Consider the following 72,089-nt stretch of genomic DNA (forward strand, 5'->3'; position numbering starts at 1 on the left):
AACACATTTATTATGCAAACGTTACTTATAATATGGTTAAATAATATCCTGTAGCATTGACCTTGGGCGTATAACAAGACATTTGTTTGGTTTGCAATACTAGTATGTATCTGAGCGGAAATGGACATAACTATAACAGACATTTACCAGTCACATAAGCATGGCTATATTTATAAACACCTTGACTCAGCTGTTAGGATGGCTGGCATGACCACAATAGCTGCTCAATTTAAGACTGAGGCGACAGCTACTACTGTCCCCTACTGCCACAGCAATATGATTTTTTTGACAGATACCGAATACATTTAGAGATCTTTAAATAACCTGGAAGACTGCTGCCAATTGTGAACCTGTGTGTGGGCTAATCCATACAGCCAATATGAGTGCATTCTTACTTTATCTCTCCAGTGTTAATCAAAAAAACAAATAAAACATGGCATTTATGGTTTTGAACCATCATATTTGTTTGCTACTGGCAATGCAAGGCAGTACAGCCTGTGCCTTTGACACAGATGTCATGTTCATGTTCACTTTTTCTCTACAATCATGCAACCTACCGTATGACTAATATGTGTGGCCTTTTGGTTTGTGTAATGTCATGTAGCAGCACACAGGGGATTTTTTAATGTACATTTTTTAAATGATTTGGGGAAATCAGGTATTAATAAAAACCTTCTTTCTTCCGACAAAATGCAATTTCTACAATTTCATTACATTTATTGCTTCAGTGCTTCAATCCCTGTAGCTTGGTAGAGCAGTGTTTATCTATTGTCATGTAATTCTTTTAGATGATTACTTTTTTATTGTGGAATGGTGCAAATGGTGCACTCCTGTACAACATAGCCCAGGTAGTGGGGGAAAAGAAGGAGTTTGTTCTGTTAATCTGTCTGGTGAGCTCACAGGGGCTTTCTGCAGATTTATTTTATTTCTTCACACTCATCCCACGGTAGATTTAAAGTTGTTTTAACCTCTTTGAAACTATTCTGGCAGAGAACATTTGCCATTCTCATATGGGTCCAATCTGAAACACTTTACTGTTGTGCAGTGAAGTCTCTTCAGGATTTTTGAATTGTAAATGTTTTCTGCCTGTGAATCTGAATGTCCCCCCCCCCCCCCCACCCCCCGTAGCTGACCAGTTTAATTCTTCTGGGGAAGCACAAAGCTTGAACGCCAATCACAAATCGCTGCTCCCGACTAATGCACCGGTACCTCTGGAGCTTTGCGATAGCGGGCATCTGACCACGGTGTCCAGGCAACACCTGACCGCCGCTATCAGCCAGCGTGCACGGGCGATGGCAGGGCTCCAACTCGGACACGGCGAACAGCTTACTTTACTTTCTTCAATGCACACAGAGGTTTTAACTGAAAGCTACACACATTCTTCAGGCTGAATTGTTTTGCATGCCTGTGAAGAGCTGTGGATTGTAATAAAATAAATCTTTGCCCTAAGGGTACTTGATATTCTCTCTTGGGCGAGATACCACAATAAATTGCTTCCAATATAGCACTGTGTCCTTCCTGGCAAATGTACATGTATATTCCCTCAACACAGACTGATCTCAATAACTAAAATGTTTCTCTGATCAACAGACTGCGCCTCATTATAAAATAACAATTATCCGTTTGTCATCACGACAGAAATGCATACTACAGATGTGGCAACCTTTAACATTTAAAGGGTATACCTATTAATTCCTTCTCTACTTCAAATTTAAGGTTATAATGATCTATTTGACTTATTTATCCTGAGCTACAGAAATGTGAATCTAACTCAAACATGTTTTGAAATTTTAATGAGCAAGGGAGAATATATGGGTTCACACCACGCACTTGCAATAAGCTGGAATTTGTACACTCAACCAAGTGGGGTTAGGTTCACTCTGAAATCCACCAGCTGAGTCTAAATCATATCCATAGCGATGGATTGGAGTAAAGCATACAGGGACTGACCTACTGCCCATTCCGGTAGGTTTTTACTCCAACTGTAGCAAAGTGCCACTCATTCAACAGCTATGGCTATTTAGCATCTCACAGCTAGAGCTAAGTAGTAGAATCAGGTGCACCAATTTCGCTTGGAGAGAAAACATTCAGGACAGTAGATCTCCCAAAAGAGGGTTGGGCAGTACTGCAGTAGGTGCACCAGAGGGGGCGCTAGTGAGCAATGTGGCAGGGGTGAGATTATGTATCACCCCTCAGAATTTGGCAACGAGTCACAGTACGACTCTCATTTGGCCCACAGGACAAATTCACTGCCCAGCGAACAAGGTCCATACCCACATGCACCACCCTGGCTGCTTTTGAACTACACAGCATGGTAACAGAATAGAATCCAAACAATATTCGTCGGGGAAAAAATAACCACACACTTTCATCTTTTACAGAAATGCCAGCATGTCACAGCACTCTCTGCTGCGGTAGAAATTTGTTCCCAGGCTGTACCCATGGCACAGATATACTTACAGACCCAGTTTATTAAAGATTTGTGGGTGTTTTAATACATGTAGCAAAACGAGGAAGCGCATTTACAATTCAGATATTTCTTGTCCTAATGGGGGCCTGAACTGCCGATTTGCTGCTGGTTCGTGCGAATGAATATGCTACTGCAGGCATTCCTACGGGACGGGGCAAAACATTGGGAAGAGGAACCTAATGGAGAGCTGTGTAGTAAGTAGAGATTTACAAAGACTGAAAGCAATTGCCGGAAAGGATATTGCGCCCATATTTTAAGGCACAGTGCATTGCTGCAGTGGCTCCTCTTACTGTTGCTTTGTGCTTTATAATGTTTGTCTGCAGTAAGAATGTCCATCCTGCATGTCCTGCTAATGTGCTGAATCCCCTGCTGCTCCTTGCGGACAGTTGACTGTAGCTGTTGTAATCAACAGCTGGGCCTTGGCTCAAAACATCTTGCAAAAGTTTAATTACGCGTAACTGGCCAGCGCTTAAACTTTCCTAAATTCCATCCATGGATTCCAATGTGTTTTTTTTCTCCATTGCATTCATCTTATCACAGATCATTTAGTATATTTCCTGTTTCTCTTATGGTTATTACACTTTTTTGTGCATGTTGCCATGTTCAAAATCCATTTCACAATATGTACATTGAATTTTACGTGACTGTCATAATGTTGAATTATCCTTGTAGGTTATGCCCAACATACACATGCACATGCATTTTGTCAAATAGCTCAGATAAAATATGGTTATTATCATGGTTCTTATCATTGTTCTTGCTATTAAAGTTGCACTGCCTCCCCAAAATGAATTAGCAAAATTTACATTAAATGATTCCAAAAGGCATCTTTATGCACCATTCTGTAAGTAAAACGTTTTCTTATAATCAACCCCTTCTTATTTTGATATCTTGGACAGCGTTCGTCTTTCTTTTGCCAATTGCTGCTGTCATCTGTACTTGATACTTTTGCAACAACTCTTTCTGCATCTTGGCTTATAAAGAAGAAGTTTATATTTCTTGGCAGATTTACATGCATACTGAAAGGTGAAATGTATATACCCAATAACATTTTTATATTTTTTATCTAAATATTAGTTTTTGGCAAGTAGCCATCTTACTCCATCATGTCTGTTTACTTCGATGGTAGGAAGAACACTCTACTGTCCACAGAACATCCAAACCTGGAAATTGTTCATTCAATGAAAAGTGCATAATACATTTTATACATTATCATTATGATTATTAAATAACACTGTTGTACATATGCGTAACTATTGGCCTGACCTCACCGACAAGAGCAAGACGTGGCAGGAAGCTTATGCATAGGCCTAGTTGTTTTGGAAACAGATCTAGTTTGAAGTAGAAGTTAGGAACTCCTGGCTGTGGCCACAATTGAATCCAGGTCTCATTAACAGGCCATGCACTGCTCACCTGTCGAAAATGTAATCATCTTGGCTGCAGGGTCTAGCAAGGCCCCGTTTCATCTTTCATTGGCAAAACAAGCAGTAAAATGATAGCTGGCGCACAGCTGGGACAAATCCATAAATTAAACAACCTGGAGTAATGTGCTGTAATGATCCCACCACAGCCTCCTGGTTCAGCACACAGCCATAGTAATGAGGGGATGAGTCAGGCTAATTTTGACCTCGGCCCCTTTCGCCCCGCTGACACAGTGCTCAGAGGCCCAGTGGATGGGCTGAACGCCACCCGGTCAACTTCAGCGCTGGAGTTTCTGCCCCAAACAAACACAATACCCAATCCCATTCCCGAAGTGGACGCTGACATCTTTCAATAGACAATAAAGACTGCAATCCCCAGGCATCCTCTCAAGTTCCCCACTCCACTTCTGCAACAATTCAACAAGAAAACAATTCTGGCCTCCGTATGGACGAAAGAGGCAATATATAATTTCACAAGGAAAACCAAATCATTACTTCAATTCATCTGTCGGCCTGTTACGCCGGGGGGAACAAAGGAACCAAAAGCAGACAGGGGTGAAGGAAAAAAATGGCTGATTTAATTGCAACAGCAGGGGCAGACAGAGTGGAGTCAAAAAACAGGCCAGGGTCAAAAATCAGGGGGTCAGTCCAAAAAGGCAGAGGTACAAATATCCAACAAGCAAAGAAGAGTCCAGGGAAGCAGGCAGGGGTCAAAACCGGAAATTCTGAAAAACAAGGGCAACTCTGGGACTAGGACTAGGACTAGGACTAGGACTAGGACTAGGACTAGGACTAGGACTAGGACTAGGACTAGGACTAGGACTAGGACTAGGACTAGGACTAGGACACAAGGAGGCTAGAACTGGGGAAAGGAATACAGGGCTCGGGACTCAAAAGACAGGACAAGACGAACTAGCCACGTGCAACTGAAAAGGACAGGTATAAATACACAGGGGAATGAGACAAACTAGGCGGGGCATGGGAGTGAGGGCAGTCTAACAAATAAACATCAGGTGAGACACATGAAAAGGTAATAGGACAATAACGAGGGGGAAACGAAAACGCGGACTGGATTCACAAAGACACACATGTAATACAAACGGCTCTGGACTAGAGAGTAGACAATTGCAGAGAATCAGGAGATGCAGAGATACAGAGAGACAGGTGCGAATACTTTGCTGAAACTAAGCAAGTAATCAGTGATAGAATAGGGAGGCGGAGTTACAGAACAGAATTGAAACTGGAGATGCGTTAGTAAGTTAGTTAAGTGATTTAAATTACAAATACCCAAAACTAGTGAATGTTAGTTTTACAAACATATTAGTGTGTTAGTATAATTAGTACTGTACAAATTCTATGTTAGTTGGGATTAGTATATTAGTGCTATGTACAAACATGAAATGGAGAGAAAGCAGGAAGTAAGGAATGCAAGATTGGAAGGAAGATTGAACCCCGGAACTACCATAAACACCCGAATAGTGGGGCACGCAGACAAGGGAGTGACTGGGCTAGTAAACATTCAGACTCACACATCACAGGGGAAGACGAGTGCAAAGACTAATGAATATAAACAGAACACCAGACATGAATATGAAAAATAATAAATTACAAGACTAAAGATAATAAACAATGATAAACTAGCACACAGAACACAGGAACATAACAGGGCCAGGTTAAAAAAAATGCTAGCTTTCTTCATGCTTTGAACAAAGGTTTTGCGCTCCTCAGATAGTGCCTTGAGAGCAGTGCGGAGTCTCTACCATGCAAAGATTAACCTAGTTCTGAAGCAGAAAAACTCTTAACAGAAAAACTCTAACAGCTGGATGAGGAAGCTGTGGGCCTGAAGAGTGCCATTTTATTTGCAGTGGAAAGCAAATACCTACTAAAGCCCTCACTCTCTGAAAAGTCAGCTGCTCTCTCGAAGACTCCCCTGATCTGCATTGCAGCAGACATATTTAATTGCAGAGGCTTTAAGCAGAATGAGTAATTATGGTACGGATTACAGTCTGAAGGAGAGAATTCAGCTTTGGTATTCTCATGTTATCCTCCAGGCACATAAGTAAGTGTGTGTCACCTAAAACCACAGTTATAAAGTTACATATTCCCATAGGTCATAACAAAATGTTCACACTATCATACAAGGAGAGGATAATCACAGCTATTACACAATTTAAAAAAATGTTTTAAACTTTTTTTATGCACTAAGCTGATCATTTGAAGCCTCTTGATCAGACTGGCATTTTACTGTGCAGATTATTATTTTCATAATTTCATAATTTTCATAATTAGTGATCAAATAATGATCTACTCGTTGCTACTGACTCTGGTTTCTGGCTTTTCTAAATTTGTCAAGCCGAATAACAAATTTCCATCATCTGGACAAAAAAGTCCCTTAATGCCTGGGTATAGTGTTCCTGTTGGAACTTTTGCCTCTTTTGATATGGTTAATCGCAGGCTCTTCCTGAACAGGATGGAGAGCATTTTGGAAATCACTGGTGATGCCCTGCAGTGGTTTAAATCACAATTCAGTGACAGACTTGAGTTTGTCCACATGGTCTCGGTCAGTCAAGCCCTGTACTAGTCACTCAGGGTGTGCCTCAAGGCTCTGTGCTAGGTCCATATCTACATGATAGCACTTGGCCACATTATTCACAGGCAGGGGCTGTGAATATCTATCTATCTCGGATTGGTAATGAAACTTCAACTTACACGTGCGGGATGGAGCACAGCTTTTTGAAGCTGAACTGCAGTAAAACACAACTCATTTTAATTGGTACAAAGTCTAATATCAATAAAGTTGCATCATTCCGTGTTTCTGTGGGTGCTGACAACATTACCCTCTCTCTGTTAGTGAGGAATCTTGGTGTCATTTCCGACTCAACTCTTTCTACAAAAACTGACATCAAGTAAAAACGTCTTACACCCCTGCAACATCGCTCACATCCGCCAATTTATGTCCCTCTCCAATGCAGAGAAGCTAGTCCATGCTTTTATTACATCACGCAGGTGTCATCTCCAATTTACTCGCACATCTCTAACTAGTTCAGAACTTGAGTTCTTTCCCATACAAGTGCTAGTGAACACATATCTCCTCCATTACAAAGTTTCCGCTGGCTTCCAGCCTCATCAAGGACAGAGGTTAATGTCCTTTTACTGACCTGCAATGCTCTATTCGGTCTTGCCATTATATTACTGAGCTTTTGAATCCCTACACGACAGGTTGTCCTCTTCACTCCTCTGATTCAGGCGTGCTCTCTGTACTCTTTACCACCCTCCAATCTAGGGGTGACAGGGCTTTTAGTGCTGCAGTGCCCCGGCTCTGGAGGGACTGGAAAGTGCATTAGGTCTTCTAATTCTAGCCACTCTTTTAAAACATACAGCTAAAGACTTACCTTCTTAGGAAAGCCTATAACACTAGTGTACTTCTTGTGGTTGTATAGGAGGGTTATTTTTCTCTCTTCTGCTTCATTGTAAATATAGTTTTTATTGCTTTGCTCTTGTTATTTTATTCATGTTATTTATGTTGTGTTCTGTACTGTACAGCGCTTTGAGTGAGGGAGAAGATAAAATCTATTATTATTATTATTACTACACAGCAAAACTACTGGTTGCAGGTGGGTCCACCTAAGTCACAATAACATGAAAAAAGCACAGAGACAAGCTTTCAGTTTATCTGACATTCACACATCTACACAACACAACACCATTTATTTATTTATAAAGACTGAGCCTTTCTTAATGTGTTCTGCACTACAGTCCCAGGAATAACACAATTTATAAATGAAGAAAATTGCCACAGTGATGGCGACACTGAAACAGAAAGATGCGTCCCATAAACACTCCTTACAATTCGACCGAAGTGAAGTGCTCCATTTTATTCTGAAGGCTCTTTCATTCATCACCAGAACCTGTATTCCATACGGAGGTGCATGAAGGTATATTTTTTGTCAGTGACAGGAACCTCTCTGTACTTTATACTCTCAGCACCGATTCAAAGAGTCACCCTACGCTTCATTGATTACCTTATCATAGCATGTCAAAAGAAAATATTAGCCTGCATCTCTTTGTGCGCATCTTGAGTGAGGCTACAAAACAAGTATTTTCTTCGGTTGCTTGACATTTAAATGGATTGCACAAACTCACAACAAGATCAAAATGCGAAATTATACCTGGGGATGTTACTGTCGTGCATAATCCACCTAGAGAAAAATGTTTATGTACAAACAACAATTGATCGTAGCTGCTGTCATCTTTCCAGTGAAAAAAATAAGGAAATAAGGTGTATTTATTACGTGACACTGCTACTGAAATGTGATTTGTACAAGATAAATGCAGAAAAAACATTTGTGCTTTTGTGCTTGCTAAGTGCACAATTTACGGCAGTGCAATCAAAGACTGCAGACCAGACCTGAATCAAATATCTATTTAAAATACTTTAACTCTTATAATGCTGGCAAACTTGGAAAAAATAAACGAGGATATGATATTCAATGAAGCATGTTACTTAACCACGACATCACATTCATTTTGTATTTGAATTATCACATTCATTTCGTTATGAATGCTGGAGATATTTTCAGTAATCTGCCAGGAATATGGAGGAATTGTAACATAAAACTATTTGACCCAAGTCTGCTAAACAAATTTCTCCAGAAGCTTCCTATGGTGGTCAGTATGATATACACTCTGTGAGCACTTTATTAGGTATTTATTAGCACTATTTTTTGAGTTATTGGTCTTTTGTTGATATAGCCTTTCCATTCAGAGGTTTAATGTTTGTTCAGAGCTACTCTTCTGCATATCACTGTTGCAATGTGTGGTTATTTGCATCACTGTCACCTTCCTGTCAGCTTCGATCAGTCAGACCCTTCTCCTCTATCCTCGCTCATTAACAACGTGTTTTTGCCTGCAGAAGTGCTACTTTTTTGTTTTTCACACCATTCTCTGCAGATGGTTAGACTGTTGTGCGTGAAATTCACAGGAGATCTGGTGTACAGGTCTACCTAATAAATTGCTCACTAAGTGTATATTTTAAAATTGTATTTATTCAGGTAAATCCCACATATTCACATATTCCTTGCCTAAATCTAGCAAGTCTCTAAGCAATACTTTTGTTTCATATTTTGACACTATACTTTCATACATAGACTACTTTCTCCAAGAACGAAAATTAGCTCCACACTCTAGCTAATTAGCTCAAATGAACAATCACAAAGCTGTAGCTGACACAGCCTACTTGTACGTCTACGGTTGTAACCTATGAGGTTCCTTGATTGAATCCCGGGTCGCGTAACCCTGGATTCCCAGTTTCATACCAAAGCCGACAGTGTCTACCCAGGTAATTCTCAGGTTGTATGCAGGATTGCAGTCCGGGGACGGATATCCAGAGTTGACCGGGTTCATCAACATAAAGGTGGGCATTACAGCTAGTCAAGGATGAGATTATGTTGTTGATATAAATAGTAAACAAAACTGGACCCAATATGGAACCTTGTGGAACTCTATTTGTTACCAGTAAAAGCCTCCCAGATAGTCTCAAAACCACCCATGCACTTTGGAATGAAATCCAATACTATACTGTATAATCTTCGTAACAACAGTGAGTGATCGACTGTCAAATGCCTTTGACAAATTAACAACAAGAGCAGCACAGTATTTTCAATTGTCAACTGCACACAATTCACAACCAACGTAGGAGCTGTGATGGTGCTATGCTCTGCCCTGAAGCCAGATTGGTATGGGTTCAGCATTGAAGACAGAAATTCCTAACATTACATTAACAAAACCTAACTATCTCCCCAGTGCTATAGCTAGTATAGAATTGGTTTGCAATTATGGCAGAACCTTGTGCAGCATAAAAACAGTGTTTAAACGAGGATAAAGCCAAGGACATGTACATCCTTGTGTGAACACTCAAATGCAGTAGACAGCATTAGACAGCAACTCGTCCAAAGATGTACACACACACACACACACACACACGCAAGTGCATAAATACACGCCCAACTACAAAGATAGGCATTATTCTGACCAAGGCGAATTACAGAAATAAAAATGACACACACAGCGCAGGAATGAGAACAGACCAAGGACACGGCCCACAGAGAGCTCAACATTGAGACATAAATGAGAAAGAGGAAGAAAAGCTCCAAAATCATTTAATAGTCCCGACGGGCATGTCTTACGGAGACGTGGAATATTAAAAGCAGTTAATGTTTCTCTGCGGGGTAATTTCTGTTAAAGGACCGCTTCTCAGTTCATTTCACTAGCAAAGGCAGCAGCCATCATGGTTTTCTGCACCGCAATTAAGAGAAAAAGAGCAACGGATCGGTGGCGTTGAGATGAAATAAGACACAGGGAAAATGAAGAGTGGCAGAACTGCTGATGGGGGGTTCAAAATCAGCAGTGATTAGTCTCCCTCTCCCCTGTGCCGTTCGGCCGAGCCCAAAACCCCAAGCTCCCTGCAATTGGCAGTTAAAGCTGTGCACTCATCCCAATGCGCTTAATGAGCCAGGGAGTCATCCCACCGACGCCACGCGGGACAGAATTATGGTGAAGAAACAACGTTTTCTAAAAATTATACAAGGACTGAGCAAGAAGGAACAAGTCTCACATTGCCATGGCAGCTATCTGAAGTAATTGGCGAACTGCTGGTTAAGAAATCAAGGAGTAAATGCTCAGCCGCTGAAGATGTAATTTCTGTAAAAACGCTCCCGTGCAGCAGGCTTGGGCCCTGTTTCAGTTAGCAGGATTACTGAATTAGCTGGGTAAAATGACATTACATTAGTTATTTCGCTGACGCTTTTCTCCAAAGCGACTTACAGTTGATTAGACTGGGGCAATGTGTGGTTAGCCGCATGGATCTTATCGTGGCTACACCGGGGCTTCAGCCACCAACAGTCCAGGTCCCAGTCATGAACCCTAGCCACTAGGGATAGCCCAGAACCCTTCCAATTCTGGAACGTGTAACAAGAGAGAGATTGCCTCTCTCTTGTAGGATATGAACCCCGGCCCTTCACTCGTCCAAAGATTTTTGTTAGAGTCAGATAAAGGCTAAATTGCCTCTAGCCATGGGCAACAAGACTCTTTTGAATCTTTTTGAATCTGTTGAGGGTTTACGTCATCATTGTCAGCATTGTCGTGGTAACCTGCTACAAGCCTTCGCTTTCCTAGGGAACTAGCCGTGCTAACCCTGCTGCACATGGACTGAAGTAAAAAGAGCTGCTCTGGGGTTTACTCAGTGCAGTTATCAAGCTAAAGCTAACTCAGTAATCCCGCATTGTGAATTACCCCCCAGGATAGGCAGGTCCTCTCAGTGTAGTCGAACATGAATGTTCACACAAGGGGCCCACAGCTCCAACTGCTAAGCTGCTTTTTCAGGGCTTTCTCATTCCTCATTTCCATGAAACAATGTGAAATGAGGTGTGCAATCGCACACATGCACACAATTACTGTCCCAAGAAACCGCTGAAAGAGCAACGTAATCAATGTACGACCAACTGTGAATGAGCTAACATGGAAGAGCCTGAGACACTGGGTGATCAAATTATCTCTGTCCAAAAGAAAATGGCCATCCATTATACAACACATTTAAATATCATTCATGCATCACCATCTACCGTTCATTATATCCATTTTTCCTGATTTTCAGACACAACCATCAGGGAATGTGGAGGTATAATGGCAGTGAAATACAACCACTCCAGAGTAACGATTTGTGTTATCTGTGCGGAGTGATTACCTCCATAATCCGCAATAGTGTCTGAATATTTCATATAAAATAACCCTTTGATTACATGGAAACATTCTCTCATCATTCTCTCATCAATGCGTAGAGGCCACTCCAATGCTTTGCACTGCTCTCTGCTGATAGCTTGGTCTGAATGTTGTCCAGGATACAAAGCTTTCCTTTAGAAAAAAGATGTGTTGCTGTGCAGCAGTCTTCTTCTCTCACAGTTTACATCATTTACACAAATGGTTTGCATTCCGGATGTGAAATCTTGTGAGAAAGCAGGTGGTTTTGGTTCTGAAAACAGGAATAACGGGTCACCTGAGGCGGAGAAGATGGGATACTCCACAGCTGATTCCGGTAACGTCTGCGAAGGCAAAGATTCCCGGAGCATGTTCATATCAGCCGAGCCCAAGCGGAACCGTACAAACTGCCTCCCCCAATAAGTTCCACACCCCCTTCATTACTGCGGCCATCGCTGCCAAATGTAAAACTTGGAACAAGAGGAAACTCCCCAACCCCCCCCCGAAAACAAAGATTGCAGTAAATTGTCAAGAAGACAGCAGAAGTGCTGAGAGCGGGCCTTTCCGAAGTTGGAGGAAAAATCGATGCGCTTCTCAAATCAAAGGACTTCTGAGGCATTGTATCAAGGTTACAACAACCTCTGAAACAGGAGCCTGAAATCAATAAGGGCTGAATTCAAGCATCAGTTTCTCCATTAGCGCATTATATTTTTATCTTACACTATTTCCAGGGCTAGAGGCCAGAGTCAGCTTGATTGCATTTCTAGTGTTAACACCCTATCGCTCTTGATTACTCAACATGACCGCTGCCCTTTCTGTTGGGAAACATCAAAATAAATCCCTTCCCTGCTCCCTAAATACTAAGTACTGTCCATAAATTATAATGAGCGTGGTCCAGTGCATTTCTCTAAGATTGTGAATTCTTTGAGAGGTTTAAATTTTAAACAATCTGCCCAAGGTGTTTGACATACAGAAGGCATTGTACATGACTGTGGCAGTTATCCTCATACCTTGGAGGAGAGCAGGCTGATGTTAGCGTTAGGGCGGATCAATACAATTTGCTCCCTCTTGAGACTGGTTCCTCCCAAGGTTTCTTCCTATCTCTCACCATGGAGTTTTCCCTTGCCACGGTTGCCCAAGGCTTGCTCTTGTAGGGGTTCAGGCCAGAGTTTTCTCTGAAGCGTGTTGTAACAGCGGTTTGTGAAATGCACTATGCAAATACATTTTGAGCAGATTTTCTACATCCACTGTAACAGCCTGGCCAATGTCACACCTTGCATTCTTTAAAAAACTAAAACAAAGCATGACAGCAGTCCATGAAAAAGACAGAGACAAGTGCTTGCCAGTTTGTCCCAACAGAGTCAAGCAAACGGCAATATGGCTCTTGCTGGAGTAAGATGTGAGTCTGAAGCAAACTAAAAAGGCAAAAAATAATGGAGACATTTTCTCAACAGAGGCCAGGAGATAATTAACATGGCGCTCACAGTAAAATATAGCCTAAACTATCAAGATTGGGCGGGCGTTTCAAGAGTGAGATTAGTTCCTTTTTATGATTGGGACTACATTAGTCTAGGTCAGGGAAAGGCAAAGGCTTGGTCAGGGGAATACTGTTGCAATTATGCGTGGCCAGTTTTGAGTCAAGCCTCTGTTTTCGCCGGAGTTTGATTATATACTGAAGAGCTGTTGGATAATTGGGGCTTCCTGCAGAGAAAAGGTAAGCTAAGAATCAACCCCCTGCTGAAAAAGATCTTAGCATATATAGGCCGTTTAAGAAATCTGGAATAAATTACTGCGCTTTAGAACGATAAAAGACCATAAAAGCTATACCATTCAATGTCCGCTATTAATATGAGAAGCAGTTAGCCCTGCTGCCACAAGAGAACAGAAAATTTGAATATCGAATAACTGATTCTTAGCGAAAGTAATTTTGAATATAGAGGGGAAAAAATACAGTAGGCTAATCTAAATTCAGTTGTAAAGACGATCTGGCTAAATGTTCATTAAAACCGCTGTTCGCAAACATTTGAAAATGAACTCACGAAACAACGTCAACTTCTGTCAAACTGTATCTAAACCCAAGGAGGGTGCCAGGCCTCTCTGGTGTAACTGCCTATGATACTTCCCAAATAGGAAATGACTCGGGGCTGTGCCTGGCACATCTCATAATCCCGGGTAATTAAAATACTCTGGATTCCACCACCTTTGTTCATGCCCCGGCACTGCTCAGTGGGCTTAATAACAGGCACAATAACCGCAGAGCCAGGGGGCACGGGAGCCAAGCTGCTCCACTGTTCGCCTTGGCAGGGACTAAATAAATAAATAAACACAAACAAACCAGAGAAGATGGATGTTGCCACTGCCAGTTGTTGAGCGAAGTGGTTGCTGGCTAGAGAGACATTAATAAGGACAGAATGGGAGAATGTAGAATGAGAGAATAGTGAGGTGGTTGCTGTTGTGTGTGAGTGTGCGGTGTGTGTGTGTGTGTGTGTGTAGGGGGGGCTTGCAGGGGCTAAAGAGGCACCGTGGCTGTTAGGAAATCACCCCAAACAGGTGGTTCGCACCGTGGCTATCTCACAGCCATTCCGTGCTGAGAGATTGCAGTGCCCCATTGAGACTGCTACAGTGCAGCGCCTGCCCTGCTGCCATTGTCCGCTGCAGCCTATCTCACTTCAATAGCCTGCGATTGTGGAATAAGCCATGGGTCTGGAATCATAGCAATCACTTCCCACACAAATGGGTGAGAGGTCCAAAAAGAATTCAACCGAGGATTGTGCACAGCCCAGCTCCCTTAAGCTTCAAAATCAAATCTTCCATTAAAAAGAGATTTGTGTCTCATCCAATGTTCATATATTTTTTTATGATGCATGTAGGAATATCAGCCCTTTGTATACACAGCCCCCCCGACCACAAGTACTGGGATAAATTAACATAATCTGAAATAAAGTCATTATATTTAGGCTACTACTTGCATATCACGGTCCCAATGCTCGTGCGAATATAAAAGCAGGTTTTTTGAAAGGGAACGGGAAAGAATAGGGCTGAGCTGAAAGGCGGGGAGATTGAGGGACATACACCAGCAGGCCTGCACAGTGGGGTAACTCAGCAGTAAGTGAGGTGAATGGCTCTGTGTGATGCCTGCCTCTCAGACTCGCACGGTTCCACTGTGCCCTCCTGCGACAGTCTCTGCTCCAGGGATTTTTGGGATCATGGGCTTAGGTCAGCTTCCGCCTACGCCAACATGTTCAGTGCTGCTGCTAAAGCACTGGGAACACTGTCACGTACGTATCCAATCTCCTGTTTGCTCCATGGTGGATGCAGAGCCTCTGTGTGTTTGTGCCCTTGTGCTGACCGATCTAGCCCCATTGAGGAGATTCAGTTAAGGCTCCATAATTGCTGGTGTGTGTGGATCATATTTCTACCGGAAGGTAACATCTGGGGGAATTCCCATTAGACTGCGGCTGTTCTGGTGTTTCAGCTTTAAGACCACACCATGGCTGTCACGTTGGGTTAGTATTATGATTAACGGGAAGCAATACGAATCCATATTTCTCTTCTCCCAAGTCTGATATTTGAATCTGGTAATTACACAGGGAAGTGGTGCAAGGCCTAGTACCTGACAGTTAGTGAAGGGTAACACGTCGAACAAGACAACACCAGGGTTTCCCCCAAATCTGTTTGACCTTGATAGTGCACTGGGACTGAATTATTCTGCGGCCAAGACTAATTGTTATTGAAAATATGATGGCTATATTACATTTAATGCTCAAAAATTTTTTATAGTGACATCTGGTGGATTAAGAACAATATCGATACTCTACGCAAGTACGCGAACGCAGACACTTCCAGCTACGCAAAGTCAATTACACGCATCCTTCTAAAATGCGTCACCTGAAATTCTTAACGCAACACAAGTGTGAGCTGCAGTGTAAATGGTAAATGGCTGGCATTTATATAGCGCCTTTATCCAAAGTGCAGTACAATTGATGCTTCTCATTCACCCATTCATACACACACTCACACACCAACGGTGATGGGCTGCCGTGCAAGGCACCACCAGCCCAGTCAGGAGCATTTTTGGGTTAGGTGTCTTGCTCAGGGACACCTCGACACAGCCTGGTCAGGGGATCGAACCGGCAACCCTCCGATTGCCAGACAACAGGTCTTACCGCCTGAGCCAATGTCAGTGTCAAACCTCACAGCAAGGGGCACAATGGGGGATCTCCCCCATTGGGGACTTATTTCCTCCACAGGGACATGCATATGTTCAGCATGTAAAGCCTGGCATTGTCATTCGCTTGCGTAGGGCATGTTTCAGGCCTAAACTCACAGAGAGAATGAGAAATTCTCCCGAGAACAGATTACAAATTCCATTATATCCCTGCTGAAAAAAACAGCTGAAGCTATGTTTTGAAACATCTGGTAACTGGTTGACCAGTTCAGACTAGCTAGAACCACTTTATGACGAGCTTGGCCATGCCAGTTGACCAGCTCATACCCAGCTAGACCAGCTTTATGACCAGCTCATACCCAGCTAGACCAGCTTTACGACCAGCTCATACCCAGCTAGACCAGCTTTATGACCAGCTCATACCCAGCTAGAGCATCTTATGAGCAGCTTGACCAGCTCAATTTTCAAGATGGTCAAGCTGTCATGGATGGATTTTACAGTAGGGACAACATAGACAAATCTGCACAACAGTATCAAATCTTAGACCACATGTCAACAGCTTTGAACTTGTCTTGAATGTTACTTACATATATTGGGAACATGAATATGTTCTAACAGACATTTTCAAGAGAAGAGCATGTGTGTTCTGTGCTATTAACAGAGTTATTAACACATGCAGTTTGGAATGAATTAGCCAGCTACAGTGCAATAATCTCAAAGCATATCAATACCACTGCAACAGTACGTGCCTAAATCACACCGTGCATCAAATTTGGTTAGTTATTATGGTATGGTAAGCTACTTCCAATAATGTTTATTAGTTAGGAGTAGCAATGGGGTAGAAAGCAGGAGGCTAATTAATTACATGTTCTGGCAGTATAGTAGTAGGCTAGAGGTGGTTTGCAAGATGGTAAAACATAGCATTATCCATTTTATCTACAATTAAGATTAGCCTACTGCATCACCAGAGTTCTCCCAGCCTAGTGTGATTCAATTTGGCCCATCTAGTGTGGGAGATATGCATATATGTTTTGTCTTCACGGTTGAGGGAAAAAAATATTTTTTGCTTGTGTCTTCCTATTGTTAAATGCATGCAATAAAGTACCTTTAAAAAAAAAACCTCCAAAACCTATTAACCAGACACTGACACATGCAGCAGATGAGCAGAAATTACAATTTCAATTGCAGATCTATAGAGAAGCGAGAGTAAACTGGGAGACAGCAATTCTAATGACCTCTGTAATTATCTCATCTTTTGTGTCACTGCAAAAACAGCCCCCTAATCTGCTCCAATTCTGGGATGAAAAACAGAAGTCACAATGCCCAGCTCCTGCAATGGTCTAGGAATGACTGTGGGTAAGTGGACTGCTATGACTGAAATTCAAACAAAATGATCCGCAATGACGCCTACATTTTACAAAAGAAATCAATAGAAATTGAAATGTCCACCAACAATAGAAGCGGCAAAACAGACAGCCTAGCACATATGTTGAACAAAGTAAGCTCATACAAGTGCAACATTTCAGGAGGTTGAAATAAGCCCTTCAAGGACCATATGCACATCCAAAAAGACAATTAGGATATCATTGTCGAGCTACATCTACAAAGATGTGTGCAGAGTCATATAATCACTCATAGAACATTGTAGAGCTAATTAGTCACCTAGTCATATGAGAGACAGACAACCAATATCATGTGTTATAAGCAAACATCGGTCTACATAAAATGTTTAACAAGGACACACAAGCTGAAAAAGGACAAAAGAATATGCAACATCTCTTCTTAAGAGCTACTTCCCAGAGCAGAAATCAACCCTCAGTAAAAAAAAAACAATTAGATAAATGATGTCATCACCTCTATCAGAAAATCAGACACAAGCAGGCAAAAACATGCTCTTATCTCATCTTATGTGTATTTGAAAACAAATGTTTTTTTCGAAAACTTAATTCAAACAATCATTGTTTCTTGCATTAAGTTGACTAGCAAGCTATTCCGACGTCCCTCTGAACCAATCCAATTGAACCGCAATGAACTGGGTTCTTTTAAAAAAATCGAGAAAGTTCTGACTCGACGCGGAGAAATTCAATTTACAGTGAGTGTCAGCTGTAACCGTTGATATGCTGTAAAGATCTTGCCAGACGAAAAATGATATCCGTGTACAGCAATGACGAACCTGCGCGCTCCAGAAGGATACATGAGGGTCGAAGGGGAGGAATTGCAAAGAGGCAGCGGTTCGGATTTTCTTTTTTGCATCGAACAGCTCTTTAGCACGTGCATTTACATCCAGGCCAGAGGCGGTATGAGAAGCAATTTAATAAAATACATATCGATCCGGCTGTCAGATACACTGCTGCACAGCTATACGACGGGCATATCCACTCCCTGACAAGATATACTAGGGCAGCACAACTCCCAAACAAGAGGAAGGCCAACTAACAGGATGAGGTCGCTGACAGGACATGCTTCTTGACGGTTCTTCTGTGCGGATGATGTGCTATATCATCATGCAATGGAAGAAGCAAAAACCCAATTGATAATGAAAAGTGCCACAAAGGGTTTTTTTATAGAGAGGACTTGAGTGAACATCCAGTCCGCGCGAAATGTCTGCTACCATTCAACTGTATTGATTTCCATGCAGTTGCAACTTCTTACCTCTCAGCAGTGTCATGTACTGTCACTTATTATGTTCCTTGGGCATGAATTTTCCCTCAGAGCGAAGGAGGCAATATTTATGAGGCAATACTAAGCATGACAGAGCCAACCATTAAACATTTCAGATGCCGATGAATCCAATCTGGCACACCATGACAGAAAGTGCAGGCCTTCGTCAACAATAATGAAGCTGACAGCAACTGATGCTGTGTTTCTCATAGTGAAATCTTTTCATTTCTTCTCGCCCTCACCTGCCAAGTAATCATGCAGCAACTTCAGCTGAACTTCATGCACCACACTGTGCATGTGTTTTTATTCATTTATTTGTTTATTTATTTTGGTGTGTTGCTTGGACCCTGCAGCCTGCCATACGGTGTGGTTGCACTGTGTTTTGTTTTCTTGTAGGCTATGCATTTCTGTTTCTGAGGTGAGAGTGAGACCCAAAGACATTTCCAGCCCTTGTTGGACAATAGTAATATTGTTTCTGTTCTATTCTAGTCTGTTTTGCTGCAATCTGTGTTCCCAGCAGAGACCTCAACAGGAAATGCTAAAAACATTATCTAGAAGCCGAATACATTACCTGAATGCACACACTGATTACAGGTATAAAAGCCTTTATTTATGAGAGGAATGACATTAACGGAATAAATCTGTAAGAATCACCACATGCTACTTAAGTTCATGTTAATAAAAATATAGTCCTATAAGCATTCTTAGTTCTCAGTATGCAATTGCAGTGGAGTAGTCATGGGTTCATTGCACCCATATCAGGCAAAAAACATCTTATTCAGTGCGATAGACCTTGCGCTAAGTGCTTAATTGGATACTTTAAGCTTCTGACTCAATCAGTCTGACTACACATTAAAGGAAGTCCCTCATTATGTAATTATGTTAAATTATATATCATAATTAAAAATTACAGTCACAGCCAGCTACAGAATGTGTATTCCAATGGCTTCAGTCCTGTTTTTATTTCATATTCAATTTGACCATTACATACTTGGTCCTTAAATTTGAATATTGACTACATTGTTTCCAAGGAATGCACATTCTTCATTAAATAGAGACACAGAAATCAATCTGTAGTGCAAGGGAACATGTTTATAGCTGTATAAATCTCCTTGGAGCGAATAATGACCTTTACTTTTTCAGTTAAAACACACAAGCGTCTTATTTGAATAACAAAAAAGTGTTTGGTTACCAGATCTATACATTATATTCTATATATATATTAGCCGTATATCAACATATTGTTTGCTCGTGACATTTGAGCCCAGACCTGTGAAGATTGTGACGCTAGAGAGCCGAGGGCGCCCTCTTGCTTACACAGTAGAAACGGCAGGCGACAAGCATGAGACTGTCAAACATGAGACTGTCGAATTTCCTGCGATTCTTGGAAGCAACAGATTAACTACACGGTTGATGCAGACCCCTCAGACCACAGGGAAGATACAGAACTTGGCTACATCGAAGCTATGCACTGAAGGAATTGGAAATTATCTGGTACCGAACCAACGTTAGCAATGTCATCAACATTGGCTTAAATGACCACAAGCTATTTTGACATAACCGAGTTATTGTCGTTAGCACTGAATTTACCGAGTTAGCAAACTAAATGAACATAACTTCACAAATTCAATTATGCACCTGAATGGGTAAGGTTCACTGAGCCAGCTCGGTTAATTTAAGCTGCCTACTGTACATGAGGAGAAATTTTAATTCGCTGCCGTGATAACACCATTTAGCAAAATAACACGGAGAAGTGATGGTGTGACTTACCACAAAGGTTCACTAGCCATTTAGCCAATATGAACTCGCTAGTTAGTTAACGTTACATAACTAATTAGTACATTGAAGTCACCAAAAACCGATGCTCCACAATCAGCAAGCACGGTTAACGTAACTTATTGTCTGTAAATTATGCTAGGCCTATACGTCACAGCAGCTGGACAGAAAAGGTAAACGAAATCTTTGCTAGAGCTACCTAACATAGATAGCTGACATTAGAAATCAAAGATAAAATATTCTTCCGTGAACATACGCCTCATACGGATTCTTCACGTCCTTGTTAGGATCCTTGCATTGAAACGTTCACTTACCGCGCTTGTACGGGACAGCAGCACTCAAAAACTCGTCACGGAATTCCTTGCCAGCCGTTTCATTCACACCTGCCACAACAACGGACAAGCACCGAGGCGCTTAAAAGACTGCTAAAGATAACCAAACTGGAGGATGTTGTCTCACCGACTGCTCTTTTGAGAGTAGGATGACATATAGCGCCACCCAACGGGGGAAAAAAATATACATTTTATGCTCCCGGTGCTGATCTACATGGAGTACGTGTTATCGTGTTTTATCATGTAATTAATACACATTTATGTATTTTGGATAGACAACAAGCGGATATTGGTACAATGCACAATTCGGCATAATGTGTGCACATCAAATCCTTATAAGCATATGTAGTATTCTCATGTTGCAAGGGCGGATATAAAGGGCAATGAAGAACATTCAGAAAAACTCAAGAACCTGAACATCTTTGAATCCAATTGACGAGAGCTATAACTCGGTCTAAAAACACTGACCAGTATGCTATTGTTAGAACCAAATATGGTACGTTACTTTTCTCGTCAGAATATGGATGACAGTGGCCCCACAGGACATCCACTCCTCAAACCAGGTTTTTAAAATCAAGATAATGCCTCAGCACACAGTCATTTTTGGGTGTATTTATTATACATCAGTTCAAATAAAAGAAAAAGGAACAAGATTTTCACATAGAGTTTAATCTTTCACCTTAATTCCCGTCTCCAACACCATCAGGTTCCGAGTAAAGAAATCAAGATACATGGATACAGAGGAGTGCATTATTGGGAGTAAGAATCACCCGGCAACGGGGGGAAAATACATAATTCACATTTTAGATTTAATCAGGTCATACTCTACACACACAGGGTTGTGTAGTTAAACATCAAATATTTCCACCTCTGAGATGACTGTTAAATGTGCCAAGTCAGGCATGGGTAAAATGTCAAAATATAGTCTGTAGCAAATAGGTTGTATGTATATTCCAATTACACTTTCAGAGGGGGCATTATATGCACTGAGAAGAAGCAACATTCATTCTCCGGATTGACTACATTATTTTGCCACAGTATATGAATATAGCTCCCTTCAGGACAGCATGTTTAAGGAAATAAGTGTCATATTTGAAATTACACTTATGCCCATTAAACAAGCTACAGACTAGAAACTTTTACCTACTACCTATATTTGAGCGTTATCGACTGTATTCATACTAAACGATCATTACAAAATACATACTACCCCACTTTATTTAATTGGTGACGTTGGTGGGGGGGTGGGGGTACTGGCATTGGAGATCAGGTGCCAGGGCTATGGGGTTGCGGGGCAATGTAGTTATTTCAGCTACGGGGGCTATGGATTCAGGGGCTATGGGCCGCTCTGGCGTATGCCTCGGTGAACCTTTGCAATGGAGTGCTAACTCTAGCACGGCCGCCATCTACGTAAACGAGTGATGATGAGCGAGGATGGCAGCCGTCGATGTGGTCATACGGGCAGAGCGGTGGTGTACAATCAGGCGAGCAATCGCACCTTTTCCCCAAACAAGTCATCAAAGCTTTAGCAAAGCACTACAACCAGATGCCGACAATTGGATCAACATCTGATTTAAGTTACCATTCAATCGATGGCTCCAGCTAGTCATTAAGACCTGAGATTGAACAAATGCCAGGACCCTACGGGGTTTCTAGCAGACATCAATACAATAAGTGCTCCCAAGTGATTGATCTCTACTTCAGTACCTTTGGCATAGTTAATGATTATCGATGATCATGATACGATTATAAATGGTTACCATGTTACTGTAAGTTGACAGGATGTTCTTAGGAACAAGATCACAACCACTAAAGTCATCAGAAAATGGCCATTCACAGCTTGCCCCTTACACAACACAGCCTTTTCCCCCTGAAAACTGAAAACGCCTTTTATCTGTACTTTAGAAGCACCTAAACCATGTTTCAAATACGAACAAACAAAAAACACACATTCAACCAATTCAAGCACTGGAAAACTTTCAGCTTGTGGCCTCCAGGACACAAACCCTTCCCTACAGTACCCCTAATAGAAGAATTAAGATATCTATGAGATCAGCTTTTGAAGAGAACACGAACGCCAGTCACACCCGTTTATTCTGAACAGACCCACGGCTACCAGCAGCAGTTATCATACGACAGGGTCACAGACGTCGGACGCTAGAAGACCGAGGAAAGGGCTGTTCAGGGAGGTGGAGGAAATCCGCTCGGTGCAGCCACAGTGGAGAGCATCAGAATGAGTGATGGTTTGGCGTGGGCCGAGCAGAGAGGCGGAGGCCTCCCTCAGCAGACGGAGGGTTTCCCGGGACGGTGGAAGGGTGACGCAGTGGCAGGGGTATCCAGCCTGGACTCACAGCGAGCTGCTTTCCGCACAGGCCTTCATTACGCCACAGGACAGTCCCACCGACCTGAGAAACGGCTCCAACCACCTGGCGGGAGAGGGACAGGAACACAGACCGTGACCGAACTGGCCCCACGCGCACCCGGGACCCCGTCGCACACCCACCCGGGACCGGCCCTGATTATGGGAGGAATAAGGAAGCAAAAACCTGAAAACCTACATAACTCGGATGATTGTTAATAATAGTAAAAATAAAAAAATAAAAACGCTTCTGGGCTTTCTGAATCTCACAGCATGCAACATTTAGTGAGCGGACATTCAGATGCGTGGCGAACTCCAAGCGCTGATTTATGTGTTTAGGTTTAAGGGCGGGCACTCGTGGTTTGAGCAGGAGTGTGCAGAAAGATATACGAGAGATTTGAGAAGTTAAGACTTCCTGCTATTAAAACAGATTGATGGGCCTCGACAGGAACCGAGATGGGCCTGACCTTCCAGAAGCGACACCACCCCTCATCAACACGTCAGCGTAAAGAATTTCTTCAACGCTCCCCAAGATCCCAGAGTGACATAAAAATGTTGCCTATTACTAGAAGGAACCCGGACTTTGGTAAAGATACACGAGGCAGGAAAATGGCTGATATTAATCACGATGAACTATACCTTCATCAAACTGACCCCATCTCCCCCCTCCCCATTGGGAAATGAGGCTTTTCCAATGCACAAGTGGGTGTCGCAGATTATTCTCCCAGTAGGCAGAGTTTCCTGGTGCTCTTTATCAAGGGATTTGATTAACGGACAACACGTCTCTGAACATGGAGCCTCAGCCCCTGAAGAATGAATGGCACTGTGGCTTAATTACTTACTAATCTGTCATCTCGGAAGTCAGCGCTACGGAGTGGGGAAAGAGATCTTGTCCACTTGATTCATCTTCAGGTGATTATCGAGGATTTGGAAGAGTTCTTGGATATTGGGTACGTGTCCGGACTGCAACTTTGACCAGATCGGCACATCTTTAGGGAGAAGAGAACGAAACTGATCAAATGCTTGAAATCAAAACAAACAAACCTGAAAACCTTTTAAATCCAAAAAAGCATCTTGGTATGGAATTACCACGGCTTCACTTTTTCACTATGTGGACAAGGAACTCAAGGGGGTCACCCCAGTTCCCTAAAATCTCGAAATGAGGAAAACAACAAAAACTGGACAAACGGTATTTCTTAAATCCAATAGGTTTGGGCTCCATCAGAGCCACCCAAACCACGATGAGCTTCGACAGCCGTTCTGCTCTATGCAGATTGTGCATGGTAGAGGTGCAATGGCATTTAGAGGCAACATGGACCGGAAAGGAAACGGAAGCACCACAAAATGGCCGTGTCTTCAGGAATATGACCGGGTGGCACACATGCATGTAAAAAGTATTATAACACATATCCTAGTAGAGTCGCATTTGTACAGTTTTGACTGGCAGATATGCATGTATGTATCTGCAGTCAAACTCCAAACACCCACAGATGTTAATTTACGTAAATCATGAAAAGTATATGTACATCACTATTCCTGATCTCAGCACTTGGCCACTTTCTGCAATAGCAATGTTCTATGTATGGGCACTTCAGTAGAGCAATCTGTGTCAATGACATTCTCATCTTTTAGCGCATGCAGACATTTACATTCGTCTATTGCCTCAAGCACCTATAGTTCAATGCAAAGTATGCCTCTGATCCACGAAACATACCGATGAAATGTTCAATGGAAATTGTATTACAATACCAAACCAACAAGCTCTCTTCTAAGCACAACAGAATGAAGAATGTCTTACTACTTACAAAGGCCATTTTAAATACTTGGAACAGCAGCAGCTAAGGTTTCTTTTTTTACAATGGCCATTTACTGAAAATATTAAATGTTTTGATGTGCATTTGTGCTCATTAAAAAAAGATTACATAAATTAAAAATGAATCTTTACATAGCCAACACTGTATATTCAAGGAACAAAGTGTTAACACTGTCATCCCCATATTAAAATGGAATTAAAAATTAACTTTCCTTGCCCTGAAATTTTATATTAATCAATGTAATAGTTTGGGGATGATCATAGTGGTTCACAATGCTAATACAGGTAAGGAAATTGAGCGTACATACTGCAATTATCAAGTTACGCCATTCATCATGCCTCAATGTTGGCTAATCTAGCTTAACAACATTGTGAAAGGGCTCTCGGTTTTGCCATTTTAATGCCAAAACTTTGAAAGGGATAGAACAGGAGCATATGGGGAAACACCGCAATACCCTAGATGAATATACTATTGTTTTATTAGTGTCTACTACTACAGAAGTAGTACAAATACCACAATAGGATGCTTCAACTAACAAGCTACCTTTTAAGCACAGTATGCTGCTTTTGAATCCCTGCCACGATAAGGCGTAATGGCTAACAGCATGGTCTGTTACTAGCAGCATGTTGTTAATAAAGTAGAAATGACAATGCAGAGCAACTGAACCCTCCTGCTATGCCCTGTTCCTTGTGCTTTTTCTTCTCGGATTCACAGAAATAAATACTGCGGCAACTCACTTGACATTTAATTATCAGGAGAATTTTTGCTGTGTGGCCCATGAAAAAGCCATAAAATTACATCTCTGGTGCATTGATTTGAAGAAAAATATTAAAGTAGAAAATAAAAATGAAATCTGCACTCATCTTTATTCCTCAGGAGTTATTCAGGAAATAAATAAAAAATAAAGATAAAGAGATTGCTGATGAATGCGGACATTTTTTTTTTACTTTGCAAACAATATGCCTAAATTCTATAATGACACTTAATTCTCATTTAATGTACCACAAAAGGTGCGTAACAAATATTCATGCAAAAGGTTATATTTTAACCTTTTTTTTAGGTTTGTGTGAAGGCATGTTTATTTTATTCTCAATTTAATCTTCAAATTAATTTATTCTTACCCTTTAGTTGCGAATATTCACTTTGGAGAATTACAGGAGTCAAATGTAGCGTTGCATGACTAATGCTTTTCAGCGCATATTATAATATATTTATATGGCATAAGACAATCAAAGCCCTTGGGAACCAACACCAAGTCAGAAGCAACCTTTTCTTTGGAAGCAGGTGAATTATTATATAGTTATGGATGAGTGATTCATAAAAAGAGGAAGACAAGGAGAAAAGTGTAGGGTGACTGCATAGTTCAGTTTGACATGAGACCTATAAATCTAACAGCAGCTTAACAGGGGAGAAGGTCAAGGCAATATAAGGAGAGCTGTTCAGCTAATATTTTAACTCCCCCCAAAAAAAGATACAAAATTAAAAGCAATATCAAGTCTGACACTTACCATTAAGTGCAACTTCAAAAGCCCCTGTGGACAAGAAATGGGTTTCTACCATATTGCTGAGGAAAAAAGTCATCAGGCATGAAAATATCTGAAAAAGATGGACAGACAAAAATAAATGTATTGCACAGGGCTGTGGTACAGAATAGCCCAACATTTTTTTAATGGTGTGGCCACCTGCATGCAAAACATCTCTAAATACAGACCCATAGTAGTCAATATGTCGGCCGTAAGAGCTAAGCGCTCCAAGGTATGGGCTCACTTCATCAAACTCAATGAATCCTCGGCTCAATGCAATATATGCAAGAAAGTAGTTGCGTCAAAGGGGGGTAACACCAGCAACATCATGAAACACTCGCAGTCTACCCATAGCATAAAGCTGAAGGAGTGCGGCGTGTTTGACTGCCTAAACAACGCGTCTAAAGTTAGCAACCCGGCACCCAACCACGCCAACAACACCGTGCCCTCCTCCGTGCAGGCAGACTCCGACAGTGCTTCTTCATGAAGTCACGGTGAGTGTATGAATCATTAAAGGGGAAGTGAAATACTAGATTAAGTTGGCATAATTTACAAGATTGATTCCCAATCAATTGGGTTGAACATGTAGGCAAGGGCTTCGGTCACCTCCCTAGGTTTTTATTTTTATTTCATCTATTCTGAGAAGCATTTGTAATTTTAAGTTAAGCTTCTGTTCTGTTGAAACATTATCACATTGACAGTTACCTTTAAGGCTGTATGGAGCTGCCTGCTCGTTTTTTTGACATACCGCGGCACATGTTGACTTGCTAAGGGCTTAAAAGGCAGGTGCTGTAAGTTGTTTAATGATGTTGCTGGTGTTACCCCCCTTGTGGTAATAAAAAACAATTGAATCTTTGACCATCTTGTAACGTCATTATCTTATACACTAAATTACACGCCATGGTATCGATAAGAGTATCGATAAATACCGGCACCGGTATCGGTATTGGTATCAGTATCAATAAAATCCTAACGATACACATCCCTACATTTGACATACATTAAAATGTGTTGAAAAGCTTCATTTTGCTTCCTTTCTTAATGGCACACCAGTACTAGTGCCCCACCTAGGAATCAAACCCACCAGATTCCAAACTTAAATGTGCCAGATCATTTTTCAAATCAGGCCCTTCAAGTGGTTTTTACTGACGTCTGGGAGTCTTTGATGCCAGTCAGTCAAAACCGCGTTTAACAATTGATCTAAAAGACATCATCCACTACAGTATCCAGCAGCGGCATTAGTGCAACGTTTTCAGCTTGGTCCTGAGGTATGACTGCCACCCGCTGGCAACCACAACAACTTTCAGAGGAAACCTTGTGTTTCCCCCCACCCCCCAAAGAAATACTAACCTAACCCCAACCTAGGGGCGACATTGGCTCAGGCGGTAAGAGCAGCTGTCTGGCGTTTTAGTCGGAGGGTTGCCGATTCGATCCCCCGCCCGGGCTGTGTCGAAGTGTCCCTGAGCAAGACACCTAACCCCCAATTGCTCCTGACGAGCTGGTCGGCGCCTTGCATGGCAGCCAATCGCCGTTGGGGTGTGAGTGTGCGTATGAATGGGTGAATGAGAAGCATTAATTGTACAGCGCTTTGGGCAAAGGCGCTATATCAATGCCAGCCATTTAACCCAATCCAACTATTCAGTTCAGACAGGAGCATATTACATGACGGCACAACTTTGGGTACTTACCAATAAACATGCAATAAAGCCAGCATTTCTCTGTTGGACAATCAGAATCCGCTGCTGCCAGCAAACATACATGTTGCTAGTTTGCCTTAGGCTAAGCAAGATGCCTGGACTTCCCACAGAGGACAGCAGTCTGGCGTCTTCTGAGACTGACTGAAGTCTGATATCTTGATTATCCTCCCATCCGCATTGCCGAACACTAATAGTACACTTCAGTATTCATTTTTAATTAATTAATTATGGCATTAGGTATTTTGGTTCTTGGTTAAAATGGTTAACGTGCACTTGGGCTTTTTGCAGCTATACTTGTTCTTCTGGGAATGCTGTAGGCTAGCTGTTGCATATTAATCAAGTTAATGCACTCGTTTCTCCTATCCCTCTGGATAACAGCATCTGGTAAATTAATTGCGTTCCTAAGATTTGTTTTCAGGATCCAAAAAAGTTCTTACCTTATTATCTTGGCTCCAAAACCATATCCTTGGAGTGTCCATTCCAAGAAAAGTGAAAGGATTTTGTCCACTAACAATAAGAGCGATGGCGAGCAGTTTGAAGTAGGAAACAAAATTCGCAATGTATCTGTGGGAGGGACGAGAAATCTGATGAGAAAAACAGCTTCCGTGGCTCACAACAGTTAACAGACATCTGACAAATTAACTCCATGTTTAGCGTCGCAGAAACAAAGAGGTTGTTCCGAAATACACTCACTTGTGGATGGGTTTGGGGGGGTAGTTCTCTCCTTCGATACGGATGTCCGGGTACAACTGGCTGATCGCACGGGAGTACTCCTGGAACACCTTGCTGTACCCTCAGGAAATGCTAGAAGAACGAACGAAAAGTCAAAACACTGAAGAGCAGAAAAACAATCCACTGCGACAACGTCGGCGTTTTAAAAAAAAAAGTGTATTGAGAGCTTGAGAGCTTCCTGGTTACAGTTGCGTACTCACGAGAGTATTATTCATGACGTCCGATATGGGGTGAGAATGATTATAAGCTGAACGAAAATGGGTTTAGAATAAGCATCTAATGAAACCCATTCGTATTAAATTACCTCATCCACATGGCGGAGCATAGGTAGCACGATTATGATCCACCAGTGTATTCTTCACTGAAGGGTAATTTAGCAATCTAACATTAGAAGTTGAGCATTGTGTAGCTAACGTCATTTGGTCAATTTAATGTAGCCTAGCCTGAGCTAGCTAGCTAACCAAATACGTAATAGATATTATCTCACCTTAGCTAGCTCTACTAAATACAAATTTAAAAAAAAACGTTAGCTAACCTCACACAAGACAATATTGAAGAAAGTTACCGACCGGGTTCCGACCGGCAATCAGTGAATCAACACAGGCTGACTAGCTACGTTAGCTACCCAACATGAGCAATCCATCTTAAAATATATCCTAGCCTAGTAGTAGCACTGGGTAGTTAATATGAGACGTTGGTTAGGCTAATCGGCTTGGTTCAGCCAGCAATCTGCTTGGGTAACTGATAAAGCATAGACTAGCTAGCTAATTTAGCTCTGACTCCCTTTGATGTTGCACAAAGTGTGGCGTTTTAGGAATAGCAGACCGAATAACTAGCCTGCTAGCTACAAAACGTTACTTACCAATACTGAAATTTTAGAACTGGCCCAGTGTACAGTTTATGTTTGCTCAGTTTCTCTGGATCCAGGTCCCGGTGGATTTCAGGCCCACTGTCGAGGTTGCCAACGGCCTGCTGCTGTTGCTGCTGAGCCGTATTTTTGCCGATATAAATATCCCGCACAGTGACTACCGTGAACAGTAGCATAGCCGTCAATATACCCGCCTGGCTGTATTCAGCCATTGTACCCCGTATTTGGGGGTTGTTAAACAAATCAATTTACACTAGATAGGGAGTTTAAAGTCGTACACCAATCTCAATTTCAACCACACTGTCACTGAGCTGAGCTATCTATGTTATTTCTCGAGTCAACACATCCACCACACAAACAGTCATAGCTCTACCACCTAGTGGCGGGAGGTCTAAATAAACCAGAAACTGAACGTTTTGTTTTCGAAGATGTTTGGTTCCTTCTGCAGTAGACTAGGCTACTGGACGTTGCCCAAACGTGCCCAAAAAGGAACCTAGGTTATTTGAAACCGAAGACATGTATGCATCCAGCCCACTGTATATCACGTTATTGCACACTGGTGAGCGTGTACATCAGGTAGATTTAGGCAGAGCATCTACAAATATAGCTAGCCTATCTGCCGATGATCTGCGAAAGATGTTTCGACAAAGCTGTAACTTTTTAGAACAAAGAAAAATGTTTGGGCTGTCACGCACTTACATCTTCAATGTGATTAACTACATGATTCAACAATCAATTAGTCACACTTGAGCTTATGTATGTGTAGTTCTGGGTCAAGGTTTTGCTGAAATTAATGCATCACAACAAGATTAAACATTTTACTAATATAGCGGTTTTGACCAAACTGGGCAAATATGCACTCAGTTCACTTTATTAGGTATTTATTAGACTTCTACTGAACATTAACTGAAGCTCCTGACCCATATCTACCTGATTGTATGCATTGCACTTCTGCCACAGTTGGCTGATTAGGTAATCACATGAATAAGTAGGTGTAATACAGTAAAAATGTTCTCAGTGAGTGTATATACTCAGTGATAACTTTACTGGGCAGACCTGTACACCAGCTTGTTAATGCAAATATTTAATCAGCCAATCATGTGGCAACAACTAAACGGATAAAACATGCAGAAGTGGTCAAGAGGTTCAGCTACTTTTTCAGATCTAATGTCAGACTGGGGAAGAAATGTGACTTGGACTGTGGAATGATTGTTGGTTTGAGTATCTAAGACACTGCTGGTCCCCTGGGAGTCTCGAGTTTGCAGAGAATGGTTCGAAAAACAAAAAACATCCAATGAGCAGCAGTTTTGCAGGCAGAAACACATTGTTAATGAGAGATGTAAGAGGAGAAGGGCCGGACTGGTCGAAGCTCACAGGAAAGTGACAGTAACGCAAATATCCACGCATTACAACAATAGTATGCAAAAGAGCATCTCTAAACATACAACACATCAAACCTCTATGTGGATAGGCTACAGCAGCAGAAGACTTAAGTCTAAAAAATAAGTGTAAGACATACCTAATAAAGTGCCCACCGAGTGTATATATGTGTATATATATATATATATATATATATATATATATATATATATATATATATATATATATATATACACTACCTACATACTTTTGTTTGAGATGTAAGTACTATTGTAATTAATAGTTAATGTAGCTAGAAATAATCTAACTAAATTAATTGTACAGTGCTTTTTTAAAGAATGACTTACAGTGTGTATTGATATGTAATGTATCACTCCAAGACAGACATGTCTTTTTTTATTTTTTTATCAGTCAAATTACTTAATGTAGGCTATTGCTTGTGAACATTACAGTTTACTACTAAAAGTAGCATCGTTAAAAGGATCTCTACTAACATGAGAGGCAAGTTAGTCCACAGTGTTGTAGTTTAATAATTGTTCCGCTGAAACATACATTTTTATTTCCTTAAGATGTTCGACATTTGTCCCATTCAATAAAGAGATCAATGTATTAATAATTAAAAAGGAACTTGTTGCAGCAGAATTCAGAGGCATGCGAACAGAGGAGAAAAATGTGGAGGCCATCTGTTTAGCTGCTACAGTATCTGTCCTTACAGACATAGTGTTAATGTCAAAGTATGCCAATATAATGAATACATGATTAATTAATCAGAAAATCACTAGCTGAAATGGATGACTTTGGTTAAGTCAAGGACATATCTCAAGGTCATCACATACAACGCTGTGTGCCCATGCATGAACTGTATTTGTAACCAAGCTTTAAAATGGGTACAGTACATCTATGCTAGACTGTTGGTACAACATACATGAACAGAACAAATGATAAAAACTGATAGCTGTTATGTTCTTTCTCACATTAAAAAAGCTTACAATTGAGTGATGGCCTGAAAAATAAATACCATTGATAACATGAGCAGAATAAGAATTCATGGGACACATCTTTTCAATTCATAAAGTTCACTTGAGGTTACAGCACAGTACAAAACATTACTTAAATAGCATCAGGCATGTAGTAGAACTGTATTGAGCCACATCTGTTAGGGCAATATGGAGGTGGGGCTAATCAATGAAGTATTCTAGGATATTAGAGGCCAGATCATCCAATCACAGGTGAACTGCACATGTCTGCACTATCAAAAATTAAATGGAAATAATGTACATAATGTAAGACAATATTCTCAGTTCATAGGCAGTTGCAAAATAAGGCAGACTAGATCAGTGAACCTGCCTACCAAGAAACAAAACCATGTGTACAAACCTTGTCTACGTATGTCCAGATTTAAGCTGATATAAAACACAAATTGAAGTAGGTAATACAAATATATCAGCCAATTATACTAGTATACCAACACACAGGTATTATGTGTCTGAAATTATTTGAGTGGCTGACTTTTTCTGCATTGGTCCATACTAGACATGGTGCCAAGATAATATTAAGCCCTACATGAATAAGTGAATGTAATTAAACCAGACCCACATAGTTAAGGCACCAACAGTACCATAAGTGTGGACAGGTACTGCAGTAATTCAGTCCTTTGGGGCTACCTTGCATCTTTCGCATCAATGTTTTATTGCTCACAATACTGTAGGTTGATTAAAATTATGGGGCAATGTGATTGCAACTTTTTAGTTTGGATCACTTAAAGCACTCTTTAGTGTAAGAACCTTTTGAAAAATTAGGTGCTCATTGGACCAAAAGTACAAAACTAAGCAAAGGGCATATCCTTCATTCTTATTTTTCCACATTTTACCAAATTAAGATAAATCAGACCAGCAATATGGGAAAATGCATGCATGTGTGATATTATATATGCAGGTGTGCTAAATAAGCAGCATGGATTTAAAAAAGATGATGGCATCAATGCACAGTATTGCCAACCACTCAATTTAGATCTCACGGTCTGCAAAAACATTTTCTTTTTAATCATGCATTTCATTTCATCCTAAATCTGCCCTCTTTTTAATTGAACTGCAATTGACAGAGTGCTCCATGTTTCATATTTCTTACACACACACAACAATTTGAGGTTAAAAAGTAAAAAATTTAAAATTAAGAACCAATGCAGTTAGATTGAAGAAATACTGGATGGCCCTTCTAATTTCTATTAAACTGATATTGCGACATAATTGTGTTTAAAACTGAGCTCTCAAGGTGTTAACTGTTTGACAATATTTATTTGGACTTCAGGTAGTCAGGTCAATTTCATTTGACATGTTTAGCTGCATTTGTAGATTCCCCATTGTTTTAAGATGGCTCTTCAGTGATTAATTGAGATATTATAGATATTGTACTTAGGTTTAAAGTATCGCCTGTGTGTACTGTATACATTGCACCTAGCAAGTGAACATATTTGGGTTATAGAGCTTCAAAACTGACAGTTCAACAATACAGTCTTCATAATATCCATACATGGGTAGATAAATTGGCAACTATTGATGAGATAACACTGTACACAAGTGGTCCCACATCATTACCCTAAAAGCAGTCGCACACTCATTAACATTTGCCCTGGATCCAAGTCTGGCAACTGATCGTTCACTATTCAGCCCATGCCCTCCACATGACCAACCACAAGCAAGGGACACAAGCTTTCCTCTACTGTTTTCAGAAAAAGTGAACGTAAAATATATATATATATATATATATATATATATATATATATATATATATATATATATATATATAAAGATGTAAATGTCATAATGTAATGTAAAGATCACATGGGTATTTTACATGGGTAAAAAAAGGTTGACATGCAATAAAATCTCAGGAGTTGGCAATACTGAATGCAATAATGAAGCCCAACAAATTATTTCTCAGTGCTTGGAAGCAGGTCATCATGGTTGGTCAGGACAGTACCTCTTCTTGTCTGAAGGCCATTAGCGAGAGAAAAGGCAGTACGTATCTTATATTTAGTAACTTTGGAGTAGAATACGCAGACTGAAATTCAAGAGAAAAACAGCAAGACAGAGAGAACTAGAGATACACAGAGACAAAGTCAGGATTATAAATGGGTTCACAATGAAAAACTGAAACAATTGCAGGCACAATTGCATTCCTTCATATCAGATGTTTCTGCTGATATCTCATAGCCTACGTCATGTATTATGTGGAATTTTCACACTAGTCTAAGGAAGAGAGGAGGTGCTTCAACAAGAGAGGATCATGGGATTGTCCTTAGCAAGGACAGGTGTTCTTGGCGTCGGGCTCCTGGGTGAGTCTCACTCTGCCATCCTCCCTCTCCACGTCCCTGTAGAGCAGGGACTTTTGGGCCTTAAGCCGGCAAGCCAGGCACATGAAGATGGAGTCCACATTCTGGCTCTCCTTGGGGTCCTTTGCCGACGTCTCAAAGAGCAACATGTTGTGGGCATCGGCAAACTTGAGTGCCGTGTTGGAGGGCACCTGGATCTGACTGACCAGGTCACATTTATTCCCGACCAGGACCCGGGGAACAGCGGGGGAAACCCGATGACCATTGCACTCCTGGATCCAGGTCTTCAGATTCTGGAAGGAGGCCATCTTGGTGACATCATAAACGAAGACTACAGCATGGACATTACGATAGTAGTGCTCCACCATACTCTTCCGGAACCGTTCCTGGCCAGCGGTGTCCCAAACTTGCACCTGCAGAGGGGAGAGCAGACCCAATGCTAGCCCACATAGCCAGAGCTCCATTGTTAAGATGCATGAGCGATACAAGAGTTTATGCTACACACACATACACACAGACATACAAAAATAGTGCTTGAAAGCAGGAAATACATACATAATGTATGTGAAAGTTGAAAAGGTACACTTGTCTTTGAAAATGCTATTGTCATGTTAATGATGATCTGGAGAGTGCAAGTGAATATACACTCAGGCAAATCATGAGTACCCTGGTTAAAAGGTGAAGAACAGGTGTACAATGTGGATGCAAAAGTGATGGAAACACATCTGAATGGAACCTGTAATCAAGCATAACACCGAGAGACACGTTGGTAGTGCTCACAAGCGAAACATCAAAGCTTTTCTGTGTACTGAAACCACATAATTCAGTCCACTTTGGCTTTGAAGTCCTATTTATTTCTCCAATAGTGAAATGCAATGTGTTTCCAGTTGCCTAGCTCCCATCTAACACTTAGCATTAAATTAGTTTTAATCATCACATGTATCAATGTGTGTCATGGTTGGGGGATTTTTTTTTCTACCATAGACACAAATGGTGTACTACAGAGACAATTAATTAAAACACATACGAAAGGCAGTCATGACATATCAATTGTAAAGGCACGTAGGCCTACACACAGGTGAAGTGAAGATGGTGTTTCTTGTCTAAGGCTTGCTATCATTCTGCAAAACCTATTCCCAACATGGCAATTATGTTCATTGACTAGAATATTCTCAAAAAGAGACATAAACGCCGATAATGTAAATGCCTCACACGTAATAACCACAAATAAATGAATCTGAACTCGTCTGTCTGCGGTACTACAGTTCCTTGCTTGAGTTTGAACTTTAACCAATATAACGATATGCCCACCGAATATACGATTGTAGTGCATACAACGCACGTTACAGGTAGCGAATTGGTCATATGTTTTACACCAGGACAGATCGTATCGTAATTTCAATGGAAGGAAGAAAAAACAACAACAAAGAAAAAAGGCCCTGCTTCTCAGCAGTGTCAGTGGCTTACCTTGATTTTTTCGCCCTCAATCTCCACAGCTTTCTCCCTGAAATCCACACCGATGGTCGCCTCTGTCTTCTCCGGAAAGCTCCCCCCGGTAAAGCGGAATGTTAAGCAGGTTTTCCCAACATTTGAGTCCCCAATGACAATTATCTTGAATATACGTGTTTGGACACTGTGGTCTAAGGACGTGCTCAGTTCCACCGAGGAGGTGAGATTCGTGTTTTTGGAATGACTTGTTCTTCCCCCATTTGTTAGTGATTCATTTGCCATACCGATAAAAAAGGATGCACACAGCTGTGTACTGCACTGTGCGGTTGGGGGAAGGGGGCTTGGTTGGGAAACAACAGAAGTCCACTCCCCTCACTGCTGCATCCACATAAAGAGATGCAAAAAGACCGACAGGGAAAGACAGATTTATACGATAAGATGACAATATTCCTTGTCGGAGGCTTGCAACGAGAAATCGAACTGACAAAAAATGGACCAAAATAACATCAACTGTCAACAAGATCTTTGAAAATAAAATTGGGAGAAACAAACGCAATACCTCGAATCTTTCTATCCTTTTGACAGATGTCAGACCGGTAGCAAACAGAATAAGGAGATGAACGTCAAGCCAAGCGCAACATTGTTTTTCCTGTTATCAGCATCCTGATCCAGAGCATGGCTTTACAATTGAAGCTCTCATCCCTTCCTTAAATCTGATTGGCTGCGTGGAGCTAAAATGGCGCAGATAGGGCTACTCAGCAAGATTAGAAATGTTGCTCATTCTGTTGTTAATAAAAAAAGCTTTCAGATCTGTTTAAAAGAACTATTCAATATTATTAAAGGTATAATTAATATGATTTTTATTTCATGCAGAATTGATTAGGCAGCCTTATAACTTTCCACCAATGACCACTGATTTAGGGACAAGGCAATAGGCTAAACCCAACAGTATAGGCTACAAATTGTTGCAAATTCATTTTACTCACCCAGGAGCAGTTGGAGGTTTCCTGAGTAGCAGGACAGAATAAGGACGTCTGTTTTGACAGGCTTGTTCGAACAATCCTAACTTATCTGCCTCAAACAAAGCCCCCTTTGTGTTTCACCATGAACGGCTTGTTTGTTGTAAATACTTTACAATGCAGAAAATCTAAAAGCATGGCTCTGATTGAGATTGGCTGGACAATATAATCTGAAAGCATGCATTATCTAGATGGTTCCATATTTGGTGAAGTTGTATGTGATGATGCAGGGACACAGAAACCACACTGAGATCATTTTTACATTTACAGTACATTTTTGAAAAAATAGTTTGCCTTACAATGAACCACAAAAAAATAACAATAATACATTTTGAAATAGTAAATAGCATACATAAATATTTACAAACTTGTATTCTTATAAATAGGAAACGATAAAGTTTTGTGATAGATCCTTGCTATAAAACACTGCCAGCTGTCCATTTTGAGATGCAATTTGAATTTGAATAATTGTTGCATATTTAGTTCAAATGTTGAACTACTATTCGGCTACTCAGTTTTACTCTTTTTTTTTGCCTAAATGAAACATCTATATGCACAAGAAAGGACATGTCATTACATACTTGAATACGTAATTTAGTTATTTCTGTACAGAATTGTACTCCAGTGATTTAAATTCACATCAGAATTCTAATTGCAAGGTTAAATTATGTATTATTTTGGTATTGTTTATGATTACATGTCTGATTACTCATAGCACTTGAAGGTAAGTCGCTTTGAAGTCTGTTCCAAGGGCATTTTTTGCGTTACATTTATATATCCCTGAGTTCATGAGCACAGGATTTTGAATGACCAGGCTGCCTTCAACTGTCATGTGGACACCACCCTGTGCTGCGAATCGGTTGCTAGGCACAAGCGTTGTGCGACCAGGGAGAGTCCAAGAGATGTCCGGTTTTGGTATGCCGGCTGCCACGCAGCTCAGCTTTACTGAAGATCCTCTGTTCACCCTTGTTATGGACGGTGGTGCATTCGTGATGCGTGGAGGGTACACCATCACCGCAACTGGGTATGACAGCGTTGAAGACCCAAATGTATTTGTGGCTTTGCAGATGTACGTCCCTCTGTCAAATGTGGCAGTCTCTCTGAGCTGAAGTGTGCCATTTGCTAGGTATGTTACTCTTCCTGTGACTTGAGGCTTGTCCAGGACCAGGCCACTGGGGAGGGTCCAGGTGATGGTAGCTTGTGGCCAGCCATCAACAGAACAAGGTAGGTTTAGATTCTGCCCAAATGAAACCTTTGTGGGTCCTGATATTCCACGGATCTGGGGCTTCCTTCCTGGTTCTAAAACATACCTTTTCTCAGCTTGCCCCGCCACATTTTTAGCTAGGCAGCGATAGACACCTTTATCACTGGTCACTGGATGCGATATTCGCAAGGTCCCATTGCGTGGGTAGTGAAGGAAGCGCTGGAGTTTAGTCCCCGGGGTTAGCACAGTACTGTTTGGGAGCACCCACACGAACTCTGGCAAAGGCTTGCCTCTGGCCTGGCACTCCAGAGTGACTTCACTGCCATCTAGTTTCAGGGGCAAAACCTCAATGTTTGGTACTAGAAAGCTTGGCTTTTCTGCAAGGGCAGCTACTTCAAGCTCAATTTCTAGTCTCGCCTCTCCCAGGTTGTTTTTCGCCAGGCACACAAACTGACCCTCGTCCGTCTTCCTCAAACCCCGCAGTTCCAAACTCCCATTTTTGTGGACCTGGAACCTGCCACCCAGATAAGGCATAGGCAGTGACATGCCATAGGATGTGGTCCAGGTGATGCGTGGTTCTGGCATGCCCTCTGCTCTGCAGTCCAGTAACGTTGTCTGGTAAGACACTGCAAGAATCTTCATGCTGGTTCTGCCACTTTGTCCGTTTATCTGAGGTTCTCTGGCCTCCACTTCCAGCTTCACATTTTTTATGTCGTCCCCAGCTGAGTTCCTGGCTACACAAGCATACTTTCCCCGGTCAGTGAAGCTAACCTTCCTGATTACCAGAGTCCCATCCCGCAAAACTTGATACCTGGAAGATGAAGAAGAAATTATCTCATTGGTTGGCGACAGCCATATGATTGTAGGTGGAGGTTCTCCTCTGGCCTCACACTTCATATACACAGGCTCATCAAGATGAGCCCAGAGGGATGACTGGTCCTTGAACAGGATCCTTGGAGAGTCCGCCACCACTCTGATGCTAACCCTCATTTCGTCCGCTCCAAGCTTGTTCTTAGCGTAGCAGGTGTAATCACCTTCATCCGTCTTGCCCATCTGCTGCAGGAGGAGTGTGCCATTCTCAAACATTACGTAGCGGCGTGACCGGGCTCCACTGTCATCTGACTGGAGGGCGTTGTTGATCATGGTGCCATCTGGCAGGCTCCAGGACAACTCTGGGTCTGGAAGACCTGATGCCACACAGTCCACCTGGAAGCTCTCGCCATACGTGACTCTCTTCTGAGCCGATCTCAAGGGTTCTATTTTTGGTGGCTTCATGAGGACTTCTACCTGAAATATCTCCATGTCCTCACCATTTGGCCTCTGGAACATGCAGACATAGGTTCCTCCATCTTTCTCTGTCAGTTGCAGAATCCTGAGAGTGCCATTAGGGAACGCAGTGATTGATCTCTCCGGGCTGAAACATAAAGGTACAAGACAGATTTGTTAATCAATGTTAATATCCTAAATGTACTTCAGTTTTAATTGTACTCCCAAAAATGGTATTGGAAATGACAACTTTGAATGCTGAATGTAAATTATCTGAAATTTTTTTTTAATCTAAAGTAGAGTTGAGATAGACAAGCTCTGTAAAAGACTTTCTAGACAGCAGATACTCCAGGCAAACATTCATACAGCCTACCAACAGGCAATGTAACACATAAATGACAAAAGACATAAAAGATCTAAGGTAGCCAAGTAGTGTTAATATTAAAGCATAAAATGAATTTGAAAATTGAAATTGAGCCAGCAACAAAATGCTCTTTCCAAAGCTATAACTAATTGCTTTCTTCTTGCTTTCACATTTGCTTTTTGCCTTTCAGCCTAGTTTCCACATTCAAGGTATTTTGGCAATGTCCTATTCTAGATGTCCTATTCTCAGTTGTCGTCAGCGAGCCATTGATACATTTACTTAAACATAGTTATATAATTATATAATATGCTATTTTGTTGACACTTTTATCCAAAATGACTTGATTAGACTATGCAGGGGACAATCCCCCATGGAGAAATGCGGGTTAAGGGCCTTGTTCAAAGGCCCGACAGCTGTGTGGATCTTATCGTGGCTACACCGGGGCTTTAACAACCAACCGTCCGGGGCCCCGCCATGTACCTTAGCCACTAGGCTACAGACTGCCCATATTCTGTATATACTTTTTTTAAGGTTTGGTCATCAGTTTAGCCTTCAGTCTTTTTTAATTGCAAAAATTGACATACTTTTCCAGCACATAGGAGATGTTATATGCCTAACATCTTACTATGCAGAAAATAACCACAGTTTTACAGATACAAAGACGGAAATTAGAAATTAGAAAACACAAAATAAAGAAGAAACATCCCTAAAACATTGCATTCAAAATATAAATATGTAATAAATCTTTAATCTGATATGATAATTCAGATCTTTCTTTCCCTTGCTTACCAGTGGCCAAGCAAGGAAAGTGTCAAATTAAATGTAATCAGTTTAAATAATTTAGTGTCTGATTAACAGTAGGAGCCAGCACATTTTCTGACCTCAAAACAACAGACTGATTGATCTTGAGTCAAGCTCTCTCAAGTCATGGCAGGCATTAATTCTATTAATTACACTAATTGCCTTTAATGGAGCCTCACCAAAACTGACTTGCCATTTTAAGTTTGTGACTCTAAAATGGAGATTATAAACCAGAACAAGAAAGAATATGCAAACCCCTGATAAAGATTAGCTTTATCGATATGTGTTAGATAAAGAAGAAAGCTGTATAAAATAAAGTATATAGGTAACAAGCTGTATTACTTTACACTTTAAATAATTAGGTAAATAATGAATGTTTAAAACCACTGGACCAGGGGTTGACTGGTCAACTAAAGGATGCAGGTGCATCTTGTCCCTGTACATAGTGGGGCAGATGGTATGGAAGGCAAAAATAAATAATAATTCAAAAGCCACAGTTGGACATCAACAAACCTTGGACGCATGTTGCGGACACAAAGTCTGTGCATCAGATGCCATCTGCATGCCAATGGGCTTTTTAGAAGGGTTGCCAGGAAAAAATAGCTTCTATTGAGGGCAACAACAAAGTAGCATCTGGAATTTGCTAAAAGGAATTAGAACCTCAATTGGAACCGGGCACAATGGTCATTTAAGGCCAAAATTGATCTTGGTTTTTAGAAGAATATTATATTTATGGTGGCACACTGTATGTTGGTGGATATTATTGAGCTGTTGCATCTATTGGTGCATCTATTGATTCAGGGGCTCTTATAAAGGGTTAATTGAATAAACCACTGAAAGTACTCTACCAAACCTTTTTGAACAAAAACTGGTTCCCTCTGCCAGAAAGCTCAAACCTTTAATCTTTCAGCAAGACAGTATTCCACCAGGAAATGGTTAACTGACTACAACCTATTTTGTAATGGCCAGCTCCAGACTTGAACTTGAAATAATAAAATGTGGCCTGAACTTAAGAGGGCAGACCTGAAGGATGTTACAAATTTTGTATGGAGGAATGTTCAAAGATTGCACAAACAAGGTTAGAAGGATCGTTGTGTTGTAATCTCTGCTTGCCAGGGCTCCCTTATAAAAGAGATAACCATCTCAATGGGACTCACCTGGTTAAATAAAGGGGGAATAAATAGAAATCTAGAAACATGAGGGAATATAACCGAGTCGTGTTATTCTTTATAGAAATATTTGTGGCACTTAAATCTTGGGAAAAAATAAGAATCACAAATATAACATTGCAGTAATGCCATTTTGGTTGATTATACTGACTCATTATTAAATACAGTTTCTAATGAAAACATTACTTGTACTTGTATTACTATTTATTTATTTTTGTTTGTCTTTGCCAAGGGTGTGAATATATGGGCACAGAATGTGTGTGTGTGTGTGTGTGTGTGTGCTTGCGTGTGTGTGTGCTTGCATGTGTGTGTGTGTGTCTGTACCTGTAACGATAATCCATCAGCGTTTTGGAAGGAAGCCTCCAGAGGGCAGTGCGCTTCACGCTTGTTGACTCGGGGCAGTGCAGGTACACAGTGGAGCCATACATGGCTGTGACTCTGTGCTGCTGGGACACACTTCGCTGGGGGCTGGAGGACTCTGGCTTGATGTCCAGCTGAACAACTCTCCTGGTAGAACCCACTGCATTGGTGGCAGAGCATTCATATTTTCCAGAGTCGGCCTGCGAGATGCTTCTCACAAATAGTGTCCCGTTTGGGAAGACAAAGAACCGAGAACCAAGGTACTGGGAGGGCTTGATCTGGGCCCCGCCGGGGAGGCTCCATTTTAGGACTGGGGTTGGTTCTCCTTTCACGGTGCAGTGCACGTAGATACTTCTACCTGTGTGTATCATGATGGTTTCCAAAGACACCTCTTTGACGGTGGGTGGTAAAGCAGCAACATGGATGCGGTATGTCACTGTGTCAGCACCAGCGGCATTGCTCGCAATGCACTTGTAGTCTCCTTTACTTGAAAAGTTGACCGCCGGGATCCTCAGCGTGCCATTGGTCAGTAGCACGGCTCTACTGTCAGGAAGCCCCACCTCTCGAACAAATGTTCTGTCTGGAAGAATCCAAGAAATCTGAGCCTTGGGCTTTCCCTCTGCCAGACAGTCCAGGCTGACAGACCTTCCCAAATACACAGAGATGTCCGTAGGGTTTGGGGGCAAAATTTTAGGAGGCTGGGTCAGCACAGCGAGGGTAATTACCATACGATCCGACCCAAATTTGTTCTGTACAGTACAGAGGTACTGGCCTCTGTCCTGCAACTGAACGTTCTTAATCACAAAGGTCCCATTTTTCAGCACTTCAAATCTTTGTCCATGTTTTGTGTTTGCTTGAATACTGGCCCCTGTTAAGGAGACAGAAGAAAAGTATGAATGAATTAAGGAAGAATTTAATTGGTCTATCTGAAGGACAGCAGCAAGGTTAGAAGGACAAAGATTAATTACATGAATGTCATTTGGCAGGCGCTCTTATCCAGAGCAACATACAGTTGATTAGACTGAGCAGGAGACAATCCACCCCTGGAGCAATGCAGGGTTAAGGGCCTTGCCCAACGGCTGCGCGGATCATATTGTGGCTACACTGGGGATCAAACCACCGACCTTGTGGGTCCCAATCATGTACCTTACCCACTAAGCTACCTTGGCCACACAAAGACAACACAGAGAATGTCCTCTCCAAGGGATCTGTCAAACAGCCCAGCAGGTACTATTAGCCATAGAGCTGACTGAAAGTGATTTGGAGAGACACAGATCGTCCCTTCTTAATCTGATCCTGTCCAGTGATATGCAGGAACCTTTTCACATAAGTTCTCATAACTCACTTATTATTCACCATTGTATACCCAATAATCACCATCAATTATAACTGTCACCACCGCCATCAATGCCATGATCTGCTTGTTTTATATACAGTACTGTGACCTGCACATTTGTTAACAGTACATGGATCATGTGTGTAGAAATTGAAGAGACAATGCTATTTCAAATAGCTGACAAACAAACATAGGATCCCTGAGATTCACTGGTCTACACTGTAAAGAATCAATTTTTTCTTCACAAAATCCCCCAAAAAGCAATAAACTTTAAAAGCAATAAACTGTTTTTCACTGTGCAAGCATTCAGAAAATATTTGTGTTTTTTATATTTACATGTGTTATGAACATCAGCAGAGTTCAAATTCGATGACAGTACCCACCTGTTGAGACTTTGGTCCAGGAGAGTGCAGGCACAGGCTCCCCTGATGACTCGCAAGGGAGGAACACATCCGCTTCTGCCAAAGCAGACATGCTGACAATATTAACAGAGGTGATCCTTGGCCTCGCTCCACTTCCCATCAGCTCTGGAAAGGGCAGCGCAGTGCTCAGTTTCTTTGGGCCCCGATGGCTGAAGTGCAATCGACTGCCATAGGGAACACTGGGCGTGGAAGGAGGCCTGTTGGCGGCCAACGGTATGGATGCGGGAGTAACAGGACTGTGGGCTTTTAGAAGTGTCGGAGGTTTGTGGAACTTAGGAGAAAGGGAATTGGCCTTAGGCTTTGGGGTGATAGTCTTTGCTAATTGTGAAAGACGGAAAGCATCCAGCTGAGACTGTCTATATCTGTTTCTAAGCCTGGAAAGGAATGAAAAGTCCCTGGTCCTATTGGGAAAGGTGTTCAGAGGAGGACGTAAGGTTGGTGGAGTGGTGGCGACCCATCCGGGAGGTGCTGATCCAGGAATGGAAATTGTAGGTTTGGCAGTTAACGCGGTAATCTCTGGGCGGTTGGTAACCCCGGCACCTCTTTCCCTGGGGTAGGGGAAATGCCAGGGTCTGCCGGGAGAGGAAGGATAGCGTCTCGAACCTTGAACTGATGGCCATACAGGGAACAAATTAGGATTAGCCCAGGGTAAGTTGTAAGTAGATGGTGTCTGTGTGTTTGGTTTGTTTAGCTTCTTCTGGGCCTGCTGTTGTATTACCCATGGGTGGTTCGCAGGAACAATTGGGGGATTGGGGTTCTCAGTTCTAGTTTTTGACAAGTCCTCCTTCTGTTTGTTTGGTGACTTTGGTAAAGGATCTCTCAACCTGCTCCCGTAAGTAGGATTCCTCGAGCTTGAGCCAGTTGTTCTCAACTTTGTCTCCATTTCCTTGTTTGGTTGTATATATGTCTGTGCTGGGTTTTTAATTGGAACAGCCGGAGAAACGTTTACCAGCTGGACTTCCCCCTTTGAGAGTATAGGTTTATCCAATGGTACTGTGACAGAAGTGATTAAAGAAGGAGTCACTGTGCTGGTGGCCAGAGTGGTCACAGTTTGTGTTTTTGGTTGAACCTGGGAGGTGTCTTTTGTTGTCGGCACCCATGGTGACTTCTTGTCTGCTGATGGAGTGGAATCCTCCTTGTTTCTATTCCATTGGTTCCTCTCTTGGCTGGATGGTTGAGAGACTTGAACCCTGTTGTTTAAAAGAGGTGCAGTTGTTTCCTTTTGTGTAGCAGCAGGTGGTTTTGTAGAAAGCATAAATGTATCATGGTGCAGTGGAAAATATGTGCTTGAGGCATGATGTGTCTGCGCCTTGTGTGAGTTTTCTACTGGATTTATAGTGGTCTTTGCATTAATCATTTCCGACTCCTCCGTTGGAAGAATAAGGAGGGTTGTGCGAGTTACTTTTTCTTCTGTATTTAATTTATAGTGGGTAGATCCACTGGACTGTTCTGAATTAACAGGAGGGCTTGTATTACTGTCCAACATTTGAGAGCTGTCAGCATTCTTTGATTTTGTTGACTCGTGTCCTTCTGAGCTTGTTGAAAGCTGACTGATGTTGACCTGCTTTCTGTCAGGTGATGGGAGAGGAATGTTGTTGGAAGAGCTGCCAGGCCGAATCCTACGGTAAGGGGGTCTCCTGCGTCTGTACGGGGGCCTAAATCTCTGTGTCCCATTTGCATTAGAGCTGGTCTTGTTTCTGTCCTGCACTATATGTCTGTCCAGTGGTGGTTCTGTTTGTGTCACTTCTGGGTTCAGGAGGGTTACATGGACATCGCCAGTGTAGGCAACGGTAAAAGGATTAGGATTTAATTGGTATGGCGTGGGAATAGGGAAGACCTCTTTGCTGTGGAGGACTGCCATTGTTTGCTGTTTTGGAGCTGCTGTTACATAGAGTGTTGGAAGTGGTAGTAGGTAATTTACCTTTTTGGGAACTTCTGGTGTGGTTGGTTTCTCTGTAGATCCATCTGGAGTAAGTTCACTAGCACTTATTGAGGAACTGGTACTAATTAAATTGAGTGTGGTAACTGTAGTAATAGTAGTGGTGGTAGTAGTAGTACTAGTTGTAGTAGAAGTGGTAGTAGTGGCAGGAAGAGGAGTAGGAGAAGGAGAAAGTGGAGCAGTAGTGGTAGTAGTGCTGGTGGTAGTGGGAGTTGTAGTTTTTTCTGTTGTCATCACTGTAGTCATCATTGGTTGAGGTGAGGGAACAGTAGGGCTCTTAGCATGGGTTTTTGCCAGGAACTCAGCCCAGCGGTTAGGGTCGAGCTCTTTAACAGACTTGTTAGATTTCCTCTTACCTTCCTTGACTCTCCGTCCTTTCTGACCCTGGTTCAAATGACCCCGAGAACCATTGAGCCTCCCACTTGTCCTGTGTGGTGTCTGTGCAGGATTGGTGCGTTTTATTTCCAGAAATCCTGATCCCTCTTCATCAGATAATTTACTATTTGTACGAAAATCCACTTTAGTATCACTAACTGTCGGTGGTTCTGCGTCTTTGATTGTAATTTGGTGAGATAGCATGTCTGCACCATAGAGATTTGCCCCCAAACAGCTGTATTCCCCAGAATCTTCCTTTATAGCTTCTTCGATAACCAGAGAGCCATTAGTCGATACATAGACCCGCTCTTTTCGTGTTACTGGTCGCAGGATTTTATTGGAGGGTAGGTACCAGCTGACCCCACTGGGCTTCACTGACGAAATAGAACAGGGAATGGTGAGTGATGCTTCACTGTCAACAGATAGCTGCTTGCCATTTATAGCCTCAGGACCAAGCAAGAGTTCCCTTACTATTAGCCTGAAGGACGCAATGTCCACATGATTCTCAGTCCGTACGATGCAATGATACAACCCAGAGTCAGACACACTTGCTTTGTCTATAAGCAATGTGCCTTCCTCAGAGATAAACAGTGTTGAAGTAGATTCTTTAAGAATTGATGAATTTGGTAGCATCCACTCCACAGGCTGCTGCCCCGAGCTCTTTACTTTGCACTTCAGGCTGGCTTGAGAACCCTCCAAAGCAAACTGTATCCTCTCTCGACCCCCTCTTTGTATCATAGCCCAAGTATATGATGTATCTTCTTGCCATTCCTCACGATTGACTTGTTCTGAGATGGAAGTAGAAAAGTCCAGGACAAGTTTTTTAGTTGTGGTCTTGCGCCTGTTAAGTTGAAGGGTAACCTTTGGCTGCAGCAACCAGTCTGGTTCAGCTGTTAAATGTCCTTTGAGCTCGGTATAATATGGTGTTTCCTCAGTTGCAGACTGTGCATATTGAAAAGTTGCACCGGACCCATTGTAATCTTTTCTCAGTCCTCTCTCTAGGATAGCAGGGCTCTCATAGTAATAGGCCACCAGTCTCCAGAGCCTTTGCAGGTCATCCCGGTCAATCTCACACTCCAGCAGAGTCGTCAAAGTGACGTTGATTGACACGTGCCCTGGCACTTTTAGGGCCTGCCAGACCATGGAGGTTCTCTGGTCCGGGTGCTTCACCGTGCAGGGAACATGAGCCCTGTTCTCATGGCTGTCAGACAGTACAAAGGTAAGGTGTCCTAGTGGGGACTCCAGGTCTTTGCTCTGTGGGAGGTCAGACTCGGTCTCCTCCCAGCTGGGGCTCTCCTTCAGCTTCAGGGGAGATTGGAGAGTGGGTCTCCTGCAGGAGAGTCGCTCAGGGGACAGCTGAAAGAGCTGGCTGTTGTTGAGACGCAGGGGAGAGGAACATGTGCCACAGTTGTCACTCATGCCAGAATCTCGATCCTTTTTGCACTTAATCACTCCTAGAGAGAGAGAGTGAGAGTGAGGGCCAAAGACAACATTTGCAGATGCTCTATACAGCAGTAAGAGTAAACACTAATCAAATTAAAAATGTGTAATCCAATTTTTTTTGCCTTTTTTGATTTTTTCCAACATTCATACTGATTATTAACAGTAAATACAGATGGGAAATGCTTGCTTTATGTCGCTAATCATGGAAATCAATTTGTGGCACCCTGCTGTTTTAAAATGTTTCAGTTTTTAATCATTTGGATTAATTCAGGTCTGTGTCTCTAAACCCATTTGAACACATAAAAAGCCAATTATATGTGATGAAGTGGTCTTTGATTCATTAGATAAAGAGAGACTAATCATTATAAGTGGTGAAATCCTACGAAGTAATTTTATTAGCTGAACCAATTAGATTGTAGAGAAGCGGAGAAGAACAAAGTCAATCTAAAATGAAAGATTGAGTTTCAGTCATGTATTTAGATACAGTATTAGTCTAAAGTCAATAATCATGAGTTGAGAAATAATCAGTAAGTCAGTAATGTTACAAAAGATTACGTACTTAAATAAATACATGTTATGAATAGTCGCTAGCACTGAATAATGCATTTGCAATTCTACTAAGTTAGCTATAAATTACTATTTGATGTGTTTAAGGTAAATGCAGTGGGATGATTTTTAATAGTTGAACAACAGGAGCCTTAATATTTCTGAAAGTGAAAAGATGAGCAATAAAACCCAGTTTCCAAAACCATAATTGGAAATGGCTCTTTTTGTCAGGGCTTGATCATGGTCTTTATCATGGAAACTTTATCATGGTTTCTGCAAACAAAATGGCTTTATGAAAGCACAACATCATACCATTGTTTTTGTTGTGCCACTCTAAGAGCCACCGGAGCTGGCAGTCACATATCCAAGGGTTGCCATGCAGAGAGAGGAGCTCCAGTTTTTCCAGGTGCTGCAGGGCTTCTGGTAGCAGGTACTCCAGCTGGTTGTCAGCAAGATGGAGGTGCCGCAGGTTGGAACTCCAGAAGGCCCCCAGGAAAGACAGGGTGACAAATGTCTGTGGATGCAAATCCCTCAAGAGGTTTCCTTCGAGCTGCAGCAGCTTCAGTGATGTCAGGCCATTGAAGGAAAATGGCTCGACGAACTCAATGAGGTTGTGGTCTATGTGGAGGCGCACCAGGCCTGTCAAACCTTCAAACATTTTGGGTTTGATGGTCTTCAGCTTGTTGTAGCTTAACTTTAGAATCTGCAAATCAAATAAAACCAACCAACTGAACAATGTGTACATTGTTTCAATGAAACTGTGAGATAGTATTAATCATATACTGTACCTTGTTTAGTAAAATAATCTGTTAGACGTATTTAAATGATTCATCTTCTTCTGCCATTCTTCCTCCAATATCAGATGATGACTGTGAGATGAAGAATGGCAGAAGAAAGATGAAAGAAGAAGAATTAACAAAGAAGAAAATTGTTAATAAAATCCCAGTATATGTTTTTGACCCAGTTTTACTAAGCATGAAACAATGTATCTTTACCTTTGGCCCTCCAGAGCACATATTTCATATCAGAGCAACAGTGCATCTTATTCCGCTGCATCAACTAAACTGCAAACAAATACATAGAAGTGAAAAGTGATTGTTTCGGCTGTTTACGTTACGGGTTGTCTGGGGTTTTGGAACTCTGGATTTACAGACTTGCTGTGCTCGAAAGGGATTATGAATGTTTTGCGTGTAGACAGAGGGCTTAAAAGCGATTCTGTCATCAATGGCCTACTGTACCTGCAGGGATCGTAAGTTGTGAAAGGCTCCGGGGGAGACTGTCATTATGTCGTTTCCGTGTAGCATAAGCATCTCCAGACGTCGGAGGTCTGTGAATTCCAAGGCACCCACTGCCTGGATGCTGTTATAGCTGGAAGCAGAGAGAAAAAAAGTGGGTTCTGTGGAGCAGCATTACAATATAAATATGATAACAAGAACCAGTTTTACTACACTTGTGGAATTTGCCTTGTGTTTTATATCCGAACGTCATGGTATAGATTACATGTTATGGTGCCAGGAGTCAAAAATAGAGCCTAACCAAGCGGAAAGGAGAACCTCATGGGCTAGTGAGAGGTTCAAACCCAGCAAAACAGAAATGTCTGTTAAAATGCTGTGTTGCAGCGTAGGTCTGTTGTGAGGAATAAGATTTGGCAGCCTACCCTATGTTCACTTTTTCGGTGTCCTTCGGCAGGTTTCGTGGGGCGGAGGTGAGATGGCGGAAGGTGCAGTGCACCTCCCGCAGGGCAGGGCAGCTGCAGGACCTGGGGCAGGCATACAGGGTGAGGGGCAACGCCAGAAGCACCAGCAGGGCTATCATGATGCAGGAAGGAGAGACATCCAGGGGAGCCATCTCTATAACCACATCATCTGACCTGAGAAGACAATCATGTGTCGGCAAGCTTGAGTACTGTAGCCCCTTTTTTTCCATGGTCAATAAAATATGATAAATATTATAAAATCTATATATATAAAAAAATATATATATATATACATATAAAATCTTGGACAAATGGGGCAAACTGTCATAATGCAGTGATAGCTATGACATAGAAAGCCCCAAGCTGACAGCCAATGAGCAAACATACAGCTACTTGTATTCAGTGGCAACTTTGGTTCACCTAATACTAGTTACTCTCTTAATTTTTGTATTGTTTCCTCTTCAATGGCATTTGTTAGTGATTATCCCATGTCTCCACCATTTTGATCGTACATTGTTTTGATTATTATGAAGTCAAATACCTTCTATCCCATTTTGTAAACAATGTTTTAGTAGGGCGCAGAAAAAAGCAGTGCTGAAAAACATTAATGTCAACATTTTTTTCTGGCTAGAGAAAGGATTGGCTAACACCATTCCATGCGATTTTTATGCTGTATAGTATACTGCAATGTACTGCTATGCTATATTTGTATTGCATGTACTGTCAATCAGTGCCTATCGCCAATTTACTCCAAACTATCACGCTGTATCTTTAAGAGTGGATTTTTTAAGGCACTACCTACTATTGAAATCTGAGCTACTGCATGTTTTCAAAAACAAATCATTAGTCAAATATGTTCCCCAAGAAACACATAGCATCAAACTGATAACAGCGAGCCTGTGCAAGTATGCCTCCAGCTGAAAAAATGTAAAAAAAGAAATCTTAAAAGGTTGATGACAAGTAAAGCACTTCCTAAATACCAAAATATTTGCCCAGAGGTCAGATAGTGTAATACAGTAAATGATCCAGCTTATTCTGACTAAAACTGCTTTTGAAATGTTTGGAAACATATAGCACCTGAGAGAAGTTAAATATATGATCTGTTACCAAAGGTTCACAGGATTCATTCAGCTGTCATTGCCACCATAATAACCCAGGATGATCCCAGGATGATCCGCTGCTGAGTCCAGCCTCTCATTAAAATATCAATCCTTAGTGGCGTTAAAAAAATGACAATAGAGTCAAGGGTAATCATAAATGAAACAAGCACCTTGAACAAAAACATCTTCAACAGGTTGTGTATCAGGCTTGAGGAAAATCAGCTACTGTTGGTTAAGTTTAGATTAAAATTTTAAAAATATATACCAACATTCACACCAATGAAACAAACCAAAAAAAACCCCCACACTATTCATCATGTCTTTGTGTATTTAATATGAAACTATTGTGAAGCTCAGTTAAAATATAATGTTTAATATATGATCACAAAAGCAAAGCATTGTGATTCGGATCAGTAGTTGACCTCAGATGGCTTTGTTCATATCTAACTGTGGCCACATACAGTATTATCCCCTGCCGGAATATTCATAACCCAACTGAGAATGCCTGGATGACATAAAATATTGATAAATGAAAAGTGATCTCATTGTACATTTATAGATTATTCCAAGGGGGCAGGGGAGCCATCTGCCTGGGCTATATCATCACATCATCACAGTGGTGGATGAGAATGTGGCTGGGATCCAGTTCAACTTTCAGTTGACAATTTGTCTTTGAACTTAGTAACTTGAGAGTAAAAATATGGCGATCAGCGTTTCATCTCTGTGGGCTCCACCAACATCTGACAACCATTCGACTCATCTCTTTTAACAACTTTGTGATTAATTCCGGCATTTATGAAGGTTTGGGGGCTCTGTGTCTGTGTGTGTGTGTTGCAGTAGTGCATTTTTCCACATGTTTTAGCCCCACTTCATGCATACACCGTTAACTTGCTCTTGGGTACAACAGAAGTTCAAAACAGGTTGCAGCAAGGCCCCACTTAAAACCCAAGACTGATGGATTTAACAGGGTCCAGGTTTGCACACAAGCAAGGGGCTTCCTCACAGTCAGAAATCACGGCCAGCTGAGGCACAAGATTCTTCACATGACCGACATATTATTCATAACACAATCAGACGAATCTTCAACTCAAACATAACAGCATATTGCCAAATATCACATGTAGTATCAAATATCTTAGATTTAAAATAATACAAAGATAACACATGTAATTTGTGCATAAGAAACATAAGGGTTTCTTATACTGTATAAGAGATCCGTATGTTTCTTACACATGACGTGCTATCTTTGTTTTTTTTTTATCTAAGCCAGTTGTATTTTTTAAGCACTAGTTGAAGCATTAAAGAGGAATTACAAAGCTCTTTCCTCAATATTTACTGAAAAGTTTTTAAACTAATGCGTAATTCATGAAAGGCAGTTACACTTGATTTTCTCAGCATCAGTTGTGTGTGTTTACAAACACTTTTTACAATCATCTTAAATCAATATCATCATAATCACACAGTCGATAAACATGCTTATTTATGAACTAGCACAAACTAAGATGAGATTAAAAATGCATATGCTATATAATTCAGTCATGCAAAATATATATAAGTGTTAAATACCCATCATTTTTTAATAGAAATTTTATCCAAACAGTAAATTTAGATTTAATGTCCAAATTAACTCGGTAATAGGTGTTGGGAAAGGATAATAAATAACTGAAAAAAGCTTACGGAAATGTATTGAAGAGGAATGTCTTACCTGGAAAGTCTTGCAGAGAAACAGGGGAAAGCGAGGGAACAGCAGTGGTGTTGAACTGGGCTGTTGAGACTCAGGTGGAGTAGAATCAGAGTGCCCCGCGAGTGGAGGGTATTTTTGTTTTGTCCTTCGGCGAAGCGAGTGAGACCCGATCTCTGTGTGAGCGTAGAGGAAGGAGCGGCGGCTCGTCGGGTCTGACTGCGGATCCAGGAGTTCCGCTGATCCACATCTGGATTAGTGCTTAAGCTTTTCCCAGTCTTCCTGAGTGCTGGGCAGCGCGGAGCAGGAATGCTGTTCACTGGCTCTCCTCCACGCGCTCTCTCCTCCTCTCTTTTTCCTGTCTTACCTGATCCTCTGCTTTTCCCCTCTCTCTTTCTCTCTCTCGCTCTGTCTCACAACTTGTTCACTCTGTAACTGAACTCCTTGTCCCTCTTTTATTAACACTGTCTCACTCCCTCTCACTTCCACCATCCTCTCCCTTCTCCAAACTCTCTCTCTCTCTCTCTCTCTCTCACACACACAAGCACACACACACACATAATTTCTCTATACCATGCACACACTTGCCCAATAACTCCTTTTAACTTTTGCTCTACCTCTAAGTCCACCACCCTCTGCCCTCCTCCCATCCCATCCCTGCCTCATCCCTGTTTCACTTCTCCTTAATTTCTCTCATCACATTCCATGCTCTCATATCTCCCTGTCCACACACATCTGTGCTTCTGTCCCCTGGAGGTGGTGATAGACTTTATCAACACCTCTCAGTTCTTGGCTTTAGTTCGGCCTCCGTTCTGTAGGGTTCCTGCTTTCAGCGGGACTATCACTCTCTTTGTAGAATGCATGTGCTCCATAGTAGACTATTGTGTACAAGCTCATTGCCATTAAAAAAAAAGAAACTACAAATTAAAGCTGCCTCATCAGAAACAAATAGCAAGATTACACGCTGAAAAACAGCTGTAAAACATTACAAAAGTGCTGACCGGAGAATCCAATTAAAGTGGAAGTAGACAAGACATCACTGTACATGTGAATTGTTTTAATGGTGTTCATTATCTATCCATTTGCTGATGGAAAAAATGGCTGAATAATTTTGTTGATTTCAAGTGGCACATCTATGTGTGCATTGATAGAGAGCTGTTTGTTTGTTACATTAAAAGGCTACATCTGAACTTTATTAGCAATCTGGGCAACAGCCAAGTGCAAGTTCAGAAAAGTCTTCTTGGTGATAATCCTGTGTGACACATGCAGCTCATATGCAAGCAACATCCTATCCATACTGACAGCTGAAGCTTTACTACAGCATACATGCGTTATGCCTGCCATCGGAAAGTAATTTATGGTACCAGTCAACGCAATCAAAATATTTGATCTCGTCAGTCTGGTATCCATTATGCTATTTGATGGTTGAATGTGAACTGTGCATGATTAAACTGCATGCGACACTGAATTGGTTCTGGTCAGTGCTACACTCATCTTTCTTGAAAATAATTACAAAGAAAGTGTTATAATGCATCAGGATACTGTATATGTATCTGTATATGTATATGTTGTTAATGAGAGAGGTCAGAGGAGAAGGGCCAGACTGGTCAAAGCTGACAGGAAGGTGACAGTAACACAAATAACCACACATTACAACTCTGGTATGCAGAAGAGCATCTCAGAAAACACAAACCTTCAAACCTCTAAGTGGATAGGCTATGGCAGCAGAAGATTTAATAAGTCTAATAAATAAGTCTAATAAAGTGCTCAATGAGTGTATAGTATATACTATACCAAAGCAATGACTTTTACATAGCAATTATACAGTATTTAACTGTATAATTTCATTTGACTGAAATAAAATCAGTGTTACTGTATGCTTGTGAGTGTTTTTCTTCTTTTTTTGTGGCGACATCATAGTCCCTGCATAACATTGTAAGATTCTTACTAGTCCCCAGGTTTTAGATTATATGCTTATTACATTACATTTCATCATGTAATACAAGTTATATCATCCATATTTCATACAAAGCATATGGCACATTTTTGATTTGTAAAGATGCATTCCTCCAGGCTCAGTGATTTCTGTCAAATGTGCCAAATGGCACTGTCTTAGCCAATAGGTCCAGTCATGAAAATAATAATATTATTCAGCTATTCTACTCATGGCGGCACGGATGGTGCAGTGGGTAGCACTGCCGCCTCACAGCAAGGAGGTCCTGGGTTTGAATCCCCGTCGGCCGGGGCCTCTCTGTGCGGAGTTTGCATGTTCTCCCCGTGTCTGCGTGGGTTTCCTCCGGGTTCTCCGGTTTCCTCCCACAGTCCAAAGACATGCACGTTAGGCTGATTGGAGAGTCTAAATTGCCCGTAGGTATGAGTGTGTGAGTGAATGGTGTGTGTGCCCTGCGATAGACTGGCGACCTGTCCAGGGTGTATTCCTGCCTTTCGCCCAATGTATGCTGGGATGGACTCCAGCCCCCCTGCGACCCTGATCAGGATAAGCGGGTTCAGATAATGGATGGATGGAGCTATTCTACTCTCTGCTACTACATAACATAGCGTCTCAGGGGGGGAAAAAAACAAAAACTTCCTCACTGTGATATTACCAATGAACTGAAAGAATTTCTCTCTCATCTTGTGTTCAGTTTCTTTAATTCAAATGCGATTGTTGAGGCTTCTGTTGACCTGACAGGCAGCTGCGAAACCATGACTCAACTGGCAGCTGCAGCGCGCAGTTTGATTTGTTTACATGGAACTGGCACTCCACCACCCCTCCCTGTAGAAGTTATGAAGGCAAGACCATTTTAATGCCGTGCTAATGGCTTCCTTAAAGTACACTGACTACTAAGAGCTGGGAGCTGGGAGTATGTATACATACATACATATAGCTTACGGGAAGTACCATTTTGAGCTATTTGAAAAACAATGCTTGCTTGAAATGATAGCTTGATGCCTAATACTACGGGCATATATTGTGTGCCCTGTGTGAACTACTACACCTTGCATTACACTTGTATGTTCATTATTATTATTATTATTATTATTATTATTATTATTATTATTATTATTATAGCAATCATTGTTGCTATCATAATAATAATAATAATAATAATAATAATAATAATAATAATAATAATGACATTTTAAAAATCAACTTCAATAAAAGGAAGCAACATAACAGTTTCCTTGAACCATCACTGAATTGTTCCTGTTTCTGTTAATGGGGGCTTTCAATTATTCAATATAGCTGCTAATTGTGACACGGCAAATTGTTTAACTCTTGCCTCGTGACGAATCCAGGCAGCACCACTAGTCTCTCACCACTAGTGGGCATAAAGGCCAACTAGGTAGACCAGAGGTGTCCAATCTTATCCTAAAAGGGCCGGCGTGGGTGCAGGTTTTTGTTTTAACCCAGCAGTAACACACCTGATTATACTAAGGAACTAATCATGGTCTTTAGTCAAGACCTTGATGAGTAGAATCAGCTGTCTCAGTCCTGTGCTAAAACAACAACCTGCACACACACCGGCCCTTTCTGGATAAGATTGGACACCCCTGAGGTAGAAACAGCCTTTGAACAACATCTGTTCAGTCCGTGTTTTGTCATTTCATGGACACGCAGTGATTGGATAGATTTTTGAGCAGCTATACGCACATAGATAATCAATCGTACAGAAACACTATGGATGATTCATAAAGGTTTCTGGGACCATGTTTGCATATTAGAAAAAAAATCATAATTGTATGTTTTTATTCTGCCAACATTGCACAACATAAAACATAATGTCCTTATTCTTAAAACTACAAGAACATGCAGGAAATAATGAACATGAATGTATGTAAATGTATATTTAGTTGTTAGGTTATAAACTAGAAAAGGGCATCTGGTGTTTTATGGTCATGTCTTTGTTATAAAAAATAATCTTAATCATATGTAAATGTAAATGGATTGCACTTCAGATTGTTATACAGTTTGTCAAGGTAACGCTAAAGCCCTAAATATGGTAAATGGTAAATGGTTGGCATTTATATAGCGCCTTAATCCAAAGCGCTGGACAATTGATGCTTCTCATTCACCCATTCATGCACCAACGGCGATTGGCTGCCATGCAAGGCACCAACCAGCTCGTCAGGAGCATTTGGGGGTTAGCTGTCTTGCTCAGGGACACTTCGACACAGCCCGGGCGGGGGATCGAACCGGCAACCCTCCGACTGCCAGACAACTGCTCTTACTGCCTGAGCCATGTCGCCCCATATCACAATATCAAATGGTTATGGATCCTAAAATTCTCGACCCCTATTAACCCCGTTCTTCTTACTTACTGTATATATTATTTCGAGCTGTCTTACTGTGAGGTGAGGGTGTTATTCTTAGCGTCATATTCAGCATTGTACAATAGGCAGCCTGACAGCCTGTCAACCTTATCCCCACTACAAGTCTATCTTTAATTCCTTTTGACATTACTCTCGATTTCTTGACTCCTCCTCATCACGGATGCGTACTCTTTCTGATTTTTATTTTATTTTTGCTGTCAGACTGTAGAGCCAACAACTCTAGGAGCCTATCTGTAATGCACTGCACTCAGTGGCAGCTATCATTCAGAGAACTCAGGCAAAGCATGGGCTTTTCTTCACTCAAAAAGTTCCTCTCTCACAGCTGGCAAATTAATTTGGGGCTGTTTGCTATGTGGTGTTGCAAGAAGTAAGTGTAGTCTCAAGCTTCTGGCCAAAATAATCACTAAGAAGAGAGAACTTGAGAAACCATGAGAAACTCTGGCTATCAAATACATAGAACAGCATTAAATTAATATGCAGCCTTTGCAGAACACATTAGTTGCATGACAGAAATGTCTGAGTCTTCTCGATCCAGTGAGGCTGTGCTTGAAGTGGGAAAAAGAGTGCAGGAACTATGGTGACTAGAGGAGAAGGGAATACAACCTTTGTCGTGGACTGCAATACCCTGCTGTAAATTCTAGCTATGCCAGCTTGACCAGCTGGAAAATTCAGCTGATCAAGCTGGTCATAAGCTGGTGTAGCTGGGTGCCAGCTAGTGTTGGTAGCTTATCTGAGCTGGTAGCTTGCAGCTGTTTCAAAACATAGGTTGAGCTGGTCAAACCATGTCAAGCTGGGAGCTGGTCTGAACAGGTCAAACAGCTAAACCATGGTGAGGTGGGAGCTGGTCTGAACTGGCCATGTACATACAGTATGTAGAGCTTGCAAGAAATAGCGAAACACAGAGAGAAGTAATGGAATGAAAAACTGCCAATTCTCATACGACTCATGTAACTCCCAGAATTGCACAGTGCTGGTCTGTTCTGGCCTACTGCAAGCAATATGATGAGAGGAATTAGAATAACTAAGTTGCAATGTTTTATTCTTCAATCACTCTGTCCCCGGAAAATAAAGAAAACGACAGTTAAGATTGTGTTGATGAAGAACATTGTTGTCCCACAGTTTTGTTAACTGGTGTAAGGTGTCTTGGGAGTGGAAAGACTGAAAAAAATGCAGTCTATATATGATATAAAATATAGATTGAGGAAAGTTTTGCCAAAAATGCCTCTCTTATAGCCATGTGATGCCACCAGCTGCTTTTACCACTGCAGATTACAGGTGAGCTAACATAGAATGTTGGAGCTGGAGGAAGAAGGAGGGCCTTCCATAAGCAGTCCATGGATGCCCAATTAATTAGCCAAGGTCCTAGATAGCGATGAACACAGACCCCTAACTGACCGAACCCTCCGATACCCTGGGTGACACAATCACTAACAGCACATCACCCTATGGAACTACGGCCAAATCGTCCATTCTTTTGTGTGGCTCCCACCAATAAGGATAGCATAAGATGGCATGACTCCCTCAGAGGTATGCAAGCAAAGCCATCCACACAACCACAAAATTCCTTTTCTGACAAAATAGTTACCCTCTTGACTTCAGAAAACATATCTTTACAGGGAGATTTCTCTTTAATTCCATCATTCACTTTGTAATAAGACTATAATGATAACCTAAGGGATCCTCTGAGCTACACTGGCACCAAAAGTGTCACTCATTTTTACTTACCACTGCCGATAATGAGTTATTGTAGCTAACCGTTTTGCATGATATGTACTTCGGTTGAAGATAATTATTGTTGCCAGCTCTGGTTCTGACTATTCATTTTGACTGGGTTGTGTGTATTTTTGCATGAAGAAAATGTTAATTGGCACCCTCTTTTGTTATTGGAGGTTCTGGAAGCGACACACTTTAATCCATGGAAAACAGTGGATCCAGTTGCCCTCTAGCACTGTAAATGCTGTCAGGAGTGCTGTGCATATGAATGCAAAGCTGGAGACTCTGACTCATGTCACATAACTGGGCTGTTCTCCCCGAGCAGGAGGAAATAGCAGACATTTTACACATTGCTGTGGCACAGAAACTGTCCTTGTCACAGTAACACATGACTTACGGATGGTTGTAAAATCCTATAAAGTAGTCAGAGTGCTGCACTCTTTCCCCTTCCATTTAATGATAATAATAATAATAATAATAATCATCATCATCATCATAATCATAATCATCCTCATCATCACATCACCATTATCATAACCATTATGATCACCATTACCATCATCATCATCATCATCATCACCATCATCATCTTCACCATCATCATCACCATCACCATCACCACCATCACCATCATCATCATCATCATCACCATCATCATCATCATCATCATAACCATGGTCATTCAACTGGATAAGTTCCAATGGAACTGTGTTAAACTAGTTTAGTTAGCTATGTTTCTTGTTGATAGCACTTTTCATTCAGTTGATGAATATGTATCCTCCTCTTCCCTTATGTCTTGCTGCTGCTCGGGCATATCAGGACAGAAAGTTATTCACGCCTTTGTCTAATCTAGAGGCTGTAATACTTATATATCGACTGGAACTGGTTCAAATGTTGCATTTTAAAATAGAACACATCAGAGAGGACACACATTATGCCTATCTTAGCCTCCTGACACCGACTCCTGGTTGTATCGAAAATGAATTCTACATTACTATAACTTACTTTTATGGCTTTTCAGTACAGGGCCTGGCCTTATAATTTATGAAAGTACTTACATCTCATAATAAATCAGACCCAGACAAGGAAAGGTTTTCTCTGTTTGAAAAACAAGGGCAAGGCTTATTTGCGATATTACACTTGCCATTTAAGTCCCTGCATTTTTTTAAATGTCCTGCCCTTGCATTTAGTATGGCACTCTTGAGGTCTTGTTTCACAAATTCAACACCAGTTTAATCTCAGTCTAATATTCTTCCTTATTTGAGAAGTAGAAGTAGAATACTGAAATGGAGTTTGCACACTATTGTTATGTTCCTTGCTCATATATTTGCAAGGGGAATACTACCGAGAGTTCGGGTCCTGTATCGCTGTCGTCTAAAGTACACTGTGACTTTGTAGGGCTGATGCCTCATTGCTATTTGGTGATGAAGCTTGCAGAAACAGACAGCACGGGGTTAAGCATTCTCACGCAGGGCTTTGTCTCCCACTCTCTTTAATGAGTGCCCTGGTGCCGGGGGTTGGCTGGACCTGTTCCCAGGGTCTGATCCCACTGGCTGCTGCATCCATAAGCCTCAATCCGTAACCTGGCATTGTGCTCGCTGCTCCTGGCTGCACACAGAATGGAACCCTCTCTATGTTTCCCAAGACCTTCCCTGTATGGCTCCTTTAACGGGTGACTGTGTCACAAAGCAGGATTACTGAGTTAGTTGGATAACTGCACTACTACGAGTAAAAACCCCAAACAATCCCAAATCTGGAACAGAAAGCTGCTCTGGATTTCTCCCAGTGCAGGCCCCAGATCTGTATGAGTCTCTGCCCATCCCCTGCCCCCAGGCATCACCCAGTGCAGCCCCCAGATCTGTACGAGTCTCTGCCCATCCCCTGCCCCCAGGCATCACCCAATGCAGCCCCCAGATCTGTATGAGTCTCTGCCCATCACCCATTTTGTGCCCATTGTGAGGAAAGTAAGGACTGTCCAGCTATTGTTTGTGAATCCTGGCAGTGTTTGACAATATGGGAATAGGACAAATGTCCTCTGCCATAGAGCACGTCAAAAAAATAAATAATAATCTGTTTTAGTGAGGCTTAATATCTTATTTTTTTATATCTCAAGGAAAATATACCAAATATTACCGTGTTAATTAATTTACTTTTTACTTGACAAGTGAAAATGCCTTACCTCATTGACAGATCTTGAAATGAGTAAAACTATCTCACGTAATTGGATCATTTTGACTCATTTAGAAAGCAATGAATGGAAATAAGATTTTAAGTCTAAAGATGAGACAGAAATATGATTGACTTATTTATTTTTTTAGCAGTTAGGAACCAAACTCAGCCATTAACCTGTTAATCCACAATCTCTGCCTTGTATTGTAACTGAATACATTCAAACAGAGTGAGGGCATCATATGACTAATCTATGAATACGCAATAAGGTCTTATAGCTCAATGTTTTTCAGACACAGTTTTCCAGTTACAGGAGATGATGGACTGTTGGTGACTAGCCAATCGGGCAGGGCTCACTAACCTGACTTAATTTCATTATCTTTTTTTTTTTACCAATATTGGCATGCTTGCATAAGGGTGCCTTAATTAGGTGGCACTAATTTTGCATCTGAACTAGCATACATGACATTCTTAGAGTCTCAGTCTCAGTTCTCAGTCTCCTTCACCGAGGTGAGTCAAAGTCACCATTTTGCACTGGAAGTATCCCCACACATAAATTTATGGGGAGAAAACATTTCAATCAAGCTAAGTGAGGCTGAGAATGTTTCACTGCACATATTGAGAGTGACAAATGAGGAGTTTATTAAAGCTCCCAGCTTATGACCCCTACTCTTTAAAATAGGTCATTTTAATTCGCAATCAACTCACAGTGAGATATGCACATATAACCGGTCCAATACACATTGGTTTCTTTCAATATGATTAACCATCGCCCAGGAGGTGGCCACTTGCATCTGAATGCCGTTGTATGTGGAATGCACTGGCAAGCTCTTTCTGTTTCTGCTTCTGCCTGTCTCTCTCTCTCTCTCTCTCTCTCTCTCTCTCACACACACACACACACACACACACACACAGACACACTCACATTTTTATTTCTCCCTCTAAGTAAACTGCTCAAACATTTACTGTATATTGTCAGAGGTTAGCCAGGGAAACTACATAGATAGTGTAACAGGTACATTTTATTTTTCTACGCAAAAGCATCACGTGGTAGGGCCTCATATTCTTGGCATGTGTGGGGTCTCTTGGTTCATTTATCCATTCATTTTGTATGCAGGTGTTTATAGTGTTCCGAAGGTGGAACATCCCTGCATTTAAGTCTTTGAAATGATTTACCTTTGAAAAGATAATGCTTCTCAGAACTAAAAGACTGCAACCTAAAATCTCAAAGAAATGTGGTAAATCTCAAAATTGCTGTTCCCTCCTTTTCAAAGATACAGGTTGTTTATTCAGGGATTACTTCTCACAATCACAGCATTACACAGTGATGTGGAGAAATAATCACATGGTGGTTATAAAAACCCCTGGGGTTAAACCATGGCACAATAAACTAGACCAATAAGACTAACAGTGACAACTTTATATGACTCTACCAGTGCACAGAGAGCAGCTTCACATTACACAAGAAACACAAGAAATGTGATCCTGAAAAGAAGTATATAAGTGGATATGGTGTAAACATATCCACTTATAGACACTTACCAGACAGTCTTTGCATAAAACAAGCCTCACCAGCTTTGGATATTGAGATGAGATTGTTCATGTGAAACCATTAGATCATTATTCAGTTTTAATCTGATGTGTGTGTGTGTGTGTGTTTCTAGCTGCCTTTCAGTGACACGAAACACGAGACTTCTGATACGAGCTGACTCCCCTTTGCCCTTATGTTTCGCAGATCAGTCAGTCCTGCCCTATTACCCCAATAACATGGATCCAGTCATTCCTGAAGGAGTGGGCGATGGAAATCTCTCTAACAGAAGCCAGCTGTGAGTTTCTCCCACCAGTGGAGTGCAGCCAAGATGACACTTTCTCCGGATAAACCCGAGCAGCTGTACAAAGATCTTGTGAACGCTGTGAACAGGGCACCTGGGACTGTGTAGTCAGTCACGCCTATTCTGCCACCGCTCCAAGGAGCATAAACCTGCCAGGCCTGGAGCAGGGTGCTCAGCCCTCTGTGCGTACCTGTGTGTTTGTGTGTGTCGTCCGTGTGTGTGCTTGTGTGTGTATGTGCACGCATGTGTGTGTGTATCTATACATGCGTGTGTGTATGTGTGTGCACACGTGTGTGTGTGTGTATGCGGATGGGTGTGTATGGAGATGCGTGTGTGTGTCTGTGTGTGTGTGCTTCTGTGTGTATGTGCACACATGTATGTGTGTACTTGTGTGTGTGTCTGTGTGTGTCGGTGTGTGTCGGTGTGAGCGAGTCTGTGTCAGGATGGGGAATGTGATATAAGAGTCAATGCAGTTTCAATGTGAGACAGCTCAGGCCCCTGTATACTGGAATCAGCAGTGTGTCATCTATATTCAGATTCTCATCCTACTTATTCTCCTTGTTTTAAGAGAAGAAAATCCATGCAAATTTTATTGGCTGACAGCTGGAGTTTCACACATTGAAAATTCATGATGAACACAAAATAAGAAACTAAAACGAAAGACAGAAGCCAAAATGCACATAACAACATGGCTTCCTGGTTGATAAATCCCTTTTTGTTTCCTGGGTTATTTTAAAGTGCCAGCCATTTGACGGGCACAGGGAACTGAGGGTGGCTTGCCATGTGTTGCCATGGTGTGGCAGTCTCTGTCATTACCCCCCCCCCGCCCCCCCCCCCCCCCGCTCCCCACCCCCGGACCCCACCCGACCCTCCCAGCTCGAAAGCTGCTGTGGAATATGACAGATACACTTTTAATAGCTCCCAGCTGGCTGCCAGCGCAATCCTCTCCGAGCCATTCATCATAAATCGCTGATAGAGTGGAGTCTTTGAGGACCCCAGCTTATTGCCTCCTTCTGTAGGGGTGAGTCACAGCGCGTAGGACGAACGTCGCCGAACCGGGGAGTTTTCGAACGGGCGCCCCCCTCCCCTCTCTGTGCGCTGTCACAGCCGGGGACCAGACAACAGAGAGGCACTTAACACTTACCACACATCCCCCCCCCGAGGCCTGTCGCAGCCTGGATTCAAATCAGACCTGCCAGACGGCTGTGGAATGCAGCAAAATGATAAAAACCTGCACGATCAACTAAACAAAACGTAGGGAACATATTTCCTCTTATTATGTGCTTTAAAAATGCGGTCATAAGCTACTGTGAGCACCATAATTCATTGGACAGTGACACGTGTTGTTATTTTGGTTCTGTACTATAGCACAAGGATACAATGACAATGAGGTTGAAGACCAGACTGTCAGCTTTAATTTGAGGGTATTTTTATTTATAAATGAAAGCAACTGTTTTTCATGGTGCCCCCATTTTGAGGTACGACAAGTATCTGTGTCGTTAGTGAATGCAGAAGAGAGCTGTTGATCTTGAATCCAGACTATGCAATTGCCTTTGGAGATTGTTGTTGTGGTGTGACAACATGAGGAAGACAGCAGTGTCAATGTGAATTAAGATGGCTGACATTAGGATCAGAAATGAAAAGCAATCAATCAGGAACATTGCAAAAACCCTGGGCATGCCAAAGTCAACAGTTTTGTCCGTCATTAACAAGAACAAAACAGCTGATGAACTGATGAAGTAATGTCAAAAGCCCCCCTAACAACAGTCCAACAGATCAAAAACACTCTCCTGGATACAGGAATAGATGTGTAAAAGTCTAGCATACCTAGACGACTACACCAGCAGGACTACGGAATGCATACTACAAGATGCAAACCACTAATAAGCCTGGAGGTACAGAAAGGCAAGGTTACAGTTTGCTAAAAAGCATCTAAAAGTGCCCCAAGAGTTCTGGGACAAAGTCTTGTGGACAGATAAGACAAAGATGAACATGTACCAGAGATATGGAAAGAGGAAAGTGGGGAGAAAAAAAGGAAATGTCCTGCAAGGCTTGTATGGCTGCCAGTGGAACAGGCTCACTTGTCTTCATCAATGATGTGACTGCAGACAGAAGTAGAACAATGAATTCTGAAGTCGATGGAAATATTTTATCTGCTGTGTCCAAACTTATTGGATGGCACTTCATCATGCAACAAGACAATGACCCAAAACATACTGCTAGAGCAAAGAAAGGGTTTGAAAGTGAAAAATTTGCTGAAGAGGAGACAGAAAGCAAAGAGTCCCCAAAATAAGCAGGAACTGTAGATGGCTGCAGTCCAGGCCAGGCAGAGCATCACCAGGGAAGATACCCAGTGTCTGGGATGTCTATGCATCAAGCAGCCATTGCATGCAAAGGGTATGTGACCAAATATTAAAAAATGATTACTTTATTCTACATTATGTTAAACTGTCCAATATTTTTTGATGCCTAAAAATGGGAGGGACTATGCACAAACGGTTCATCCAATATGGATTAAAATACCCTCAAATTAAAGCTGATAGTCTGCACTTCAATCACATTGTATGTTTTTAGACTAGACTACAGAACCAAAATAACAAAATATGTGTCACCTTCCATTGATAGATCAACAGTTGACATCATTAATTATGCCAATTTTCATTGTTGTTATTAGTACAGTTTGGTGTGAATTTGTATCTTTGTTTGTTCCATAATAATTTCCAGCGATAGGACAAGTTAAAACTTGACCGCAGTGTTTGAATAGCAAAGCAACGGGGACTTGCGTTCAGGTTGTTCAAGGTTCAGTTCCCAGGTCTGAACAATCCATTGTGCCCTTGAGCAAGGAACGCAACCTGAACAGCCTCGCTGGCTGTGCAGCTGTGCAAATGGATCACATGCCAAAACCCAGCTATAAAACTACGCATGATGACAACTTTTGCCAAGCAAATACATCGCTGTAAAACAGAATATTCGCGCAGCACACACCCTTTTCTGTTGTGATAAAATGACTCAGAAGTCCAGTGGGCTGAGTATTACTTCTAAATAACAACAGCAATGGCATCATCTGCATGAATCACACCAGGTGACTCCTGGGTAGAGGTTTGAGTCCAGGCAAGTGTGGATTGTGTTCAAATGAACCATTGCCAATGAGGTATAATGCATATGCTTCCTGCCAAGTGAAATATTTAATATCGCAATAAAATAAAAATATTGACTACATCTAAGTACTGGGAACTACTTACTGTAGATAGCATACATGTTATTGAAGGTGATCCTCAGTGAGGCCTGCTTCTTTTGACAACACGCCGGATGATAGAAGCACACTTTGGGTGCATGTGGGTTTACCTGAACTATTGGTTACTGAAGCCACATCAAAGGTGAAAAGATGTTCTTCCTTCCTGACATTGGGATTCCAGTGGCAGTTTTCTGGCGTTCATCCATGTACCACCTGTCTCCTTAATTACGGAGATTAGTGGAACACAAGGAAATGCATTAGGGGCTCCTAGGGCAGGAAGGGGGAAAACCTGGCAGAAAATGAGTGTGTGAATGAGTGAATGAGTGAAGGGCAGGGAGATTATGATAAACTGTGGAGGGAGCCAAGAACAACTGTGGCAAAAAAATGTTTGGCCCTCTGGTTGACAATGGTTAATTATTCGATGGGTTCCCCAAACAGATGAGCAGACATGGGAGATGGGTCTTCAGACTTTCCAATATTGAAATAGGCCATAATGGTCCTCTAACTTGGGACAAGTTGTGTTGCTGTGCACAAGGTGCCGTTACCTTGTGCAATGCAAACCTGGAATTCAACTTTTCCATGCGCTTCACTGAGAGAAAAGACCGTCTACAGACTGTTTATGTCTTTACCAGCTGGGAATCATCGCTCGAGGAAATCAGCTAATATCTGCGGGCCCAAATTAAAATATCAAGTAGGTGCTTTCAGGAGTCATGGGTTTGCTTTCACACCCATTGTTTTGTCATCATGTCAGGGTTTTGCGACTGGCTGTTACTCCAACATCCCACCTCTAACCGCGGTGAGAGCCACTCTAGCGTCTCCCTGTCTCAGTGGCTGCTCTCTCAATCACCTCCAGAGGAAGGATTGATTCAGGAACCATCTGTTCCCAATCTCTCCTCAGACGTGAGTGGCCCAGGTTGGGAAGCGCCGTGGTCTCGTTTGTGATTAAACTACTGTACCATGGAAATTGTTTGCCGGCTTACACAGCTGAAGCCATCCAGTTTCGTGGCTCTGCTTTTTCGTTTTGAGGGGGTTTACATGGAAATCTAACATACCCGTATCCTCTAGCGTCAGCTGTTTCCTGCTTAACCTCCTCGCCCCGTTACACATATGTATAGATCAGCCTTCCGTTCAGTACGCTATATACTGTATGTACTGTAGGTTTCTGGGATGTGGCCCAACACACCACTGCCTTTACCAAATTATTTATTACCTGGATGGCCAGAGTTCATTTTGTTCATGGTTCTAGACCCCTTATGCTACGTACGCTCCAGACGTAGACTCAGATGCACTGTTTCATTTCCTACGGCCGGGATGTTCGCCAGGTCTCACTGGTCACAGGGGAGATAAGGGAGGTAGGCTGCAAGATGACAAAATCTAATATAAACATTCAGAAGAAGAAAAAAAAAAAAGGCATGTTTCCATTGGCATTCACATTAGTCAAATTGAACACTGCCCCTGTCACATGCATAGTCTTTAATGCAATATTGTACACAGATGTCTTAGCGTATGTCAGATGTTTTAGATGTTAAAAAAAACAAAAAAACATTTTAGTGCCATATTTGTATGTGTTAGGCTACATTTAAGTAAGGATGGATCACTGAACATGTATTTAAATGGGTTGTGCGCTCAAAATGTTTGGGAATCACTGCTCTAGCACATGTTTATGTACACTTCAGGGCTCTTTGGTCCAGTGCTGGATATGATAATCTTCCAGCAAGAGGGCACATACCATCAGCAGATTCAACACAGCCCCTGTACATATGGACAGGCCTAGGGGTAAAAATAAATACTTTATCTCTTTCACTGTGACATATGTGAACAAGGCTCGGAGTTGTGTGGATCTGTGGGCGACCTCAACAGCTTGGGACTATCGGCTTCTTGCTGTGTTCTGACACAAACATGTCACGCTTCTCTCCTTATTCCTACACGCGAGCAGTGGTCCACAGCACACCTCTATCGATGCCAGACATTTGCAGAAATAATCCACTCCGAGGACTTAATTTTAGCCTGTGCGAGGCTGCCTGGCGGTGGGCCTTCAGCGCCCTGCCCACAGAGCGCTTTTGACGTAGAGTAAGCGAGCTGATTTTTACAGACGCTGCTTCTCATGTCCTCATTGAATATCTATGCGGGGTGGCCTTCGTTTAAACAAACACGCTCAGACAGCTGCTCCGCTGTACATCATTTTGCTCGCGGCGATAGCATGCTTGCAAGATGGGACTGAGCTTTTTTATACATTTGTATTAATATGCTAATGCACGACTCGCGAGCCTCAGAGACTTTATAGTTCATGGTCAATTATCGTAAAAGTTTTAAAGGAAAAGTGGTCCTTTTTCACCGTTTTGAATGCTCTCGTTGAAGCAAATTTGAACCAGGGGACAGTGGTAATGTTCCCTTACAAACCCGCGCTGAAATATTCATAATAAACTGAACCTATATTATATCACCGCAGTGTTCGTTTAACCATTATGAATATAGCGCATAATATACAAATATTATCTAATATAATATTCAACCTTTTTCTGGCACAAGGGAATGCACGCGTTGTGCAGGCATTCCTATGCTATCGGTCCTGACAAGCCAACTCTTGTATTGTAGCCGGGCGTGGCCCTAGAATGGAGTGATGTCTGCAGGCTCGGTGAGTAAAACAAGCATGGAACCCAACTCGCACACTCTGTTCCTACTTGCTGCGGAGAGGCAGGAAGCTCGACAAACAGATAAGATTTTGCGCGTGCCGAGGTGCAATCAATATTCTTCACGTTCTGACTTTCCCTGTTACCGGTGGCGTCACGACACGCTCCCTCGACGGTTTTTATGATATTTAGCAGCCTGTGGCCATATTAGCGTTCGCAAAGATCCCGTTGCTCGAGCTTGTTATGGACCGAGTCGCATAAATTCACACAGCCTATTCTCTTGCACTCTGAGATCCAAGCGTTGCACATATCAGATCGGGTTCACTTGCGAGATGCTCGCTGGCCCACTTACTGTCTCTTTGGTGGTTTCTTCAAGGGGATTGTCCACCGTAGTTAGCTTTTCACTGTGACTTCACATGCTTGGGCTTTAGTCAGCCGGGCTTAAAGACGATTAGATCATCAACGCTTCTTCGCTTTAGTAGATGTGCTTTATAATCCGACCTTGCAGGGGCCGCATAATGAAGGATGAAACTTAAAGGCCATCGCTTTAAATGAATTTCGGACCCTTGCGGCTAACATGAATTACCTGCATCAGAGTGAAATGCCGCGGTTCTGCTCCTCTCCTATTCTCTCCTGCGAGGTGAGTGGTCAGTGCGTGGCGGCCGTCTGAGGGTGTATCGCTGTCTCTTTCTCTTGCTTTTCGCCATTGAGCCTGTCGTCTGATGGATTCCGCACGGTTCAGCTCGCCCAGGCCACCCCGAGTAACCGCGCATTCTGGAGAAACGCGGCAGCGACCGTGAAGCATACCAAACAAACCGCGGTGTGGAAAAGACATCCCGCTCGCTACGGGAGGAGAGGAACGCTAACATTGGCGTGGAAAGAGCCGGCCTTTGAAATATGCGGCCTCGGGGGGGGGGGAACGACCACAGTAAGTTAGCAGCTGAAGCTTTTTCAAACAGGCGTATACAAACAGGATGGGCTCCTGTTTCAGGCAGGGGGTGCCGGGCGAGGGGCGGGTGTGAATGCTGGATAACGGTGGTGGGGTGCAGAAGGAGAGGGGTCCCAGAAAGGCTCTCTCATGTGGAGATCACAGGGTCAGATGTGATGGGCAGACAGGTCTCAGCCTGTCCACTCAAAGGCAGTCCCCTGGGGACCAGAGATTTATGTCCGTCCGAAACACAACTTCCTCTTTCCCATTTGCCCCCTGGTCCCAGAGGGATCTACCCTTGTCATCCCGTTTTCTTTTTCCACAGCCGAGGCTGCCAAGTCTTGAGGAATGCACATGTCTTTAAAAGCCATCAGCCCCTCTCTCAGATCATGAACCTGCTCCTGAGGTGGGGTGTCTTTAGTTTTGACCTGAAAGCAATGAGTAAAAAAGCCCAGTCAAGGCTGAAAGAGCAGCTAGAAAAACATGCAGGCTTTTACAGCCAGGGCGCTTGTTTATAAGCACATTAAAAGATGTTTACTGTCAGTGTTCGGTTGTTGACAAGTGCTTACAGTACCCTTGTGAAATACGAGTTTGTGTTGAACTTGTTTTTCCCCTCACAAACATTATACATTCATCTTCCACTAGATGTCACTGTATATCTTTGCAATTGCTTCGCACCGGACTGTAAAGAAATATATTACATAGGCCTGAGATACACATTCAAAGACATTAGATAAAGCGCTAGATAAAAATTGGATCCTCACACTGCAGTGCTTTTATTTCAGGAAAATGGACAGCTCATACTGTAAGCATGGCGATGATTGACATGACACTCCACCTTTCTCCTCAATTTAGCCCCATCACACACATGCCGGAGCCCACCTGCCCTCCATCATGCATGGAGACAATGAGATTCAGTCTGAAAAACAAACAGAACAGCACTGCCCTGCAGCTCGGAGCGATGTCTGTCAATAATATCCCCTCCTTCGAAAGGCTCCGCGTTCGGCTCCACCGTGGAGATAATGCAGGAAATGATTGTGTTCGGCCAGCATTCAACCCGTTCTCCCCTGGGGTCTGACCCGATAGGCTCACACGCCGTACAAGGAACGCAGGAAATTATTATGTTCGGCCCGCATTCAACCCATTCTCCCCTGGGGTCTGGCCCGATAGGCTCACACACTGTGCAATGAAGGCGTCGCTGTGGCCTGGGTTTGCAGAAGCGCGGGTGTGTGTGTTTGTCCTGGGATTACTGCTTGTGTCAGACGGTATGGGAGATACACGGGCGCTGCCAGCTCTCACGGTCCTCGTCGATGGCGGCGGGACTGATGAGACCGCCGCTGTGTGGGAGTTCCTCCCTCTGAAGTGACCGCTGCCTCGTGGGAGGCCCTGATCTGAGGCTCCACAGTCATGAATGACAGACGCACATTCCGTTCACCATGGAAACCCACTGACTCACGGCTCTAATATAACACCCCGCTTCCATTACACACGTCATAGTGTGTCGGGATTCCTGTGCTGTTTCTTTCTCTGTCTCTCTTTCCCTCTCTCCCTCTCCATCTCTCTCTCTGTCTCTCCCTCTGCCATTCTCCATCTGCATCTCTCTCCCCATCTCTTTCTTTTTCCCCCTCTCTCCCTCTCCATCTCTCTCTGTCTCTCCATCTCTCTCTCTGTCTCTCCCTCTGCCATTCTCCATCTGCATCTCTCTCCCCATCTCTCTCATTCCCTTTCTCCTTCTCCACCTCTCCATATTTCTCTCCATCTCTCTTTCACTGTCTCTCCCTCTGTTATACTCCAGCTGCATCTCTCTGACTATCTCTCCTTCCCTCTCTCTCTCTCTCTCTCTCTCTCTCTCTCTCTCTCTCTCTCTCTCTCTCTCTCTCTCTCTCTCTCTCTGTAGCTATATATTATGGCCTATGCATTTGTACAGTACCAATCTCAAGTTACATGAGGTGCTGTAATATTTCAGAGAGGGTCTACTTGTCATGCCAGAGAAAGGGAGCAGCCAAGGTGACTCCGGCATTGCTTTGGATGTACGACATACAGAGCTGTGCTCTGCACTGATGCAGTAGGAGCATCTGTAGTCGCATCTAATAAACCACTCCACCTGACTCAGAGGGGAAAAATGGCCGCAACACAAAATGGCCAAACATTTCAGCAAACTAATGTGTGACCCTCAAAGTGAGGACAGCTTAATTGCCATCTGGGACATGATTAAAATCAAAGAACATTATGTGTTACTGCCACCGTTAAGGCCACCTTTGTGATTCTCCCACAGGGCTACACAAATTACTACTCTACTTAAACAAGATAATGTTTTTGTGAAGCGATTATGCTAAATTGCCACAGGTTAAAAAGGGTGTAAATATACCCCATGATGTTTAAAGCTATAAATTATAGATATGTGCCCTAAATCTTAGGCCCTGCGCCGTAAAAATGTTGTCTTATACACTTGTTTTGTCCTTCTGATATTATTTACCTTGACAAATTTTACCAATACCCATATGCAATCTTATTTCTAAATGATATAATGTGAGCTTGATTGCCCCTTAATGTAAAAACAAAAGAAGAACAAAAAAATGAGTCAATTATTTTCTTAAGTATATCAAATAGCAATGTATTCAGATTGAAGCTGGAGTCATCTCAGTGAAAGAAATGAAATATATTCACCACAAGATGGCACTGCGCTTCTCCCTTTCACTTTTGCAACAAGCCTATCTTGGGTACAGGGTATAGCTGTGTGCAGTTCATATACGCACTCACACACCCACGCATCACACACGCACACGCGCACAC

At 42.1% G+C, this 72,089-nt stretch overlaps 3 protein-coding genes across 3 annotated transcripts; all 3 read right to left on the reverse strand.

The window, feature by feature from the left end:
* Positions 1 to 21,177: 21,177 nt before the first annotated feature.
* On the reverse strand, positions 21,178 to 29,917 carry selenot2 (selenoprotein T, 2). The gene is made up of 6 exons (XM_061236817.1): positions 29,568 to 29,917; positions 28,667 to 28,777; positions 28,411 to 28,537; positions 26,262 to 26,349; positions 23,782 to 23,928; positions 21,178 to 23,006 (listed from the first exon to the last, which is right to left on the reverse strand). The coding sequence occupies exons 1-5, from the start codon at positions 29,783 to 29,785 to the stop codon at positions 23,807 to 23,809; spliced, it is 666 nt and encodes a 221-aa protein (XP_061092801.1). The 5' UTR covers positions 29,786 to 29,917; the 3' UTR covers positions 21,178 to 23,006; positions 23,782 to 23,806.
* A 3,858-nt stretch (positions 29,918 to 33,775) lies between these two features.
* On the reverse strand, positions 33,776 to 36,292 carry rab33a (RAB33A, member RAS oncogene family). Its single transcript, XM_061235831.1, has 2 exons — positions 35,752 to 36,292; positions 33,776 to 34,697 (listed from the first exon to the last, which is right to left on the reverse strand). Exons 1-2 carry the CDS (start codon positions 36,013 to 36,015, stop codon positions 34,251 to 34,253), a joined length of 711 nt encoding a protein of 236 aa, XP_061091815.1. The 5' UTR covers positions 36,016 to 36,292; the 3' UTR covers positions 33,776 to 34,250.
* Positions 36,293 to 37,461: 1,169 nt separating this feature from the next.
* si:ch211-159i8.4 (matrix-remodeling-associated protein 5) lies at positions 37,462 to 49,825 on the reverse strand. Its single transcript, XM_061233520.1, has 8 exons — positions 49,635 to 49,825; positions 49,216 to 49,345; positions 48,290 to 48,680; positions 45,733 to 47,442; positions 45,236 to 45,420; positions 43,636 to 44,380; positions 41,881 to 42,784; positions 37,462 to 39,370 (listed from the first exon to the last, which is right to left on the reverse strand). Exons 1-8 carry the CDS (start codon positions 49,823 to 49,825, stop codon positions 37,462 to 37,464), a joined length of 6,165 nt encoding a protein of 2,054 aa, XP_061089504.1.
* Between the last annotated feature and the right edge of the window lie 22,264 nt (positions 49,826 to 72,089).

Source organism: Conger conger, chromosome 3 (assembly GCF_963514075.1).
Source record: "Conger conger chromosome 3, fConCon1.1, whole genome shotgun sequence".
Classification (NCBI taxonomy): Eukaryota; Metazoa; Chordata; class Actinopteri; order Anguilliformes; family Congridae; genus Conger; species Conger conger.

What these genes read in the sequence shown, in the direction of transcription:
- rab33a (XM_061235831.1), bottom strand. Translation starts at nt 36,015, where the DNA reads ATGGCAAATGAATCACTAACAAATGGGGGAAGAACAAGTCATTCCAAA. An exon ending in TTGAGGGCGAAAAAATCAAG is followed by an intron (nt 34,698 to 35,751) that starts GTAAGCCACTGA and finishes TCCCCTCTGCAG; the next exon opens with GTGCAAGTTTGGGACACCGC.
- si:ch211-159i8.4 (XM_061233520.1), bottom strand. Translation starts at nt 49,825, where the DNA reads ATGGCTCCCCTGGATGTCTCTCCTTCCTGCATCATGATAGCCCTGCTG. An exon ending in ACCGAAAAAGTGAACATAGG is followed by an intron (nt 49,346 to 49,634) that starts GTAGGCTGCCAA and finishes CTCTGCTTCCAG; the next exon opens with CTATAACAGCATCCAGGCAG. An exon ending in CATCACCTGACAGAAAGCAG is followed by an intron (nt 44,381 to 45,235) that starts GTCAACATCAGT and finishes GTAATACAACAG; the next exon opens with CAGGCCCAGAAGAAGCTAAA.